The sequence below is a fragment of the Ochotona curzoniae genome, unplaced genomic scaffold (assembly GCF_017591425.1).
Source record: "Ochotona curzoniae isolate NIBS_2020 unplaced genomic scaffold, NIBS_Ocur_1.0 scaffold_1852, whole genome shotgun sequence".
Classification (NCBI taxonomy): Eukaryota; Metazoa; Chordata; class Mammalia; order Lagomorpha; family Ochotonidae; genus Ochotona; species Ochotona curzoniae.
The window spans coordinates 53,108,477-53,180,565 of record NW_024467087.1 but is presented as its reverse complement, the minus strand read 5'-3'; the positions used below and the strand labels follow the sequence as shown (position 1 = coordinate 53,180,565).

The window sequence follows — 72,089 nt, the reverse complement described above, 5'->3', positions numbered from 1 at the left end:
AGGAAGAAAAATAGAAATTTACAGTGCCATGAAATTAAATAGCATGCTACTGGATATGACAGTCTCCATTACACAGCTACTATACAACCCCTTAAATGAAAGCCACAAAATAAAATCAACAATAGGGAAAAAATGAAATTAACAACGTAATGAAGTTAAATAACATGCTATTGAATGACTAATGTGTCACTGAAGAAATGAAAAAGAAAATCAAGAATCTTCTTGAAGAAAATAGTACTACTATATGAGTCATTAAAGAATTATTGGGAAATAAATTGTTTTGGAGAGATGAAACTAAAGAAAACATCAAAATCCATGAGATATAGTTTTTGTGATCATTGTTTGTGAGATATGTTTTCTGTAGTCAACAAATTGATGGAATGTTTTTAAATCCAGTCTGCTTATCTGATGTTTGATTGATGAGTTTAAGCCATTTACATTCAGGGTTAATATGAATGATTGGTAATTTGGTCCTGTAGTTTTAGCAATGGGTTGTTCATTGATTTAGTCTTCTGTTGTTATTTTACTGGGATGTTCTTCACATTTGTCTTTGGTTTGGGTGGGTGCTATTCCTCTTCTCTGTGAAGAGAACATCTTTAACTATCATGTGTATGGCAGGTTTGGAAGAGGCATATTCAGCTTTACTGTGGAAGAATTTTATTTCACTTTCAAAGACAAAGGAAAGTTTTGCTGGGTACATTATCCTGGGCTGACAATTTTTTGCTTTTAGAATCTGGACTATGTCTCTCTATTCTCTTCTTGACTGTAGAGTTTCCTGTGAGAAGTCTCCCCTTGAATTTAGTTGGCATATAATTGGCATTATATGTCAGTTGATTCTTTTTTATGTGCACATTGAAAGATTTTTTTCTTTATGTTTGGTTAAAGAGAGCTTGATTATCGTATGTCATGTTGAAGATCACTCTTGGTCAAGCCTGTTGGCAGTTCCATGCCCCTCCTGGATGTTGCTTCCCAATTCTTTCTCTATATGAGGGAAATTTTCCCTTATCATTTTATTAAATGCATTTTAAAAGCAGCTTCTCTTTCTGTACCTTCTGGGAATTCCATAACTCTTATATTTGGCCTTTTAATAGTGTCTTTCAGTTCTTGAATACTTTTTTTTAACTTGACCTAGCTCTGCATCCAGAAATATTTCCCCCATGTGATGAGAAATATCTTCCAACTCTGAGATTCTTTCTTCTGCCTCCTTCATACTATTTTGAAGACTCTTCACTGTACTTTTAATTTACTCCACTGTATTCTTAATTTCTGATAATATCAACTTCCATTTGATTCATTTCCTGTGTGACACGTTCCTTAAATTTCTTGAACTCCTGTATTACATGCTTCTTGTTGTTGATGAGAAACTTTAACACAAAGTGTTTTGACTTCTGTATCTCCCATTTTCTTGATGTATTTGCTGGTTAACCATGAGGTTGACAAAGGCTTTTGCTCTTTTCCAGGAGAGTCTTCCTTTGCTCTTGCTGATTGTTCTTCTGGTTGTCAGATTCTTCTGTTTCTAAGCTCTGTCACCCACAGGTCTTCAGTTTGATTTTACTTATTTCAGTTGGTATATGGCTCTTTGTTTGTAGTCACTTGTGCCACCCCCTCCAGAAAGTTCCAGGTCTGGGTTCTTATGTTAGACCTCCACCATGGTCTCTGTAGTCCCAGCTCCTGGCTCACCATGTTCCACCTCTTGTGACACCGTGCTGAAGCTGCACCTCTGTCTGTACAACTTTTCTCCTACTTCAGGTTGGAGCAGGTCTGAGGATTACAGAGAAACCAGATGTCCTCTATAGCTAGCTTTTTGGTGGTATTGATTTTGCTGGAGCCTGTTGATTGTTAGGTCAGGGGGCCACAGGGACCTGTTTTGGCCTGTATGATGCCAAAGTCAGTATTATTTTCCCCGTGGGATCAGTGCAATGCACTGAGCTCATTAAGTCCTCACGAGCTCAGCCCATGTGCAGCTCACTGTTGTCAGTGCAGTCTCAAAGCTTTTGCCACACTGTAGAGAATGGTGCCTGAAGTGCCACTACTAAAGTTTTTGATCTACCGGCCATCAGTTCTGTAGGGCTACCTGGACCTGTCTTGGGTGGAACCTATAGGATGGCACATTGTTTCAGTTTACTGTGCCAGAAAGGAGTTCACTGCCAGCTCAGTGCATGCACATTCCTATCCCATACCCTTTGCCTCCCTACACAAAATGGCACCCAATTCAGCTCTAGGGGGTGGAATGGATTGTGAAATTCACCCTGTTCCTACATAGCCCATGTGGGGCCTGCCACTGTGTCTCTGCTCCTGCTCAAATCAAACAGACCAGCAAGATAGAGAGTCCTTTGGGTTCACCTCCTGAGCTCCTGGTGAATGCCCCTTGCCACCTTGTTGCTGGTGGAGTTCCAGCTGCCAGTGCAATTCAGATCACCGCTCACCGAATGCCACTGGGGTATCAGTTACTGCAACGCCACACTATTGTGTCCAATGCTTTCCCATGTCTGTCAGTCTCCAAATGCCCCTCTGTTGTCATTCTGTCCTCTCCTATTTCCTGGAATGTGTCCTCCCTGCTTCACACTAGCCAATGTTTCTCCATCTGTGTAAATGTGTCCTTACCCTATTCCGCCAATATCATTGTCTTCCATCTGCACTTTTTTTTTTCCCACTGCAAGGTTTTCTAGGGGAAAAAATATACATGAAGCTGACACCTCCTGTGCTATAGATACCTTTCTCTGGAATACCTTCTGAAGAACCAGCCTGGAATTATTTTACTAAGAAATATTTTTAAACATTTATTTTTACTTTAAAGTTATCATTACAGAGAGAGAGTGAGATTTTCCATCCACTGGTTCACTCCCCAAATGGTCACAGTGTGAAGAGCTGCAATGACCCAAAGCTGGGAGCCAGAGGCTTCTTTGGGGTCTCTCAAATGGGTACAATAATCCAAGAGTTTGACCCATCTTCTGCTGCCTGCCTAGGCCATTAACAGGGATCTAGATGGGAAATCTAACAACCAAATTTACAGCTGGCCTTTTATGTCATTCCAGTGACACAGTCTTAGGATTAATGTGTGATACCACTGGTCTGGTCCCATATACTATCATGTAATTAGAAAGAAAACTCATTGACGTAAGTAAAAGTATGTTGAATATTTAAAACAGTAACATTATCATTTATTATTGCTATTGAGTATCATACACTGTATGTAATTCTATCGCTACATGCTTTACAATTGACTGTGTGGTAGTTTTACTTACATTAGTATCACCACAAGCAAGTAATGACTTGTGCTCAGATGTCTGTCATGACAGTCGTGATGTGACCAGATTATAGAAGCTTCTAGCCTCTCTTCATTTTATGGGATCATCATAGTATATGTGATATGTTGTTTAACAAGACATCATGAGAACAAAAGTGCAGAATAGGGTGAGGACATGTAAATATGAACAGAAAAGGATTAGCAAGGAGAAGCAGAGAAGGCACAATCCTGGGAAATCAGAGAGGGCAGGCTGACAGCAGTGGGACAACAGATACAGCAGAGCTACGCTTTAGTGAATATACCACAATGGTGGTCAGGTGGGAAGGAGAGATCACCGGAATTTAGGAGGTGAACGCAGTCATGAGCAGTGGTAGAGTAGTTTCTTAAAAACAAACAGGAGTATGTAAAAGAATTGAAAACGAAATAAAACACTCCCAAAGTAAACAAAAGTTGAAACAGTTTGCCTCTACAAGACCTACCCTACAAATGTTGCTTAAAGATTTGCTTTAGACAGAGAAAAAGAACATCTGTCTACCAAATCCAAGGACAAATATGAAAAAATATCCCTGTAAAACCACAGAAGAAATCTGAATCAAACAATGAGAAACTCGATCCTAAAATGACAAGATCAAATCACTATCTGTTGATATTAATCTTGAACGTAAATGGCTTAAATTCATCATTCAAAAGACATAGATTAGTTGACTGAATCAAAAAAAATAGGACCCATCTATCTGTTGCCTACAAGACTCTTTAACATATGTTGTTGGGATAACTGGAAAGCAGCCTGCAGAAATAAGAAGCCAAGACTCCCTCCTCTATTCTTAGACAAAAATCAGCTCCAAATGGACCAACAACCTAAACCTGCACCCAGAAACCATCTAACTTTTCGAGGAAAACATAGGAATCACTCTCCAAGGTAAAGGAATGGGGAAAGACTTCTTGAAAAAAGATACCAAAAGCTCATTCAAATCACTTGATTAAGAATCACCAAAGTCGAGAGAATTGTTTTTCAGTTTTTTCCTACTTCCCATGACAATAGCTGCCCAAATAGTAATGAAGACATGGACCACTGAATAAAAAAGGAAACTTCAAGGTCATTTCAAGTTATCCAACCCTGAAAAGGGGTAGCAGTGATTTGCTTTGAGGTAATCTCTTCTTTCAAAGTCAAATAGCAGAAATACTATCCTTCAACAATCAGCGATCTCATCTGGGCTGTGTTTGTTTATTTGGTGGTTAAAAATATTTCTGTAATTTTTTTTTGTTTCGTTTTTCATGAAAGGCCAAAAAAACCCTTAGAAGCAGTGAAGTAGTTAAGAGCTTGAGCTCCAGAGCTGGCTGGCTGGTTTTTTTTTGATTCTGCCATTGATAAGTGAACAATCTGGAGCAAATAACTTCTTTCTGTCTCATTTTCTTCAACTGTCTATGAGTTTGTTTGGAGGACTAAATGATATTTGCCATGTAAAACTTAAAGCAACGCCTGGCAGTTGGCAAGTGATGAATAAATATTATTATATCCTGTCTAGTATAGCCTGACTTGTGTTAGTACTAGTACAGGACCACTGCTTCCCTTTATTTACCTTTAATCTCCCGGGGAGGATTTCATACTACCAAAAGTAGTACAGTTCTTATTAGAGATATTCAAGCTACTTATTTGATTGAATGACTGACTCACAATGCTTGTTTATAAGCAGTTCAGTTAAATAGTTCTGGAGAACATGTTGTTCGTTTATTATGTGAATTTGATTCTCTCTCTCTTCTTCGTTGCATATGTTACCTTACATGGCAAAAAGGACTTTGCTATATATCTGGTTAATGGTACGAATTCTGAAATGATGAGATTATCCTGGGAGATTTGAACAAGTTCAATAAATTCACATACAGCCTTAAAAATGAGAGAACATTTTGTGGTGATGGTCAGAAGGAGATGCAACTATAAAAAAAAAATTGTCAGAAAAATGTAATACTGATGGCTTTGAAATGGAGAAAGACTGTGGGACAGAAAAGTCAAGCAGATGGCCTCTAGAAGCCAGAAATGACAAAAAAAAAAAAAAAAAAAAAAAAAGAATCTTTCCTAAAGATGTAAAAAATATAATCCTCAGTTTTAGCCTGGTAAGACCTATGTTGCAGTTCTGACCTATCAAAATTAATGTCAATGACAGGATATTTGGACAAATCTCCCTCAACTACAACGGCTCTGAATCCCTGATCTTTCCATCTCTTTTAAGGAATAGGAACCCAATCAAGCCTGATTCTCTTACTGGAGACAGTCCTTGCTTTCATCTCAGAAGGTCAGTTTTACTAAAATTTCTTTCTCCTTCAGGAACTATCTCCAGTAATTTATTAGGAACTGTCTTTTCCAACTTTGCTTTTCCTCTGGTAGGATTTTCAGCTGCCATGGAAAGAAAGAGACCAAAGTGGCAGTTTGATTTTAAAGTCACATTTCTTGCTATGCAAGGTCAAAAACTTTTTTGGGGGGCATTTGTTAAATTTATTGAAACAGTTGGGATAGGAAAGATAACAAGCTTATACAACTGTAAGAGAAAACAACAAGTAATTAAAAATTATTACAAAATTAATTTATGAATTTTTTAAATGGCTGCTAAAACAAAGCTTTTGCTAAAAATGAAGGAACAAATGCATTTCAGTCAAGTACAGTTTTCCTAATTTCCACTGAATTTCTTGTTCTTTTGTGCTGGTGACAGGAGAGCGGGGTTTTAACAGAATATATATTTCCCTGCATCTTGAATATGGTTGTGTCATTAGAGAAAGAAAACAAAGTCTGTGGAAAGTTCCCTTTGGATACAGAAAATCTAAAGTGATATACTCATGGGAAACTGAACAACAGCAGAAGACATTTATTCAGTAATACCTGAGGAGACTTTGCAATCTGGACTCAGATGATAATCAAGATTAGATTTTGCAATTGGGGAGCGTGCACCACTGTCAAAAAAAAAAAAATACTCACAAAAAGTCACTACCGACATAAGTGTACATAAGTACACTTAAATTCTCCGACCAGCAAATAAAATCCTTACTTAAGCAAAACTGAAGCATTGTGAACCAAATTAATTCATATCAAATATCCAAAAGGATCAACGAGCACTATGCAAAACATAAAGATATTCCCACATATATTCACTGAGTGAACATTCACGATTCTACAATGCTTTTAACCATATCAAACACCCAAAAGACAGTCATTTTCTTTTCTGGTTTGTAAATAAAGTCTCTCCTTTTGTATAAATCTAAAACTATTTTCCAAATCGATGTTATCATAACAAAAATGTAAATGCGATTTAGAGTTGGCCTAAGAAAAGACCGTGATACTCAGTCTGCTGAATTCTTGTGCTCTGAAAATTCCATCGGAGAGGTCTTATTTCCTTCCTTCCAGAGTTGACAGGATGGGTTGAAACTGGTAAGCAGGACTTAGCACAACGCACAGTAACTATAGCAGTCCTGAAATGAGATGTGTTTCGTGGGGAATAGCAATACAACAATATAAATACATCAAACAGATTTGCAATAAAATCAGAGCTGTCCTCAGAAGACTTAGAAAATCTTTGGAAAATTACAAACTGCCCTTAGAGCAAGTGTAGACTCTACTTAACACACTGCTTGAGATCCAAGTATTTTCTGTCGAAGGAAGCTTAACTCAAGCTTCTTTGCGCATTTGCCGATATTTCATGTGCCCTGCACTGAATCCTAAGTGTGAATTCCATGATTATTCTAACGACACAAGCTAACACCTAATGACTTTTCTGTGATTATGTAGTGGTTAAATAAAGGACTGTCCAACATGTACCAAATTCAAACACAGCTGCATTTTCTCCCTACAAAATTCAGAGGGATTATGGAACAGAATGGTATATTCTTCAGTACCTGCCAGGAAGTCAACACAAGTTTTTCCCTCTAGCAGGGACAGCTGTAAGAATAACTGTTGAAAAGGATGCTTTGGGCCCGGCGCGGTGGCGCAAGTGGTTAAAGGTCCTCGCCTTGCACGCCCGGGATCCCATATGGACGCCGGTTCTAATCCCGGCAGCCCCGCTTCCCTTCCAGCTCCCTGCCTGTGGCCTGGGAAAGCAGTCGAGGACGGCCCAAAGCTTTGGGACCCTGCACCCGCGTGGGAGACCCGGAAGAGGCTCCTGGCTTCGGATCAGCGTAGTATCGGCCCGTTGCGCTCACTTGGGGAGTGAATCAGTGGACGGAAGATCTTCCTCTCTGTATATCGGCCTTTCCAATCAAAAAAATAATAAAAATAAATCTTTAAAAAAAAAAAAAAAGAAAAGGATGCTTTGAGCTAAGTGTATCTCAAGGAGATAACTTCTATCATCTGGCATCTGCCACACTCTCCCCGCAAAGCCCTTCTCTTCCCTTAGTTTACTGTTTTATTTGTCCTTTGTTTTCTCCTCACTTTTATCCTCTCTCTTCCTTCCTGTGTTTTAAGATAAGAAATGTTTGCTGCCCAGGAGAAACTTATAATCGCCATCTACTGGTTATAGGGTTTAAGTGCAGGTAGCAAATGTGAATATTTGCATACGTAATTATTTTTCATCTCAATAAGGCATTAAATGATAGATATAATAGATTGGGTCAGGACCCTGTTTGAATGAGAAAAGGGGGAGTCCTTTGAAAAGGGTACAAGAAGTTTGATCTGCCTGAAAGTTGCCTTTAGAAACACAAAATACCAATACCAATCCTTTGGGTTTCCAGTTTAGCAGGAGAGTAACAGAGAAGCCAAGAGGTCTCTTTAAGAGGATGCAAAATGCATGCTTCTCCCCAAAGCTGCCTTTAGCAAGATCCTAGTGCCACTATTATTCCTCTTAGTTTCAAGTTTTATCATGATAGTAGCAAAGGCGCAGTGATCTCACCCCTCTGAGTTTCTAGTTTTATCATGAAGATAAAGTTAACTAATGCCATCCTGTTTTATCAGTAGCAGGCTGTATACAGGATGGCAATTCCGGCCTTTGGATGTTTTGTTTCTCTTCCCCTCCACCTGTTAATGTTCTGTTTTTCCCACAAAAAATCTCTCTCTTTTCTTGAAAAGTGTTTCCTCCTGGCTGCTAGGGCAAAACGTTTCCAACTTAAATAAATCTTGCTTTGCCCACTGTTTTGTCCTCATGGACAATCTTTCATGTGATACGAGAATCAAGGTGGTCTTCTTTTGCTGCTTCAGTCATAACAATAATTTCCCAGTTTGATGGCACATTTCAAACTGTTTCCTTAAAAAGGAGTAAACTTTTTTTCTTTAATAATATGTACTGGTAAGGGATTTTCACTCTACAAATACTAAACTATATTTTATGAGACCCTTTGAGGCAAGAGATTGCATCTAACTTAAATATGAGTACAGTAAGTGTATTTTGAAAATGAAAGAAAATTTTTAGAGATTTATATATTTTGATTGCAAAGGCAGATGTACTGAGAGAAGGAAAGACAGAGAGGAAAATCTTCCAACTGCTGATTCATTCCTCAAGCAACCACACTGGTCAGAGCAGAGTCGATCCAAAGCCAGGAGGCAGGAGCCAGGAACCTCTTCCGGCAATCCTACGTGGGTGCAGGGTCCCAAGACTTTGGGCCATCCTCTACTGCTTTCCCAGGCCACAAGCAGGGAGCTGGAAGGAAAGCAGAACAGCCAGGACAGGAACTGGCACCTGTGCGGGATGCTGGCGTTTGCAAGGGGAGGATTTAGCCGTGGAGTCATTGTATCAGGCCTTCTTTTTTTTATTATTATTGTCATGGTGAAGAAACTAAAGGTTCTGCCTGTAGATGCATTAATCCCATCTGATTATACTGATAACTTGCCAACTGTATTCCCTGCCTTTATCATCTTTTTCTGTATCCTTCCTACATTATGTGTTAACTTTCCCAAAGTTGAGGTATTTGTGGATACTAAAAACACTTTTAGTTTCCAATGACTCCATTTTCCATGAAATGAGGCTAAAAGAATCTGTTGCTGAAGGATGATTGTAATAATATGGGGGAGAATGGAAAGAGAAGAAAGGGAGGTGGGGAAACCCTTACACCAATAAAAACGTATTATGGAAAATAATTTTTATATAATGGAAAAAAAGTGAATAGCCGATTTTCATATCTCCCACCCTATAAAACTGACATCATGCTAATTCACAAGCTCCGTCTGTGACATTGGTCGTTTCAGCTAAAATGAATTACTTTTCTTCTTAGAATGCACTATTCATTTTACCATCTCTATACTGTCTACTGAAAATTTCACTCCCCACCCTGTTCTGCGTTTTGTGCCCCTTAGCTTCTCCTCAAGTTCCATCTTGCTTCCTCTTTTAAAGCTGCTTTAGTTTTTAGCAGCACATAAATCCCTCCCCTTTAAATACCCTTTTGCTCTCAACTCCCATATCATAGATTCCTAGCATTTCTCGTTACTCTGCATTTTCTACTTTGCTTGCTAATAATTTGTGTACATGGTGTGTTATTTGTACTACATTGTGAGCTTCATAATTTCGTATTTATTAAATTTTTACAGATCCATGACACTAAGAGGTCTTACCAGATCTACTATGTAAAAGGCTGAATTGTTAGCTGTTATTATTGTTACTGTTACTTCATTGATTTCTGTTGTTATTTGTTTTATTTTTTTAAACAAATCCTCTAATACTTTAGAACTCAAGGTGGTTGTGCTTTCTTCACTGGAATCTTCTGTTTCTTTTCCTTTAGGTGATTGTCTTTGTGTTTGTTTTTTTACAAATTACTAGAGGTAGGCAACTTGGGTACGTGAACATGTCTATGCTTCAGTTTCCTCCACCTGCAATTAGGTCCAATAATAGTATCTACTACCTAGTGATACTGTGATTATGTAAGATATGTACATGGTCATAATGACAATTGAGATGTAGTAAATATTATAAGATTGTTACCCGTTGTTATCTACAGAGCAATCCTGTGGAACAGGCACTTTGATTATTCTGTAACTCACTTATATCTCAGAATGACTGTATGAAATTTGGGTTTGCTTTGCAGACAGGGAGACCTAACCTCAAGAACCCAGGCTAGAGCAGAATTTAAAGACTTGTTTTCTTTTTAAAATTCTCACTGGAAAGTCAGATATACAGAGAGAAGGAGAGACAACGAGGAAGATCTTCTCTGTGCTGATTCGCCCTCCAAGTGGACACAATGGCCTGAGCCAAGCGGATCCAAAACCAGGAGCCTAGAGCATCTTCCAGCTTTCTCACTTGCTCACTTGCAGGTGCAGGGTCCTGAGGCTTTGGGCCGTCCTCGACTGCTTTCCCAGGCTACAAACAGGGAGCTGGATGGGAAGCGGGGCTGCCGGGACAGGAACTGGCACCCATATGGATCCCAGCACATGCAAGGTGAGGACTTTAGCCACTAGGCCACCATGCTTTGCCCAGCAGAGCAGAATTTAAATGCAAATCTGTTTGCTGCACTCCTAATAAACCACAGAAGCATTGCTGTCAGTGTTCTGGGGAATAAGCACATTTATGCACGTTCATGAGCTCTAACTGAAGGAGGCCCTGCCACAGTCTTTCTACTTTCCTTACTGTTATCAAACCATCAATAGCTCTTCTACTACTTCATTCCATGAGTTAAACATTGCCTTTTTTGGACTCTTGAAGGAATCACATAAGGAGCTTATAAAAATTATTAATAATAGGAATGCTTGAATGAAATATACTCAGAAAGAATCAGAACCTCAGAGACCCTGATCTAATGTAGATTCTCCATCTTCACTTGAAAGCAAGAGGTTTAGGGTCGCTGAGATGGATTCTAGGCTCCAATTTCAGTTTGCAAATATTAAAAAAAAAAAAGATTTCTTTATTTGAAAGATACAACGCACATACATACAAACGCACATAATGAGAATGTTCCATCACCTGGTGCACTCCCCAATGGCCTCCTGGGCTGGGCCAGGTTGAAGCCAGGAGCCAGGAACTTCATCTATATCTCTTACATGTGTAGCAAGGAGCCTCAAGTACTTTGACTGCTTTCCACAGTGCATTGTCAGGGAAGTTGATCAGAGGCAGAGTAGCTGTGACTCAGATGGTATTCTGATATGAAATTCTGGCATCACAACGAGCAGTTTAACCCACTGAGCCATATTGCTGATCCCAGCTTTGCAACTTTCTACCTATATGAATTTGGGAAAGTCACTGAGTTCCTTATCTGTGAAATGAGGATAAATACATTTTCCGTTTAAGAAATTGTAATGATTAAGATGATATACCCAAAGGGCCTAGTGTAGTACTCCATATGGAGCCAGTGTTTAGCCATTGGCTGTTTTATTCTGGCTTCTGCTGATTGTTGACTTCAGTAGAGTGAAAGCCCTAGCCTCCTGTTCCAATAAAGAAACTTTCTTAATATAGTAACAATATTACTGTAAGCATGCTCCCAACATTTTATTTTATTTTATATACTTATTTACTTAGTTGAAACGCAAATTTAAACAGGGATGGAGAAAGAGAGATATTGCATCATCTGGTTCACACTCCAAGTGGCTGCAATAGCTGGAATGGGCCTGCCTAAGGCCAAGAGCCAGGAGTCTCCTCAGATGGATGCAGGAACCCAAGGAAGGACTCCTGCAGCTTTGCTGCTTTCTCAGGCCATTAGAAAGAAGCTACATTGGAAATGAAGCAACTGGAACATGAACCAGTGCCCTATGGGATGCTAGCATTGTAGGAAGCAGCTTAGCCCGCTATGCCATAATGCTAATCCCAGATTTACACTTTTAAAAAAAAAGTGTTCATAATTGTTGTAAGTCCTACAAAGTAAAGTAGAAAAATAGAGATAGATTGTCCTTATATTGTATTTGAGAAAACTGAGACCTTCTAGAAAAGGTTTAATAAGTTACACAAGGGGGCCCGGCGCCGTGGCCTAGCTGCTAAAGTCATCCCCTTGAACGCGCCTGGGATCCCATATGGGCGCTGGTTCTAATCCCGGCAGCTCCACTTCCCATCCAGCTCCCTGCTTGTGGCCTGGGAAAGCAGTCAAGGACGGCACCCATGTGGGAGACCGGGAAGAAGTTCCTGGATCCTGGCTTCGGATCGGCCTAGCATCGGCTGTTGCGCTCACTTGGGGAGTGAATCATCGGACGGAAGATCTTCCTCTCTGTCTCTCCTCTCTGTATATCTGACTTTCCAATAAATAAATCTTAAAAAAAATAATAATTTGCACAAGGTCACATCTTCTATAAGCAACAGAGCAGCATAAACCCAGGTCTCCTAATGCATTTATTTTTTCCACCCAATCAAGTATTCTATAGGACTTGATTTGAGTTCTCATAGCTGTCTCATTCTGCTTGCTACAATTGACTTTCATGTACTTTCTGCTAATGGCGTTCCAATTTGTCTATCAAAATCACCCAGTCTTTTCTGTTTTAAGAAAAAAATGTGCCAAATTTTTCAGTTACATTTTAAAATTCAACATAATATACAGTTGCACCAGATTTGCCACTCAATGCCAAAGGAGTTCAATTAGTACACCACAGGAGTGAATACAGCTTGTTGTTAAATGTTTTATGAGCGTCAAGTCCTGAAGAAATAAAATGTGAAAATAGTTACTTTGTCCAGGGAGAAAATGGCCTGTGATTTTTCAATAGGTAAAAATGAGTAATAGAAAATGATTAAGAAAAGTTTTTGCCTTTGCCTGCTTGCTCTTTCTCTATTCTTTTTTTTTTTTTAATCTCTATCACCTTGTTTTCAGATTCTTCCATTTTTTTACTTTCTAAACACCCTAGGAGGAAAGAAAATTTAAACTTGAATTTTCTGACTTTCATCATTTGAATCACAGCTTCTAAGTTCTTAAAGAATATTCTCTATGTTGTTTAGAGTCTTTAATTGTCCTATTAATAGCATCTGGGTCTTGTTACATGGTTTTCCTTTCTGGCACGTGGAATCATATTGCAATGAAACAGGGGTCATAGCACAATTTTTTTTTCCTCATTCTGTACCTTTGCGGAGGTGAGGTCAAAGGGATGGCGATAAGTAATTCACATAGGAAACAGCTAGCCAAAGAGCTAAAAGTTTCAAATGATCAATTATCCAGAGGGAGGGGGGATGGAGAGCATACGATCATTTTCTTTCCCTTCTCAGTGGAGTGAAAGCAAGCAGATGTTGGCCTTAACAAGTCCGTGCTAGACAGATTTCTTGACTGCCCTTCTACGTATCTGTGTCTCACTTTAATCTGCTCCCCAACATTAATCAAACATTTGGAAGCGTGCTATATCAATGCTGCATAATCCAGCTCTGTGATTTACTGTCTGATTCTTTCAGCTCCTGTTTGTCTCTTGCTTGACTTTCATGTGGAGTAGCAGAGGTCAGTCACCGTAGGAGCTGTGAGTAACCCCTCCAGCAACCATTTGTTGCTGTCAGTCCAGCCTGCTGCCTCGTCCCACAAACCTGCAAGATATGTTCCCACTCACCAACATGGAAATGATAATCGATTTGCAAAAGCCCTATCTTCAGTTCCCTTTAGGTCACCTCCCAGGTTTGCTGCTCACTGTCAAAGGAAATTCAATTAACACACCACAAGTGTGACAAACTCTCCAATGTCCATTCACAAGAGTTGCCGGCTGTCTTAAGGTTTCAGCGCCATCTAGTTCAGTTCTTGACTTCTCTGAGGCCCAAGAATAATGGGAGAATTTCCAAATTGTTTTTTTTTTAATTTATTTTTATTATTTTTTTATTGGAAAGGCGGATATACAGAGAGGAGAGACAGAGAGGAAGATCTTCCGTCCGATGATTCACTCCCCAAGTGAGCGCAATGGGCCGATACTATGTCGATCCGAAGCCAGGAGCCTCTTCCGGGTCTCCCACGCGGGTGCAGGTTCCCAAAGCTTTGGGCCGTCCTCAACTGCTTTCCCAGGCCACAGGCAGGGAGCTGGAAGGGAAGCGGGGCTGCTGGGATTAGAACCGGCGCCCATATGGGATCCCGGGCGTGCAAGGCGAGGACATTTAACTACTTGCGCCACCGCGCCGGGCCCATAAATTTTTTTTTTTTCTTCTTCTTCTCCTTCTCTCCCTCTTCTCATTCTCTTTTGTCATTAATCTGATAGCAAATCATTTAGTTTGTGTATATGAGTCATACATTAATATGATCAAAGGGAGAAAATATCAAGTTTCTATTTAAAGTAAAAACAAGCTCTGCAAACAATTTAATGTACTCCACATTATTATCAAATTATGAGCCAAGCGGTGTGTGTCAACATATTTCGTTCTTTCTGGATGCTGCCAAAAGCAGTTCATAAATCTATAGTCCTTCCTGATTTCCTTGATTCTACAAAGAATTAAGGTGACATACATTTGTAATGTGTCTGATTGGACTTTCAAGTACGGTGTTTGGGAAACACTCCAAAATTAAATAATTCTCTGTCAATCTACTTGTGAGACTTTCAATACTCCCTTTACTGGACCTTGTTCAAACAACAGTCTGCATTTTATGTGAGGGTGAATGTAATAATGTTTCTTACGAGGAAAAAAAGATTAGATAAATAAATTGTGAGCCGTTGAGATCCCTAAACAGACACCCCATGCTTTGACAGTTTGTGTCTGGCAACTCATCTATTTAAGAATAGCAAGCTGTATTGTGTATTAGCTCAAGGAGGAAATCACTCTTGATTCATTTATTTGAGACATTCAGCAATGTCCATCTGAGTTCATCTGTTAACATTTGAATTTAAAAAGAACGATGCCATTGATATTTTCACCTCGGATTTAGGAGTCATTTTTCTGTAGGTCACAAATCAAAAGAAGTTTCTCAAGTGGGGGTGGCATCAACACATTTTAAACAATAGGATGAAAAGCAGGAACCATTGCTTTTTGTGCCAGTCTTGTCAGTTGCCAGTGGTGAGGCCTTGGGACAATAAAAGGTGACTTGCTGCTGTAGAGAGCCACTACAATTGCAGATGGAAAACCGACATTGTTCCTTACAGTTCCTATTTATTTATTTTCATTTTATTTGAAAGGCAGAGATACACCCCCGCCACACACACACACACAGAGGGAGAGAGAGCTCTCGCATATGTTGGTTCATTCTCCAAATACTGCAACATCCAGGGCTGGGGTAGGCTGAAGCCAGGAGGACAATACTCCATTTCGGTATTCCACGTGTAGCTCAGAGTTCCGAGAATTTGAATTATCACAATATATTTTCAATCTTTATTTTTTAGAATCTTATATAACAAAATAGTATTTCAGATTCAGGCCACTTAATATTAATAGACTTCTATTAATCTATTCTACTATTCTATTCTAATTTTATTCATTTTCACATGTTGCTGTCATTGCTGTCATAACTATGCCTTTTTTTTTTTTAATGAAATACTTTGAGGGAAAAATAGCATGATTACCTAAATTGGGGAGATAATACCATTGCAAGAATCCCATGAAGTCCTCTCAACCCTCAAAGCCACACAGACGTAAACTAAACATTTTTAAGATTTGTATTTATTTATTTATTTAGATTTTCTTTTATTTTTATTGCAAAGCCAGATATACAGAGAGCAGGAGAGACAGAGAGGAAGATCTTCCGTCTGATGATTCACTCCCTAAGTGACTGCAACGGCCGGTGCTGAGCCGATCAGAAGCCAGGAGCCAGGAACCCCTATGCATCAGACAAGCTGTATCTTGCATATGTAAAAATGCCAGTGATTTATGAAGTCTGATTTTGAGTTTATCAAAACTGTACCCTATATAGGTGCTTCTGCTTATCTTCACAATCAATCCTTTTTAAACAAGCATTTGCCAGGGTGTGAGTGAGCATAAGACAGCACCTTCATCAGCAGGCCCTTGCTCCAAATGTACACACTCTGGGGGCTGAGGTGCTGAAGCTGTGAGCCGGGAACTCAGACCATTTCTTCCTTGTGGGTGGCAGGGACACAGCCACTTGAGTCATCTCTGTCACCTCCTAGGCTTCACATTAGCAGGAGAAAATCATCTCCTGGAGGCAGGAGATGAAGTTGGAAGATCTGAATGCATTTAATTTCCTAAGAACTTGGAATACTTTGGTGTGAATTTCAGCCTTGACACTAGTTTCCTTATCTTTGAAGTGGGGATTGTAAGGAATAAAAATATATACAAGGATTAGACTTATAACTGTCTTTTAAAAAAAATATTTATTTTTTAATTACAAAGTCAGATATACAGAGAGGAGGAGAGACAGAGAGGAAGATCTTCCATCCGATGATTCACTCCCCTAGTGACCACAACGGCCAATGCTGTGCTGATCCGAAGCCAGGAGCCAGGAACCTCTTCCGGGTCTCCCACACAGGTGCAGGGTCCCAAAGCTTTGGGCTGTCCTCGTCTGCTTTCCCAGGCCACAAGCAGGGAGTTGGATGGGAAGTGGAGCTTCCAGGATTAGAACTGGCACCCATACGGGATCCCAGGCATGTTCAAGGCGAGGAATTTAACAGCTGCTAGGCCACAGCACCGGGCCCCTTATAATTATTTTTGAAGGACTATACTATTTTAATAAAATAGGGGAAACCAGTGGGGAGAGGGGATCTGGGAATGGAGAGAGGTGAAATTCAAGAGCCTTAGGAATCGTATCATAAAATCAAGTTAAAAAATAATACATGCAAAGGGCCAGAGTGATGGTTCAAATGGTTAATCATCTGCCTTCAAGCACTAACATCCCATATGGATGCTGTTAAGTTTCCTGGCTGCTCCACTTCGCTTCCAGCTCCCTGCTAATGACCTGGGAAAACAGGAGAGGATGGCCCAAAGCCTTGGGACCCAGCACCTAAAGAAGCTCCTGGTTCTAGATCAGCTCAGGGCCAACAGTTGGGGCCACTTGAGGAATGAACTAACAGATGCAAGATCTTTCTCTGTTTCTCATTCTCTCTGTAAATCTGCCTTTCAAACAAAAAAGAAATACATCTTTTAAAAAATATATGAAAAATATTTGTTATAGCACTAGGTATATATAGTAAATGATCAAAGACATCATTATTTCCATTAGTTTGGACAAGTTAACATCCGAAATATGTTATTTGTAAAATGGGATTTTTACCTCATTAGGTTGTTGGGAGGATTAAATGCAGTAATATATGTAAAGCATACAGTTACATATCTGGTATTTACTATATGTTGGCTATCATCTTCCTTTCTTGAAGATCTTTAAATACAAAAGCACCTCATAATATTTGTGGAATTAAAAAATAAACCTACTTTGCTGCAAAATATTTAAAAATACATGCATAAAAGAAATCTTTAGTTTATAGAAAATGTGTATTATGCATGGACATCCGAAAAAGATTGGCACCAAACTAATCTTTTAGTGCCACTTTCCATGAACTTTTTGAAGTTCCCCTGTGCTTTAAATCATACAGCACTGATGTTAGCATTGTAAATGTTTGGGCTTTATGAATAACAGCTACCTATTATCTAAGGTGGAAACACTTTGGCGGGTGTTGCCATGCTGAACCTCTCTGACCTCATATGCAGTCTCAGAGGAACGGCAGTGGTTCAGATATGATTCTCCTAGGAGATTTATAACAGGAAAGTTTTTCCATAGTTCCAGGCCTTCCTGACAAGTTAAAAGCAAGCAAAATACATTCTGGTTATCTACCATAGGGATGGTGTTGCTTTCCTCAGCCAGGCAACTGAGATTTGTTGTCTATGAGCATTCAATATGTCCCACACATGAAATAAATTTGATTTTGGATTCCATATTTTCTTTTTCTAAAGGGTAATTTCTCCTAGAAGCTCTCAAAAAGTCATGATGACTTGGTAAATATTTTCATTTAACATTTATTTATTTTTATTTGTAAGGCAGATTTTGGAGAAAGAAGGACAACGAGAGAGGTCTTCTATTAGTTGAGTCACTCCCCAGCAGCTGCAACAGCCAGTGCTGAGCCAATCCAAACCCAGGAGCTTCTTCCTGGTCTTCTACATAGGTACAGGGGCCCATGGACTTGAGCCATTCTCTTCGGTCTTCCCAAACCCTAAGTTGGGAGTCTTATTTGAAGTGAAGCAGCTGGGGCAAGAACTGGCATCCATATGGGATGCTGCCATTGTAGGCTGAGGACTAGCCCACTACACCACGACATTGATAAATCTTAACAGATACAGTGGCTGGAAGTTTGTTGCCTTTTTGTCTGGAAAAGCATCTTCCATCATGTCACTCTGTGCTTTTACCTAACCCTAGATGGTTTCGCAGACTTTTCTATGATTGATTTACTTAAAGTCAGAGTTAGGGAGAAAAGCAGAGATTGATCTGTTGGTTCACTCCCCAAGTGGCTGCTATGGCCAAGGCTGAGCCATTAGCTTCATTCGTGTCTCCTACGTGAGTGACGGGCATGTATCCTGTGTTGCTTTCCCCAGACCATCAACAGAGAGCTGGATTGGAAGTAGAGCACCCAGGAAATGTACTAGTGCCTATCAGCGATGCTGGCATCACAGGTTAACAGTTTTACCCCCTAAGCCCCAACACCAGCCCGTAGTTACTAAGAATTTCTTTGGTTGAATCTAAATAGCAAATATTTCACACAGAAAGGTGTTGTTCAACACACAATTCCCTTTACGTTGAGTGAAATAAAATCACTGTGCTTTGTTGCTTTCTAAAACTTCTACCTATCCTCACAATGATAACTAAAAATTTAAATATGTCAAGCTCCAGCATGAATGACTTTGAGTAAGATTTTTAAGACGTGCATAGAGTTCATTTTATGAAACTTCATTTGCAACATGGGGTTCAAATTCACCTTAAAGACCAAATAACACATTAAATGAAACTTCTTTCCTTCCTTTGCTAAGTTCAAGAACATAAAACACTACAAGTAATTTATTTTACAGGAGTAAATTTCCCTTTAACAATCTATGTGGACTTTCCTAAGCGGAGGTTGGAAGGGCTTTTAGCTGTCTTGAGGACAAAATAACTCATGGATTAGTAATTAAAACATAACCTACTTAAATATTACACTCACTTGAGTCATTTATTTTTAGCAAAGGATTGCCAAAACTTTGTCCTTTCTTTTACAGTAGAAAAGCAGTGTATTTTAAAAAATATAGACAAAAGTGATCAACACGTTAGCAGAATTCATTTCTGCAATTTTAATTGCATAGTGAGGATATCTCCCTGTGTGAGAATACTTTTCAGTGTGGAGAATGAAAAGCTTGAGTTTGAGTACAATCTAATCAACTTTAGAACAAACTGATTCACTTGTTAGTCTTTGAGGAAAACCAGGTTTTGTTGACAGGACTGAAAAAAAAAAAAAAAACCCAATCCTCACCTACAGTGACTCTGCTAAACACATGTTTATGGTTGAACTACCTTCTGTCAAGAATTTTATTCGGTTTTCACCATCTGTTCAACAATAAAATCAACATATTTTATGCTATGAATGACATTATGGAGAAGGAATAAAGCCAGGTGTAGTATAGTGACATGAGCATATGACTTGAAGCAAGCCACCTTTGTAATAAAACCCCAGCTCTGTTTTACAGTAGCTTTAGGAATTTAGTCAATGTATTTAAGCTGTCAGTCTACTTCCTAGTTTATAAACTCGGGACAATGACCATCCACCTGCTCATAGGATTCTTTTGAGGAATAAATAAATCCAGCAATATATTAAAGCAGACAGAACATTGTTCCATTTGTTTAAAAAAAGATTTGTTTATTTTTATTAGAAAGACAGACTTACAGAAAGAAGGAGAGGCAGAGAGAAAGATCTCCCATTTGCTGGTGCAATCCTGAAGTGGCTGCAATGGCTGGAACTGAATTGATCCTAACCCAGGAGTTAGGAGCCTCTTCTCCCACGTGGGTGCAGGGTCCCAAGGCTTTGGGCCATCCTCGACTTCTTTTGCAGGCCACAAGGACAGAGATGGGTGGGAAATGGAGCAGCTGGGATACGAATCGGTGCCCATATGGGATCCTGGCCATGCAAGGCGAGGACTTTAGCTAGTAGGCTACAGCATCAGACCCAAAGTATTGTTTTTAATACATAATATGCTTTCAAGAACTATGATAAATCTAAAACTCTCTGGTATTCAGAGTTCCCTTTCTGTAGAAACTAGAGGTCTTCTCAAGGACTTCTGAGAAAAAATGATACAAAGACACAAAGATTCATAACATCCTAACAGTGCATTGAGGATTCTTTTTGGGAGATGGTAGGAAACAGGAAAGAATAGAAGGGAAATTTATTGTACTGCAGCTACTTACTGATACTTATGCAATCAATATTCTTTGAAAAGACTTATAGAAATCTACTCCAAGGCACAGAAGTGGATGAAGAATTAGCTAAGCCAGGAGTCAGGATCAGAGTCAGAGATGAATAACATATGTATCAGCTGCATTTAACGAAAACAGATGAATGTGCTATGAAATCTATCTTCCATGATAGTATTGTCTGATGTGTTACTTTAAAATTATTTTTGTCAATTATTTGACTAAAATGTGATTATACTAAAAAAGTAAGAAATCATTGGTTTTGAGACTGCTAGCTTAAGAAGAGTTCTTTGAAAAGAATTTTCAATACATGTATCAGATAACAGGTGAACCTAGCAGTAAAACCTGATATCTCTTCATTGATACTTTTAGAAGACCAATGAATTATCTGTAAAAAAAAATAGTATGAGTAGTTCTCTTTATATCAGAATATATTTCCATAGCTTTAAAAAGTGAGTCACATTTTTTACACAAGTCAACAGAACAGCTGCACAGTTCCTGTTCATGAAAAATAAACTTTTTTCATAGATGTTCTAGTCTGTGATAATCTCCTAAATCTCCATAATGTTCCTGTTAAAAACAAATCTATTTACTCTTTTACTAGAAAGGACAATGCATCAATTATAAATAAAATAGAAAATGTCTACAATAAGGTCACAACCATAAGATCAAGTAGAGCAAGACTGTTAAATAGATTCTATCCCCAAATTAGTGGCAGTTTCTCATTTCCATTATCAGTGAATCCAGTGTTTTACTCAAATATGTTATCACACACAGTAGGAAACATCATGTATCAATGTGAATAGTCAGCAAGTGTTTCCAGAATTGTACTTTGAATGTCTTCATGACTTAAAAAGATGTATTTGCAATGTAGTTACAGAAAGAGGGAGTGTGAGAACCAGAGAGACCTTTCTTCCACTGATACATTCCCAGATGACTATAATGGCCAGGACTGGGTCATGACTAAGGAGAAACTTCTTTCAGTTCTCCCACACCCGTGACCGGGGCTCATTTCTTTTTAATAGATCATTAGCAGGGAGCTGGATCAGAAGTAGAGCAGCTGGGAACGAACCAGGGCCCGTATGCGAACCAGAACTGTAGGCAGTGATGTTATCTATCATGCCAAAATGCAGGCCTCGACAACGGAAAGATGTTCTAAATAGATTTGCTCTTTAAGAGAACTTTATACAACATTGAAAACCCTTTTCTCGTGAATTAATCCTGCAGTAAATAAAGAAAAGTACCTAACCTACTTGACCTATGTTAGGATAGTTGGGAAAACACAATTTGGTCACTTCTCCACATTTGAGACTGTTACATCAGAAAACTGCAGACACATGCTGATTTGTTCATTTTAGTTAAACAAATAGTTTCTAAATAGATAAAGAATGCTGTTAATGAAAAAAAGACAAGTGGCACAGCTTCTTATCAAATATCACCACCCTCCCCACCAAGAACTCCTTGTTCCCGGAGTCTATTCACAAATGAATGAATCTGGGGTCCTTCTGTAGCTTATACTATGCTACTACCATCTATTAGGCTGGAAGTTATCTGCATGACTGAACAAAACAAATTATTTTCACTTTGTTTCTTGCAATTATTTGAGTTATTTTTTGTATTTACTTCTTTTAACTTTATACAATTTTTTAAATGTTTACATAGTGGATTAGGGTGGGAAGGGTAGAGAGTTAGGGGCAAAGTAAGTGAGATTATTGTTTCCAAATTTTCCTTTTCTTCTTTCTGTGGTGCCTGAGAGTAAGGGAGAGATGGGGGACCCTGTGCCTGGGGAGAGGGGAGAGATGGGGGACCCTGTGCCTGGGGAGAGGGGAGAGATGGGGGACCCTGTGCCTGGGGGGGAGGGGAAAGATGGTGAAAAGCCACTCCTCAGTGCCTGGGAATGGGGAACAGCCTCCCACTCTCATCCTAGGGTCCATGCTCTGAGGGCTCTGCTCAAGTAGTTTTGATAAGAGTTATCATTTTAACAACAACAACAAAAGAATGAATAGAAAGAACTGGGGATGGTAGTAGTTGTAACTTGAGTTCATTCAATTTTGTTTTCTTTGCTGTCATTTTGTAGGTGGTGTTAAAAATACAGACCAAGATTTTAGAACACCAAAAATCATATGGAAAAATGTAAATAATAATGCATATCATGCAAATTAACCTATTTTAAAAATAGAGCATAGAAAGAGTTAAGAGTCGAGTAGATGAAAGAGAATGATTTAAACATGCTTTAAAATTTCACTTGTAAAGCTGAAAGGTTAGAACTTTTCTGGGAGTCTTCACATGAGGTTGAACAAAGAGATAATCTGAGCAAATAAACCTTAATTTCTTTGATTAAATGTGGCAGAATATTTCTAATTATGTAGGAAAATCACCAACTAAACATTTTTAAAAAATCATAGGGCTAAAGCAATACTCATGTTGTTACTGTATATAGTTTAAAGGTTGATGAACAGATTAAGTCAATTACATCTTTGTTTCAAACAAAAACAAACATAAGGCACACAAACAGGCATTGTCCATGGTGTGACACTAAATGAGGTGTTTTGGCTATGCAAACATATTAGATAAACAAGTTTTCCCTGTTCTTAATTATTTCTATGAGCCACATATCACTAAAATCAGAGATTAAGAACAACTTTAAAATTAAAAAAAAACTTTGTTGTATATTCTGTATGAAGTACTTTAGAAGTACTCTGATGCTTTTTGTTTTAATCTGACTTTTGAGGAAAATGTATAACATATATGAAGCTAGTGCCATCTCTTACAAAAATATATTCCTTATCCCTATTGCACCTAATATACACAACTACAAAATCTGTTAAGGTGAACACTCCTTCGAATTTCTTTAAGTATAAAATACAGCAAGGCAAAGGCAAACATTATATACAAATGGTATTTGTATATGTTTAAGTATTCCTATATTTATGCATAGTACTTTCAGTCTAATTGGAGTACAATCCACCCACGTATGCAACGACCCCTTCAGAAGCAAGCAGAAGCACTCATTCTTCAAGTTACACTTGATCACGTAGACGAGCAAGTCTTTGTGATAGTTCATCCTGGAGAAAGCAAATTTTACAAGTCAGCAGGCTATGACAATTATAAATGAGTAATAATTTCAACGTCTCACACTTCAAATAAGATTTAACATGTAGTCTCAGAAACTCACAACACCAACATCAAGAGTTTAATTGTTTTGAATACTTCAGCAGACAGAGCAGAGGCTATGAAGGGGAGGAATCCAATCTCTGAATGAAATGTATATGCAGAGAACGTCCATCATTGCACCAATCGCATTTTGCTAATTTACAACAATGTAACATTAGAGTAGAAAAACACTCTTTGTAAAAAAAAAAAGTGAAAACAGACACATAAATGCTTAATTTATGTAAATGTTTATGTGTCATTTTGCTACATTTAAAAAATACATATATATTAAAGGCAAGACAATCAACATAAATTTTAAAAATCTCTACCTGTTCCACCGAAGCAACACTTGCGCCAATAGAACCTGTCTGACCTTGTGGTAGTTCCATGTTGAGATCAAGGCTAAAAATTAATTTAAAATCGATTAGCATATATGTGTCAATATAGGTATTTTTCTTCCTTATCCAACTATAATAAGCAATAAAATAGTCATTGAAAATTCAAACACTCCATCTATATTATACCATAATTCAAATGAAAATAAATCAGGTTTGATTTTATAAATGAACTCAAACACATGCTAAATATCTACATCCCGAAATATTAAATCACAACTTTGCAAATGTACAGGGAAATGTTCCCAACTTCCGAACAAAAGACCAAAATAATGGTCACATGAGTCACTAGATGTACTAGAGATGAATATGTGAAAGAAAATTAATAATGTTGAAAAAAAGCTAAAATAAGCAAGATAAATTTAGCTTTAGAATCCATATGAAATTTCTGAGTTAACTAAATTTAGGCATCTACTATTACCAGATAAATGAGTGCATCCAATCATACAAGAAACTCTCAAAAAAGTTAAGGATACTTGCGCAAGATCACCGAAATGATAGTGATAGAATTTGAATTTATGATTGTCTACCACCAAAATTTTAATCTCCATTGTACTACTCTTATGGTTTATAAACAATCCTTTCTGTTTATTTCTAAACTAATGAATGCTCATTTCAAAACTTCTCAAGAACTATAGTACCTTTAATATTCACTATGAGAATCGATGCAGAGATTTTTTATTTAAAAATGGAAACATGTGCTACACAAGTTGAGTGTCCCTTATTACACAATGCTTGAAACCAGAAATTTTAGATTTTGGAGTTCTCCACATTTTGGAATATCCAAAAATTATACTTTATTGAATTTTGTACAGATTTTGCCTTTCAATCATCCCTATTCCAGAAGTCTGAAGTTCAAAATTATACCAAAATCCAAAACTTTTAAGTTGCATTGTAACATTCAAAATATTTTGGCTTTAGGGTGGGTGTTGTGGTAGAATAGTAAGTCTGCAAAGCCCATATTGCATATTAGATTGCTTGGTTTGAATGCTGGCTCCTCTGCTTCCAATCCAGCTTCTTGCTAGTCACGCTTTCGAGGCAGCAGATAATGGCTTCTGTATTTGGATCTTTGCAAGCTCATGAGAGACCTGCGTAGAGTTCCAAGTGCCTGGTTGCAACCTGGCTGTATCTTGGTTGCTGTTGGTAACTGGGGAGTGAACCAGGAGATGGCAGAAAGGTCTCTAGCCCTCTTTACTGCTAACTTTCAAAACAGTAAGAAAAGCTTTAATTGAAAAAGGTTCAGATTTTGACCTCTCATATTTGAGATCAGAAAGGGATGTTTCACTTGAACTAAAATTTGGTTGAGAGAATCACAAATGGTAACAGAAACTTAAACACCTTTAATGATTGGCATCAATATTTCTACGTCAGTGGTTCCAGCTGTTTCTACTGGGCCAGGCATCATCCTTTATTGAAATAATCAATCTCTCAATTTTGGTCCCTGGATCCACAATGAACAACTAGTACTTTTTGGAGGCATATCTGGCTGTCACGACTGTTGAAAAGAATGCTGATGGGATTTAGCAGGTAGAGGCCAAAAATGCTGCTAAAACATCCTTGACATATACCACAGCCTTAAGCATTACGCATTCCAAAACGTCAAACAGTGCTGAGGTTGAGAAATCCTGCTGCAGGGGCCCGAGGACTTGAACCATATTCTGCTGCTGTCACAGGCCATAAGGGAGTTGGATCAGAAGTGGTACAGCTGGGACATGCCACCACTGCAAGCAGAGGATTAGCGTGCTACGTCAACATGTTGAACCCTTGTTAAGTTTTTAGTAGAAATAAGATCTTAGTCCCTTACTACTAAGATAGTCATCTGACACACAATGATTTGGTCATTTTTCTAATATTTAAAGGTCACCATTTTTTCCACCTCCCTGTATTGACAATTGTCTACATCAGGATAGTAATAACAAAAACAGTATACAACCTAATCTCTAACCTCGCTCTAGAACACTGAAACCCTGAATTTCAACTTATTACATTGTGTTACAACTTATTAGTGACTATCTCAAGAACTCATAAACTGTTCAGGCTAATTAGCTATCAGCTTACACAAGAGAAATATTTATAAACTATTTTCTAGGTGTCTTCATATCTTTTCTCTTCCCAAGAGAAAAAATACAGTACATAAAACCCAATTTTAACCTATTACTTTTTTAAAGATGAAGTGTAAAACATCAGCATCATCCAGTTTTAACCTTTATCTTTAAAATACATTCTTGTTCTTTTTCTGAAAAAAAAAATTTTTGTTTGAAAGACAAAGTGACAAAAAGAGGACAGAAAGTGAGATTCTTCATTTCCTAGTTCACTCCCCAAATGGTTGCAATAGCTGGGCCTGAGCCAGGCCAAGGTCAGGCGCTGAGAACTCCATCTGGGTCTCCCATGTGCTTGACAGGAACCCTAAGTACTTCAGTCATATCAGCTGCATCCCAAGCTTGTTAGGGAGCTGCAGTGGAAACAGTGTAGCTGGGACATGAACAGGCACTCCAACACAGGGTGCTTGCATCTGAATCCAGTGTATCATAGAGTACTGATGTAACGTATGTTTACAGCATTGTCAAGTTACTTCTTCAAACATCAAGTACCTGGATCAAATAGCCCATATCAGATACACTATGTCTAAAAGCAATACCATAAATGGTTATCAATTATTTCTCTAAAAAAAAAACCCACAAATGACCATTTGCGATGCTGCTGTATTTTGAATCCCTTGAACATTTTGCATATCTGGCTCTATTTTCATGATTAAAACCAGACATCTGACTCCAAGAACTGCATATAGTCTAACTGTTTTTAGAAGATTCTTTTCTTATAAACCAGATATTTGATATGCTATGAACACCACATACCTGCAAATGTTCCTGCCTCCATTGATTACTTACCAGCATTTCCCATAACACACCAAGTGAGTCTGTTGCTAGGGATTTTTAAGGAATATCAAGATGGTTCGAACTAAGTTACACGTTTACAAACATAGCAAGGAACTGCACGACTGTTCAAAGATCCTTGAAAACTAGGGTCCAAAACCTAACAATGACCATTGGGAATATTAAGCATTTTCATCCACATTTGAGAATTTCAGAACCTCCTGCTGTTTAATCAAAATGACCCCAATGTATCTAAAAGGCATCTTACCCAGCTTCATCTGCCATTTCTTGAAGCAGAGTATCCACTTGGTTCTAGAAAAAGAAAATAAGAATTTCCATTTAAAACTATTATTTATTTATATTTATTTGAACAGCAGAGAAAGGAAGGCAGAGACAGAGAGTGACAGCAACAAAAAAGAAGCAAGGAGAGAGGCAGGGAGGGTGGGAGAGAGATGGGTCACACATCTACTGATTTGCCTCCCAAGTGTCTGCCACACCTGCAACTTGGCAGGCGGAAGCCAAGAAATTCACATTCAATGTAGATGTTCCATATGAGAGGCAGTGACCAAGGCCTTTGAGGCATCACCTGCTGTACCCGTGTACCAGCTGTCAGAAAGCGTCAGAGGTAGAGCAAGGACTCATTAGGCTCTCAGATACAGTGTTTGAAGTGGTGGCTTAAACACTGGACAACAACCACAACTACTCCCCAAACTTGTATTTTAATAGTATTTGCCTTTTGAGTGGCTCTTGCTTGCATTTTTGTTTTAAAAAAAGAAATGGTCTATAATTTCTAAAAGGAAGCTTATTTTATAAAATATTTTTTTTTAAGATTTATTTTTATTATTTTTTCATTGGAAAGGCGGATATACAGAGAGGAGAGACAGAGAGGAAGATCTTCCGTCCGATGATTCACTCCCCAAGTGAGCGCAACGGGCCGATACTATGCCGATCCGAAGCCAGGAGCCTCTTCCGGGTCTCCCACGCGGGTGCAGGGTCCCAAAGCTTTGGGCCGTCCTCGACTGCTTTCCCAGGCCACAGGCAGGGAGCTGGAAGGGAAGCGGGGCTGCCGGGATTAGAACCGGCGCCCATATGGGATCCCGGGCGTGCAAGGCGAGGACTTTAACCACTTGCGCCACCGCGCCGGGCCCTATAAAATATTTTTTTAACCACCAGAGGGAGTGGAGTTCTTTCAGAACAAGATGTTTTTTCCTCTGAAATAACATTTGTCTTAAAGCCTAAATCTTTTTTTTTCTTTTTTTTCTTTATTTTGACAATCTTTACATATTTAATTGGGATAAAAAAAAAGGTTCAAGGCCTAAAGGGGGATATAGAGGAAGAAGCCCCACCCAGTTTCCCACCCACCCTAAGTCCCGGATGTGGGGCATGCTCTGATTCACATATTTGAATTTGTGTAACGTAGCTCTAAGATAGTAAGCCAATTTGTAAAGTTCCATTTCTAACCCATTTTGTTTTTCTTTAAACTGAAATCAATTTAAATTTTAGATTAGAAAATCTAATTGTTCTCTTCTGTCAGAACAAACATGATATTGAGGATAAATCTAGAGAGGAATAAAATGGTATAGTTGTCCCTCTGTGTCCATAGCTGAATACACATATTCAACAAAGTGCAGATTGAAAACATTTTGGGGGAAATTGTATCTGAACAGATGTAGACATTTTTGGTCATTATTCGTTAACTAATGCAGTATAACTTCAGGCAAAGTATTTACCTCATATTAAATATCAATAAATAGTGTCGAGAGGTTTTAAATGCAAATACATTTTTCCCAGGAAAATGTACATATTCATGGATGTTGGTATCTGTGGAAAGGTTCTGGGGCAACCCCCACTGATACAGAGGGGTGCTATATATTTTTTTTAAAGATTTATTGGAAAGGCAGATGAACAGAGCAGAGGAGAGACAGAGAGGAAGATCTTCTGTCCGATGATTCACTCCCCAAGTGAGCGCAACGGCCGATGCTATGCCGATCAGAAGCCAGGAGCCAGGAACCTCTTCCAGGTCTCCCACGCGGGTGCAGGGTCCCAAAGCTTTGGGCCATCCTCGACTGCTGTCCCAGGCCACAGGCAGGGAGCTGGATGGGAAGTGGAGCTGCCGGGATTAGAACTGGCGCCCTTATGGGATCCCAGGCATTCAAGGAGAGAACTTTAGCCACTATGCTACCGTGCTGGGCCCAGAGGGGTGCTATATTAAGGAACTTAACAATATTACAGTTCTGAGGGAACAGTCTTAATAATCAAAATCCATTTTTTGCTAATTTGTTAAAAATAGTTTGAACATACAAGAAAGTTCTAGGATGTATGATTATAGGCAAATTGCTAACCTTCAGCTGTTGACGCTTAGTTTCTGTTTTTCAATTTTACTCATTTCAAAATATTTCTAAGTATTCGGAAAAAAAGTTTATTAAAAATATATCAAATATTGGGCCCAGCACGTGGCCTAGGGGCTAAAGTCCTCGCCTTGAACGCCCCGGGATCCCATATGGGCACCGGTTCAAATCCAGGCAGCTCCACTTCCCACCCAGCTCCCTGCCTGTGGCCTGGGAAAGCAGTCAAGGATGGCCCAAAGCTTTGGGAACCTGCACCGCGTGGGAGACCAGGAAGAAGTTCCTGGATCCTGGCTTTGGATTGGCATAGCATCGGCCATTGTGCTCACTTGGAGAGTGAATCAGTGGACGGAAGATCTTCCTCTCTGTCTCTCCTCCTGTATATCTGACTTTCCAATAAATAAATAAATCTTTAAAAAAAATAGATCAAATACTTAAGTGCATCAACATTTTGCTATTTTTCCATATCTAAAATAGCATGATTTTAACATTTACTTAAAGATGGTATAATACTCTATAGCTTGCTTTTCCTATAAATCATAGAAAGTTTAATTATATTGATATCCACAGATCTAGTTTATTCACTTAAGAGATGTACTAATTCTAACATAAGAAATACATTCAATGTGATTAATAAATTCTATTTCTGGTCACTTAATTAAAAAATAAACAATGGTACAATGGACACTTAGACAGTGTATATGTGTGTGTGTGTGTGTGTCTTCCTACATAATTTTCTGGAAATACATAAATTTCTGAAAGTATCGGGTTACAGGTTAATGTATTTAGCACCATTTAGTAAATATTATATACCTACTTTACCCCAGATATTTGGGGGATACTGCATATTTATTTAGCAAGATAGAGATATGCAATGGCTCGCAAAGCCATTAGGGTTTGAGGTGGGGGTAATTTTCAAAGTTATTTTAAGTAGAAATGATTCTTACTTGTGGTGTTGTTAGGGTTGTAGTGCTACTCATTGTGTCTTCCATTTGCTGTGTTTGGACATCAAGGGTTTCAAACTGGTGTTCAAATTTGTCCATCAAGGCAGAAATCTATAAAGAGAAATATAGTCAAAAGAAAAACACTGATAAGCTACTGTATGATATCAATTAAATTTATGTGTTTTTTTGTTTTGTTTTGTTTTGTTTTGTTTTGTTTTTTACCTTCTCAAGGTTCATACTTCTCAACGTAGCATCCATAGACTTAACTACACCTGCCATGGACTTGGTTACCTATTAAAAAAAAAACAGTAACAGACCTAGCATCCTAGAATATAAGTGTTAAAAATATTTTTCATTGTTTAATTTGATTAAATACATTTCTTACAGATACAATTTTTGAAACTTGTATATAAATTTCCTTAATAATAGAAAGGCAATATTATGTATTTCTGACCTGAGCATCAGCTAACTCATATCTTTGTCTCTTCAGTTCATGAGAAAGCAACTAATTATACCTTAGTTTAAAAATGACTGCCAACTGCTTCTCAGCCTTTTGGCTAAGATCAAATGTAAAAACTACTGCCAAAATAATTTTTTAAAAATATCTGGGTAGAAAGCCAAGCATCCTATTGTCAGTATATATTTAACAGCTTCATTAGGAGTCCATCTTTTATTTGGGAATAGAGACCCATACTGCAGTGTATCTTCACTTCTCAGTATGCTAATTTCCATTTTACAGTTTCTCTAGGCAAATATATGTACATACATGTTTATCTATCTATCCATCTATATTGATAGTGTATTTTGCATGAATTGTTGCCTTGTATCACGAGAACGTATGATATCTGTCCCTTTGAGATTGACTTATTTCACTGAGAATAATGGTCTCTAGTTGGGACCATTTTGTTGCAAACAGTAGAATTTCATTCATTTTAATAGCTGAGTAGCATTCCATAGAGTAGGTGCACCACAGTTTCTTTCTCCATTCTTCTAACATTTTCCTTAACTATAATGTCAGGATCCACGTAACAGTGGAGTGATGGACCTGTGAAGGACTCTACTGTTGTAACACTATAGGGGAAATCAGTGGGAGGGGATGGGAGTAAAAGGGGAAATCCCTGAGCTTATGGAACCATGTCACAAAAAAATTAAATTTTAAAAAAGAAGAAAATAATACTTCCAAAATTTAAAGAGAGGAATGTTTAAAAAAAACCAGTTTTTAGCTTGTTTGTGAATTGATATGTTGTTTGTAGATGCTTGGATTAATTTCTGGGGTTTCTGATCTGTTCCACTGGGCCACATATCTAGTGTTGTGCCAGTGACTGGGTGTTTTGATTGAAACTCCCCTGTAACATATATTAAAATCTGGTATTGTTACACATCTAAAAAAAAAAATAAAGAAATATCTAACTGCAACTCTAGTGCCTATGAAGACTTTTATTATTTCCCTGAAGGAACTCTCAGTAGTATAATTTGTGGTAACCCATTAAATTTAAATAAAGCCTTTGTAAGATTCACAGATAGTAAGTCTTACCTTGCCCATTGTTACTGCCGTCTGAACTCTGGCTGACACAGCATCAACCCTAGCGCTCATTCTCAAGAAATTGATTGCTTGGTTTTTCTGGCGAATTGCATTTTCAGCATGTATCCTTGCAACTTCTGTATCACCTTTCTGAATGGCCTGTTAATGGTGAAGACAAAAAACAAAAATACAAATATGCAAAAAACGGAAAATGAAAACTGCAAGTGCTTTCAGAATCCGCTTTTTAAAAAAATATATTTATTTTTGATGATGTTTACAGAGTTGGTCGGGGTGAGAAGGATTGAGGATTAGGGGAAAGTGGGCGCGACGAATGTTTCCAAATTTTCTTTTTCTTCTTCCTGTATCTGGGGGAAGGGAGAGATAAGTGATGAAGCTGCACCCAGTCTCCAAATCACGCCAGCATCCAGGGATGGAAAAGAGGTACCCGATATCAATCAATGCAAGGTCCCTGATGTGGATTATGCTCCAAGGATTCTGCTGAAGTGGTTTCGATGGTTCTGAAATGCTATTGATCTCGTGGATCCAAGGATGAGGAAATCCTTCCAAGCTCCATTGGCTGACATAGTCCAACTTGGAGTCTCCATTCGCCCAGATATTTGCTGTCAACACTTGGTTGGGATAGTTGGCTAATTTGTTCTGCCCTCCATCTTCTGCTACAATATCCTTCCCCAGCCCTGGTTCTCATGCTTACCAGTGGGAGTTGCAGCAAATCAGGGAGGAGCCCACAGTTTCCCTACTGGTCCCATTCTCAGTCCTGGATCTTGCACTCTCCAGGTGTTTCTGCAGTCTAGCTTGACAGGATTTGTCCCCAGTCCCAGCACTTGCCAGCTGATGCTGCAGCAAAGCCCAACCAGCCTGCACTTACTCTGGCTCATACATGCACCAGTGGATACTGTCACTTAGCCCAGCCTGGTTCTCATCCTAGCCCAGCTTACATGCAGGTCAATAGGTGTTATAGCCCTTTCCGGCCTGGTCTACACCCAGTTCCAGTTTTCATACTTGCCAGTGGGAGCAGTGGCCCAGCAGGGGGGTCTGCACTGCCTCCCTACCGGGTTTGCACACCTTCCCACAGGTCTCTTGTGTACTGGTAGGTGCCGTTGCCCAGTTTGGAATGCCCCGCATCACCGTGGCATTAGCCAGTGGGTGCTATAGCCTGGCCGGGCCCAGTCTGCACCAGATTCCAGCTCATGCTGCTGGATGCTTCAGCCTATCCCGGCCAGCCAGCCCCCTAGTCCTGGCCTTAATGTGAACTGGCTGGTACCACAGCCTGACCTGCACCCATTCCTGGTTCTCAGATCTGCCAGTGGGTGCCAACTGTCCAAACTGGCCTGCCCCCAGAGCTGACCCACATGTATACCAGCAGGTACTGTAACCTTGCCTGGGCTGAGCTGCTCCTTGCCTTGTTTCTTACACTCACCTGCAAGGACCACATTATGACAGAGGAATTCCCCAAGCTCCTCCATCAGGTCTCCTCTCAGTGGCACATCTCACACACACAGGTGGTTCCTCGACCCAGGCTAACTTAGTCTACCTCCTGTCTTGGCAAGAACAGTGGCTTTGCCAACTGACCTGCACCTGGTCCACATTCATACACAGGTCTTGCATGGTTTAACAGGAGTCAAGAGCTTCGTCCATTCTACACACAACCTGGCTCCAGTGGGTGCTGGAGTCTATCCCAGTCTGGCACACCCCAGGCCCAGTGCACACACATGCCGAGGGACACTGCAGTCATGTCCAGACCAGATCATTGCCCTTATCCTGCCTCTTGCGCTCACCAGTAGGAATCTCAACCCAGTCGAGGCATCCCCTTAGGTCTCCAACCAGGCCTGTTCCCAGTCACAGACCTTGCACATACCAGTGTTTCCTTTGATCCAGTTTGGCACAATCCATCTCCTGAGTTGACCTTTGCCATTGGATGCTAAACCCTGGCCTGGCCCGACTTGCCCCCAGTCCCAACTCCCGCTGGTACTGCATCCTAGCCCTGCTCAGTCTACTCCCATCCCTGGATCATGCATATCAGTAAGTGTGATATCCTAGTCCAGCATGGTCCTCATTCCAGCCTTGTTTCTGCACATGCCAGTGTGCTAAGGTTTGGTCCAACCCTGCCTAGTCCACACCCCATTCCAGAACCAACCCACAGACTTGCATACTACCTTGACCAGCCTAACCAACACCCAGGCCTGAGTCATGCTCACCAAAGGGAGCTACAACCCGCCAGGAGAGTTTCCCAAGTTACCCCAGCAGGTCCACTCCTAGACCCAGATCGCACATGTTCCAGCAGATGCTACACCATTACCCAGAATACTTTGCTCCCCTCCATCCTGGCCTTTGTATGAGTTGGTGGATGTTGCAACTCTGCCTGCCCCACACCCTATTCTTGAGTGTGTCTGCAGATACTGTAGCCTGGGCCAGCCCAGCTTTTACCCAACCCCGGTATCCATAAGTGTTGCAGGGTTTAACGGTCATGCCCAGCTCAGCCCATCACAACTCCCGGCTCTTAAGCACTTGCTAGTTAGTGTCATGGCCCAGCCTAATATTACCTGTTCCCTGTTCCAACTCTCACCGGTTGGTACTTTGATCTAGCTCTGCCAGGTAGTCCCCTAGCTTTAGTGTGTGCTAGTGAGTGGTATTCAGGAGTGGTTGATGTTATCTAGCCCCGCTCAGGTCTCCCACGTGGGCTGGTGCTTCGGTCTGAGCTTCAAAGGTCCTCCTGTTGTCCCCGCCAAACCACTCAGTCTCAGCCCCCTTGCTTACCTACAAGTAAAGTGGCCTTGTTAATGGAAGTCTCTCAGTAGTCATTCCTCATCTGCAACACACTCCCTCACCAGTCCTCCCTCCCACACATTTCCTTACCACCTTCCTTGGGCAATTTGCCCTCCCTCCTCTACTATGGTAGCAGATGTCTTCTGCATGCCCCCATTGGGCTGTCCTATCTTATGTGTGCATCTGGGTATGCCATCCCCTGCTCTGTCTAAGCCACTGAGGAGGCTCAGATCTGCAGGAACAGTAGTCTTTTCAATGCAAGTCCTTCAGAGGTCATTCCTCACCTCAGGTCTCTGCATGTCCCCACCTGTGCCATCTCCCAGGCTCCCTGCAAGCCTACATCCTCAAGGCCCCACAGTATATCATGGAGAGGCTGGTGGCTTGGCCCAGGCACCCTGCCGGGTTCCCCCACCACTGGGGTTAGCCAGAGCTTGCTTGCTTGTTTATTTATTTATTTATTTATTTATTTATTTATTTATTTCAAAGAAAAGATTTATTTGTTTATTTTTTGAAAGACAGAGTTGCAGACAAAGGAGAGATAAACAGAGAGAGCTCCTTCACCTGCTGGTTCACTCTCTAAATGGCCACAAAGGCTGGAACACAGCGAGTCCAAAGCCAGGAGGCAGGAAGTTCCTCTGGATCTCCCGCAAGGTTGAACGGGCTCAGAGAGCTGGACCATCCTTCACTGCTTTCCCAGGCATGTTAGCAGGGAGTTACATCAGAATTAAGACATAAACCAGCATTCACATACTTTGGTGGTGCTGCAGGTGAAGGCTTATGCCATCATGCTGGCCCTCATAGTTAGTTAGCTTTTAGGAAATAATTACACACTAAATTATTAAAAGAATAATTTATAATCCTTTAATTAAAATACTATTAGGGGCCCAGCGCTGCAGCCTAGCAGCTGAAGTCCTTACGTTGCATGCACCAGGATCCTATATGGGTACTGGTTCTAATCCCAGCAGCCCCGCTTCCCATCCAGCTCCCTGCTTGTGGCCTGGGAAAGCAGTTGAGGATGGCCCAAAGCTTTGGAACCCTGCACCCGTGTGGGAGACCTGGAAGAGGTCCTGGCTCCTGCTTGGAGTCAGCACAGCTCCCCAACTGTTGTGGTCACTTGGGGAGTGAATCATCGGACAGAGGATCTTCTTTTTTGTCTCTCCTCCTCTTTGTATGTCTACCTTTCCAATAAAAATAAAAATAAAATAAATCTTTTAAAAATATATATATTATTAGAAAATACACTGTAGTTTACAGAAATAGAATAAAACCGAGAATTAAAAAAAACTGCTTATAATCCTATTACTGAACCATTGCTATCATTAATATTGCAGTGTATACCATTCCACATACATAAACATAGTTATTACAATGTAAATATGCTTATTACAAAAACACATGCATAAAGCATAGTGTATTTCAGTTTGTTCATATGATGGGTGTTCAAAATGTTCATGAAAATGTGTACTATGGAAAAGCAATGTGCAGACATCAAAATATTTTTACACAAAAATAAATTGAAATTCAATCTTTCACAAAATTTTTAAAATGTCTTCATTTTTAAAAGATTTTATTTAGTTTTATTGCAAAGTCAGATATGTATACAGAGAGACAGAGAGGAAGATGATTCACTTCCCAAGTGAGCGCAATGGCCGGAGCTGAGCCGATCCAAAGCCAGGAGCCAGGAGCTTCTTCCAGGTCTCCCACGCAGGTGCACGGTCCCAAGGCTTTTGGTCGATGTCCACTGCTTTCCCAGGCTACAAGCAAGGAACTGGATGGCAAGAAGAGCTGTCGGGATTAGAACCGGCGCCCATGTGGGATCCCAGTGCTCGCCCAAAGTGAGGACTTTAGCCACTAGATTACTGCGCCAGGCCCCCAAAATATCTTCTTGTTAAAAATCTTAAGTTAAACCCGGGCTACTATGTGGCTGATGTGGACCAGTGGATTAAACTGCTGCTTGTGATCCTGCATCAGAATGCTGTTTTAAAGCCTGGCTAGTTTGCTTCTGATTTAGCTTCCGTCCATATACCAAGGAAGGCAGTGGATGATGGCCCAAGTATTTGGGATCCTGCCTCATGTGGACGACCTGGATGGGTTGTCTGGCTCGGGCGTCTGCCTGGTCTAACGCTGCCTGTTGTAGTCATTTGAGCAGTGAGCCAGGGGATGCAAGAACTCTCTCTGTAATTCTGGTTCTTAAATAAATAAGTAAATACATATGTATGCGCATATATATGTGCATATATATTTATTTATATGTATGTACATATATGTACAAATATATGTATGTACATATATTTATATGTATGTACATATATATATGTACACACATATATTTTTATTTATATATAAAACCACATCAACACTTCTCAAGGCTACATATTATGGGCATGTCATTTATTAGCACTTTCATCTTAGGTAAACACATTACAGATTGTACTTAAAATGATTCTAGATAGTACCTAGATATAAGAATCTTCTTGAATTATGAATTTCTCAAATGTGTATATGAAGAGGATGTAACTACCATGCAGTATACTAGTGTAGGCCAAGGATACAGTTTAAAAGAACAAGGCAATATAAAGATACTACAAAATAAATAGTTCAGATGGTATTTCAATAGTCCCAAACTGAGAAAATAGTACCATAGTGAGTAAAAGCTGACAACAAAGGTAAGAGTCCTGCTTGCCGGATATCTACTTCCAATTCTTCAACGACACAAACAATAATCTGCTCACTATAGAGGAATATGAAATTTTATATATTACATAATTATTTTTGTAGGATAAATTCTTGGACGCAGAAGTGTACGCATCTAGAGGTGTGCACAACTTTAACTCTTCCACAGAATTTGGTAACAATTGACATCTCTTTCAGCAACATGTTTATCACTGTGGGATGTTAATATAGCCTATGACAAAGTAAGATGTGACAATAGTATCTTTTTGCATTTTGTGATTAAAAATGAAGTAGAGGGTGTGGCGCAATTGCCTGGCGCCTACAGTCCTCACCTCGAATTCACCAGAATCCCATATGGACGGCAGTTCTAATCCCGGCAGCCCCACTTCCCTTCCAGCTCCCTGCTTATGTCCTGGGAAAGCAGTCGAGGATGGCCCAAAGCCTTGGGACTCTGCACCTGCATGGGAGATCCAGAAGGGCTCCTGGCTCCTGGCTTCGGATCAGCTCAGCTTCAGCCGTTGAGGCTGCTTGCGGGGTAAACCATCGGACAGAAGATCTTTCTCTCTGTCTTTCCTTCTCTCTGTATCTCTGCCTTTACAATAAAAATAAATCCTTTTTTAAAAAGTGAGGTAGAAAATATTTTATCTGCTTAGCAGCCATTTGTACCTGTTTAATAGCTATTTGTGTCTTCAATCTTTTGTTTTTTTTCTTATTAATATGTACAAACACCTCATGTTAAATGATTATATATTTTGTAACATGCAAGGCCCACTTCTTCTAGATGGCTGGTTGGCTTTTCATTTTGTGTATGCCTTTGATATAAAGAAGCATCTACTTTTATGGTAAAAAATGTTTCCTTTATGCAGTTTTACCATGCTTAAAATATTGTTCTGCATCTTAAGACAATCTCTTAAGCAACTGAAATGGTTTACTTTCCAAAATTTTAAGTATTTATCAAATTTGATATCTATCTGGGTGAAAGCTACAACGTAGAGATAAACGGTTTTCCAGTACCATTTATTTTTAAATAATTTCTTTTTGCCTCCTTAAATATATTTAAGGTAATATATTGTTTGTTGCTTGTTCATTCTAGCTAGTTTTAGAATTAATACTGCAAAAGACATACATGAATATTGTTAGGTTTTGGGATTCAAATAGCAAAGGTCGCTGCTGCAAGCTGAAGTACAGAAGACTTTATTTTATGGGGAACATAACGGGGGGAAGTGTAAAAAGAGAATGGGGTGGAACCTGCCCAGAGAGCAGGAGGTCTGGCATGGTAGGGAGTCTGCGTATGGCCTAAACCCTAATCTCTCCCCTCACCCCAGATATGGGAAGAAGAAATAGAAAGCTTGGAATCAAAGATCACACCCACTTCTCCCTAACTCTAGCTCCTTCCCACCCTGATCAACTATGCAAACATCATCTAAAATAAATTTTTTTTAAATGAAAGAAAGAAACTGGATTTCATTCTGTCTGAGCAACAGGCAAAGTCCCTTCTGAAGCAGCTTCTTGGGAGAGGTGCAGGGTGCCACCAGGCCGCCAGGGTCTGGAACAAGGTCAGCAGGGGATGTGCAGAAAGGGCTCCTTGGTTAGGTTCACAGTGCATTGTCTTGGAATGTCCCCAGGTGAAGGACTTTCAGGAGCAGTAAACACTCCAGTAGCCTTTAGATGAGATGACCTGTCAACATTCAGTTATATAATTAAAATGCATCCATTTTGTTATGTACACGTTATATTTTATTAAAAATGATTAAAGAAAAAAAAATGTCTGGGACTTTCACCTCCAAGTAAAAACCAGAGTCCTTAAAACAGTCTTTAAAATCATGTAGGGTTTGTTTCTGTCAGTGAATTGTTTTTGATAAAAGGCAAGTAAAGACACTTTGTGCTAAGGGAAAAAGACAGGACACTTGGGGCTAGAAGAAAGGGCATGGGTCTGGGCCATGCTTTCACCTTATAGGGGTTCAGCTCCAATGCTGGCCCGTTAGTCTAAGGCTGCAGAATGCTTATTGCTCTAGAAAGCCCAGCGCCAGGAGCCATTTCAAACTTCACCAAGGGGGCCTTTCTGTATATTCTGTATATTCCTCACTCATCACATTAGGGTTCCTGTGGCACTCTGTACCCTCTCCCAACAAACAGCTTAAAAAGGGACTCTACCTGCTGCTCAGACAGAATACAATCTAGTTTCAAACCCCTTGTCATCTGTCCAGGTGGATTCTACCCTCAATCTCTATATATCCCCTGCCCATTCTGTTCCTCCTAACAAAATCTACTTGAACTATTCTCCTACTTTGAGCCCTACAATCCTAAAGCTTAACATGGAATCTAGCAATCTCTCTTACCCTTACGTTGAAAATGAAATAGAACCCCCATAACGCAAAAGCAGGGCACAACCTCCTGTCTTGTCTCATTTACCAAATGGAATTTAGTGACTTACGGGAGTAGTTCAGCTGGCCTTACACGGTTCTAATCACTGAACTCAAAAGAGTCAATTGCTCCTCCAATAAGTAAGAACATCAATGGCCAGTATCATCCTGGAGTGGATTGGGTAGGGAGGGCAATTGCAGGTCTGGGCAGAAATGCTACCTTCATGTAACCCCATATCCACTTGGAGTCCACCTGGCCATCATTATAAATTCCCTAAAGAGTATGGCTTCACTGACCAATCAAAGAAATGTCACAGTTCCCAATGACCAACCAGAAATGCTGATCACACATCTCTCAGTCCCAATTTCCATCTGTAAAAATCTGTACTTCTAACTCTTTGGGGAGCCCAGGAATTAAGCAAAAGCTGCCCAGCTCCTTGCTCTGGGCTTCAGAATAAATACATGCTTACTGTTATTGATTGTCATTTATTTATATTTGAAAAGCAGATTTACAGAAAGGAGAGACAGAGAGATCTTCTATCTGCTGACTCACACTCCAAATGGCTGCAATGACCAGAGCTGGACTGATCTGAAGTTGGGAGCCAGGAGCTTCCTCCAGATCTCCCATGTGGGCACAGGGGCCTAAGGACTTGAGCTAGCCTCTACTGCTTTCCTAGACCACAAGCAGGGAACTGGATTGTAATAATAAAGCAGTTGGAACTCCACTAAACAATAAGTTAAACAGATGAATGACTATTTCATTATAATGGGGATATATGAAATGGCGAAAGCAGAGGGAGAAGGGGAAGGTTGATTTCCTATGCTTACATATCTGTACCATGGAAAAAATAAATCTTTTTGGAAAAAAAGTATTTTAAAAAATAGTTCAACAAATAAGTTAAAAGATAAATAAAAATATAAAGTAAAAGAGATTACAAAAAGTCCAGTGAGAATATATTCAAGAGCTCTAAACAATAATCCGATGAAACTCTATTCAACTTCACTCATATACAGCACATTTAAAAATAATCCAGGCCAATTTTGAACTAATGAATGACAGGATCTGTCTTCTGTTTTTAAAATATTCTCTGGCTGCTGTGCTAAGACTATATGAAGGAAATTTCAGAAAGTTTCTGGAAATGGAATCAAAAAGATAAATACTGGTGCAAAATGTTGAAATCCATGTACTTCAATTCTATTATCATGAATTTTCTAAAAGTGTTTATTTACGGCAGAGAAAGAAACAGAATTGCCATGCACTGGTTTGCTTCTGAAATCCCCATAACAAGCGGGGCCAGGTCAAATTGGAAGCTGCGACTGAAGACAGGTTCCTCATGTACGTAGCAAGGATCCAACTGCTTGAGCCATTACTGCTGCTCCTCAGCTTGTGCATTAGCAGGAAACTACACGAGTACTTAGGGAGGAAGGATGGGGGAGCCTGGACACCAATCACTACAGGAACTGAGGTTAAGATACGTTGATGGCTTGGATCAAGTAAGGAGCATTGCAGATCATAATTAGTCATATTCTGAACACATTTGCTGAGTTTATGAAATAGTTATGAAATAAGTTAATCACGACTCTCAGGCTTTTGTTTGTTTGTTTGTTTTTAAGAAGTGCCTTGAACTGACATACAGAAAATGGTATTGAGGAGGATGAAATATAAGGAGTTTGAAGTTTGGTTTGTTTCTATGCCATGCATGTAGAAACATCAAATAAGCAGTTGGATACAGGAGATCGCAATTCAGGGGAAAAAGAAAACAGCCTACAGATACACACTGAACTCATCAGTATGTAAACGGAAATTAAAATTAAAAGAAACTACATTAACTCACTGTAGTCAACAAAGAAACATGAAGAGAACAAAGAAAAAACAGGCTTTAGGGACTGATACCTGGAAAATATGGTGTCCTGGAAGTCAACAGAATAAAGTGTTTAAATGAGGATGGACTAGTGAACTGTGACAAATGCTACTGGCAAGTCAGTAAAATGTTAACTAGGAACTAACCATTATATCAAGCAATGCAGAGGTTTTCAATTTCCGTGAAAGTGGTGGCATAACCTGAATGGATTTAGTGCAAGAGAGAAAGAGAGGAGCTAGAAAGAACCAATGAATATGGACAACTTAAGTTTTGCTAGAAATGAAATAAGGGAGAATAGCAAGAGACAAAAAAGGGGTAGAGAGAGCTTTTTCTTTTTTTTTTTTTTTTTTTTTTTTTTTTTTTTTTTTTTTTTTAAGATTTACTGAGAGGAGGAGAGACAGAAAAGAAGAACTTCCATCCGTCGATTCACTCCCCAAGTGGTCACAACGGCTGGAGCTGAGCTGATCCGGAGCCAGGAGCCAGGAGCTCTTCAGGGTCTCCCACGCAGGTGCAGGGTTCCAAGGCTTTATGCCATCTTTGACTGCTTTCCCAGGCCACTAGAAGGAAGCTGGATGGGAAGTGGAGCTGCTGGGATTAGAACCAGTGCCCATATTGGATCCTGGTGCATGCAATGCGAGGAATTTAACTGCTAGGCTACTGTGCCAGGCCCCGAGAGAGCTTTTAAATATTTAAGGATGTTTGCATGCTGTCAGGATTGATTCAGTAGAGATGAAAAGTGCTGAAGTGATAGAAAGATGGTAGAACAATGTACTAGGAAAAGGGGATAAGATCTAGCACATGAAGGAGGAGATGACTTTTACAAGGAGTGTGAACAACTTAATGTGAGAAGGGAATGGGCACAGATACAAAAGATTTCTCACTGAGGCAGAAAGCAATGTTACGAGCTCAAAGTGAGAATTGGAAAGGAGTATGCTGAGGTTTAAAAAGACAGGAGAAGGTACAAAATTGTCATTTATGTGGACAATAAATGGATTAGGGACATTGTCATCTACCACCAAGTCATGTTGTCTCTTAAGTTTATTTTAAGTTGGACAGTTTGGCAAGATGTAAAGACACGAAAACACATTCCTTGATCCAGAAACTTTATTTCTAGGTTCATCCTAAAAATACAGTTAGAGATCATCATAAATATTTATGTTCAAGAAGGTTCACTACAGCGGTATTGAAAAAATTCAAAACAGCTTAAGTATCAATGTCCAAGAATACAGCAATGCTTAACCAAATTATAGTGAACACAACACTGTTATATTAATATAATGTTTCAGATAACAATGACATAGGGAAAAAAAAGCTTACAACATAAACAGCAAGGGGAATACGCAGGCTCTCATTCATTGGTCCACTCATGTATTAACACCTATTGAATGTTTATTATGTATCAGTTATTTGGAACACAAGACAAAGTAAGACAAAGTTCCTACTAGTGAAAGGAAGTAAAAAGTGAATAAGGCAGCTAATTTAGATCGCAGTAAGTGCTTTAATAGAAATAAAACATAGCAATCTGATAGGGTAATAAATCTCATGGACTACTTTAGACTTGGTAGTTAAAAATGTCATTTGAGGAAAATAAATTTAAGCTGAGAACTGCATGAAGGAAGCAGCACTACAAAGACCTGTAGGGGGGTGGTTAGGCAGGGCTGGGATGGGGAGCGGGAGTTTTTATCTAAGCACACCAAGTAGCTAATGCAAGTCGTCAAGACAGGATTAAGTTGCATTTTAAGAAATGTATGCAGTTTAGTGTGCACTACAGTGGAATGGTTAGAGGGGATAGTATAACACACTTCATATTGTCTTCACAGTATGCTTGCATATACGAGCAGAGTCAGGACCAGGCCACATAAAACATTATAAGGATACTAGGTTTTGCTTTACGTTTGATACAAAGCCATGGAAGCACACTTAAGCAGGAGGAGGATGTGATTACAATCTATGGGAAAAGTAACCACTTTGACTACTAGTGGAGGAAGGAAGGGCCGATGGAAGACACAGGGAGATCAGCTGAGTGGTTAGGGAATTAGAACAGGCAAGAAATGACGTGGCTTAACTTAGGGTATTAGCAGTGAAGGTAATGACGGTTCAGGATACTCTCTGAAGGTAGATTAGCTTCAAATTAGATGTGTGCTAAAAAAATAATGATAATTTCCAGAATTCTGGTTTGAATAAACAATGGTAGACTAGCTATTTACTAGGATGGAAAATACTGGAGAAGCAAGCAAAGACTGTTTTAATGTGCATAGTGGGAGGTAAAGAAAAATTCTAGACTTGGAAACTATTAGATGACAGAGTCCCAAGATGCCAAAATGATAACTAGATATACAAGAATATAGAGCATAAAGAAGAAGTAAAGGCTAGAAATCTAAATTCCCATTCTTTCCTTTCATGTATACCTCAATTCCGTGTAACCTAGACTTCCCCTCCTCTATTATACCAAAACTCTTCCTGCTAAGATGATCACTGCCATTCTACTGGCTATGCCCAACCAACCATTTTTTTTTTTTAAAGATTTATTTTTATTATTTTTTCATTGGAAAGGCGGATATACAAAGAGGAGAGACAGAGAGGAAGATCTTCCATCCGATGATTCACTCCCCAAGTGAGCGCAACGGGCCGATGCTATGCCGATCCGAAGCCAGGAGCCTCTTCCGGGTCTCCCACGCGGGTGCAGGGTCCCAAAGCTTTGGGCCGTCCTCGACTGCTTTCCCAGGCCACAAGCAGGGAGCTGGAAGGGAAGCGGGGCTGCCGGGATTAGAACCGGCGCCCATATGGGATCCCGGGCGTGCAAGGCGAGGACCTTTAACCACTTGCGCCACCGCGCCGGGCCCCAACCAACCATTTTTAATCAATTTTTAAGATTTGTTTTTATTTGAAAGGTAGACTTTACAAAAAGTAACAGAGAGAGAGATCTTCCATCTGCTGTTTCACTCCCTGCAATGGCTGGAGCTGAGCAGATCTGAAACCAGGAGCCAGGAACTTCTTCCAGGTCTCCCACAGAGGTGTAAGAGCCCAAGGACTTGAGCCATCCTCCACTGCTTTCCCAGACCTTCGGCAGGGAGCTGGACTGAAAGTGGAGCAGCTGGGACTGTGCTGGCATTGGCAGTCAGAGGATCAGCCTGTTTAGCCATCATACCACCCCATTTTTAATCTTCTTACTTGCCATATTTTGCCCTGCAAATTATTTTCTTTTTGAAATGTCTCTCTTCTCTAGATTTTGAACATACCTCTTTACTTCTACTTTCCCTTGCTTTTTTTGGTTGTCTTTTTGATATTTTGGGATTAATTTCACTCTTCCTTTACCCACTGCCCCCAATTCAATCAAGTATTAATATTTCCCATATGTTTTTTCCAACCTGGTGTATTTCTCATTTCCCTGATCAAACTCATCCATACTTGTGGGTTAAAAACACTCAGGACTCTCAATCTGTCATCTCCAGATCTGTCTTCTGAGCTCCAGAACTAAAGATTCATGTTTCTACTACACTAGCAAACCAGAATGGGAACATATGATGTAGTCTATCAAAAGTTCAATCTTTTCCCCAAAAAACCAAACCACTTTATGCTATTTTCCAATTTCAAGGAAAGCTGTAGCCATCCATCCAATCAGCTTTCCAAGCCAGATAATATCTGAAGGTTCCCTTACCTCAACTCTCAGCATCCAGCCACTAAATCCAGATTCTTCACCCAATTCATCACCTTTCAAATTCATCACCTTCACTCCATTGCTACCAGCACTTTTCTGTTTTTGCACAGACTATCACAGAACCTTCTTGCCAGCAAATCTGTTCTTGGTTTCAGAGACTTAACTCAGGAGTTTACAAGAAAGAGCCAGATAGCAAAGGTTTTAAAACTTATCGAATATATTGTCTTCACAGCAACTACTCAATTATGTTGTTGCAGTACAAAAGCCACATATTAAATAAACATGAGTGGAATGTTCCCACATAACATTATTAACAAAACAGGAAACAAGCCAGATCTTATCTGCAGAATGTACTTTGCTGACTTTCTTGCCAAAATGGCATACCTAACAGAAATAATTTACTGCATGTGATTTCCATGATCATGTTTTTCACTAAATCAAAATGTTTCTAACACAATACAACATCAGTCACAACATGACTTCCTGTCTAGTCTAAAGTCCTTGGAATACTGTCTTGGTAGTTCCCCAATATGCTATGCACTCGACTTTCTTATCTTTGGTGCTTCCTGTCCCTTATTCTTTTTTAAAAAATGATTTATTTTATTTTTATTTGAATGGCACAGTTACACACAGAGGAGAGACAGGGAGAAAGTTCCTCCATCTGCTGATTCATTCTTCAAAAGGCTGAGCCAATCCAAAGCCAGGAGTCAGGAGGTTCCTTTAGATCTCCCACATGACATGAGTGTAGGGCCCCAAGGGTTGAGCCATCCTCCACTACTTTTCCAGGCCATAAAAGCAGGAAGTGGGATCAGAAATGGAGCAGCTGAGACTCAAACCATTGCCCATAGCAGGTGTTGGCACAAATGCAGAGGCTTAGCTACTACTTCACAGTGCCAGCTCCTTTTCCTTCTTTTCTTCTCCTCCTTCTTTTTTTTTTTTTTAACATTTATTTATTTTTATTTTAAAGGTAGATTTGCACAGAAAAGGAGAAAGAGAGGAAAACATTTTTCATCTTTTGGTTCACTCCTCAAATGGCTACAACACTTGGAGCTGAGCTGATCCAAAGCCAGGGATTTCTTTTGGGTCTCCTGCATGCATCTTCAAGGACTTACGCCATCTTTGGTGTTTTCCCAGACCATGAGCTGGCAGCAGGATCAGAAATGGAGCAGCTAGGACACAAACTGATGCCTGCATTGGATGCTGGTGGAAGATTAGTGTGCTGAGCCAAGGTGCTAGTCTCGCCCTTATTTTCTCATTGGCCAATTGAGATTGGACGCAAACGAGGCTTTAGGGAGGGAAAGGATAGTTACGAATGCCACTATGGACTTGTTAAGTCAGCTCTCCTATTTTCCTACCTGTAGGCAGACATTCAAGTCTGATGTTTGAGTGAAAAGATATGGTAGTTGTCAGCACAGTTAATAATTGAGCACAAGAGTAGATAGCAGTACAGAAAGAGGACGAAGACAGATGTTCGAAAGGTAAAAATCTTCATAAAACAAAGGAAGCAATACCTGTGAAGACGAACAAAAAGGGCAAACAGAACAGGTGAGCCCAAATAAGCAATGTGACAGAGGCAGGTGTATAGTTTGGAGAGGGAAATCAATGGTATAAAATGAAGACCCTGGCAAAATATGTGGCCGAGCGATCCTTGGAGGTCAGTGTGACTATGTCAAGTACAGTTTCAAAGAAGTGGGCAGTAGTATAGGTTTGGTCTAAGGAATTCATGAGAGGAGAAGTGGAAATAAGCAGTGTAGACTACTCTCTAGAGTTTCCAGGAGACAAGTGTTTGAGAATTAAAAGGCTACCAGGGTCAAAGGACATGTTAGGCTTCAAGAAATATTAAATTCATACATACGAAACAAAAGAGCCAGTTAAGATTAAGACACTAGAGAATACTGGTGATCCATCACGCAAGAAATGTCAAAAGAGGAAGGAGCAGGTGATGAGGTCAAGGTCCCAAATAGAGGGAAAGCAAAGGGAAGGATGGGGTCAACTTTTGAAACAAGAGGGTAAAGGACGTAGTTTAGTTGAGGCAGCATTGGGGGACATGTCTTAGAGAAGGAATCAGTAGAAAAGTGAGGTATTTTTGATGCCCTAACTTTCTCAAATAGCAAGGAAATTTGCTGAATGAAGAAGTGTTTTAGTATGTTTAGGCTACTATAACAAAATACCATAAATCATTGTCTTATAAATAACATGAAATCATTCCTCACAGAACTGCAGGCTGGGGAGGTGCTGACAGTCACTGTCTGTTGCCAGCCTACTTTCTGGCTCACATATGGTCCCTTCTGTGTCGTCACATGCTAGAAGGAGAAAGGCAGCTCTTTGGGGCATCCCTCCCACATCTCATGTATGTGCATGAAGGCTCTGTCCTAACAACTTCATCACTTCAAACACAGCCCATGTCATAACACCATCACACTGATTATTTCTATTCCTTCCTGTTTCATTTACATCTCAGATCAAAGCAGAATGACTGCCTCAAAGAGCATATGAATTTGGAATTTTGACAGATACTACCAAATTGCCCTCAGTTCTACTGATTTTCATTCGCATCAATGAAGTTTAAGTGTCTTTCTTTATATCTTTGATAATGATGCATATTAGCAAATATTTTGACATTTCCAAATCTAATAAATAATATTGTTTTATTATAACTTACATTTTATTTTTCTTCTCAATTTTCCTTTTTAAAATTCTAAATTTTATGGTACAATTCCATAGGGCCTAGGATTTCCCCACCCTCCCCCAAATTCCCACCCCCAAGTGGTTTTACTCATATTATTACAATAGTATAGTCCTTTGTAATACAATTCCATCAGTCTGTTATTTAAGTGTGCCCTGACATTGTTGGTACAGACAATGGCACATAGTCCAGCATCCCATTGTCTAGATATGTCCAACAATTTCATTGGGAGTCTACTTTGATTTGGAAGTAGGGATGCATACTGCATTGTGTCTTCACATCTGGAAATGATAATCTCTATTATGCCATCACTATATACTTACATTTTAAAAGCAATGTAATTAAAACCTAAAGCTGAGAGTGTTTTCTGCTTAAAAGATTTTATCGTGGGCCTGGCGGCGTGGCCTAGCAGCTAAGGTCCTCACCTTGAACGTACCAGGATCCCATATGGGCACCAGTTCTAATTCCGGCAGCTCCACTTTGCATCCAGCTCCCTGCTTGTGGCCTGGGAAAAGTAGTCAAGGACGGCCCAAAGCCTTGGGACTCTGCACCCATGTAGGAAACCTTGAAGAGCTCCTCGCTCCTGGCTTCAGATCGGCGTAGCATCAGCCGTTGCCCTCACTTGGACAGTAGTGAATCATCAGACAGAAACATTTCTCTCTGTCTCTCCTCCTCTCTGTATATCTGACTTTCCAATAAAACTAAAATAAATCTTAAAAAAAAAGATTTTATTGGGCCCGGCGCGGTGGCGCAAGTGGTTAAAGGTCCTCACCTTGCACGCCCGGGAACCCATATGGGCGCCAGTTCTAATCCCGGCAGCCCCGCTTCCCTTCCAGCTCCCTGCCTGTGGCCCGGGAAGGCAGTCGAGGATGGCCCAAAGCTTTGGGACCCTGCACCTGCGTGGGAGACCCGGAAGAGGCTCCTGGCTTCGGATCGGCATAGCATCGGCCCGTTGCGCTCACTTGGGGAGTGAATCATCGGATGGAAGATCTTCCTCTCTGTCTCTCCTCTCTGTATATCCGCCTTTCCAATAAATAAATAATAAAAATAAATCTTTTAAAAAAGATTTTATTGTGAACCACTTGATATAGTTTCATTAAGTTTTAATAAACTGTTGTATTCTTTTAACAATTTATTGTTTATTTTTACTGGAAAGGTAGATATACAGACAGAGAGATACAAAGAGAAATATCTTCCATGTGCTGGTTTACTCCCCAAGCTGCCACAACAGCTGGAGCTGAGTTGATCTGAAACCAAGAGTCAGGACCTTCTTTGGGTCTCCCATGTGGGTGCAGGGCCCAAGTATTTGGGCAGTTCTCTACTGCTTCCCCAAGCCACAAGCAGGGAGCTGCATGGGAACTGGAGCAGCTGGGACACACACCTTCACCCATATGGGATCTTAGTCATACAATATGAGGATTTAGCCCACTAGGCTATTACTCCAGGCTCTGTTTGTTGTATTCTTATGAACTGTTTTAAAAGTTCTGCCCTCCTTCCTCTGCTATAGTACCAGATGTCATCTGCAGGCCCCATGTGCTGCCATATCCTCCTTGTGCATCTAGGCATGCCATCCACTGTTCTGGCTAGCCACTGAAGAGGTCCAGTGGTCCTCCACAGTCAGACCACAAATCATACAATCATCCTCATGGTTGGAGTTCTGAGTCTAGTGGTTCACTTGGAGGGATCCTCAAAAAACCTCATCTGAGGTGTTCCCAGTCCTCACTCTTTTGTATGTTTTCCAGTACAGAGTCTGGTTCAGTCCATCACCCACATCAACCTATGCACACACTGGTAGTTGGAATTGCTGCATCGGTTCTGTCTACAGCCCCATCTCATGCAAATCAATGGATGCTGTGGCCCAGCCTAATCCTGCCCACCACAACTCAGCCATCATATACACCAGTGGGAACTGCAGCCTAGACGGAGAAACCCCAATAACCCCTGCTAGGCTTGCCTCCAGCCTGGTTCCTGTGTTTGCCAGTAAGTGCAGCAGACTAGCCAAGTCTGTCCCACATCCCATTCAGTTCTCATACATACGAATGGGTGCTGAAGCCTAGCTCAACCCAACCAACCCCACAATCCAGCCAAATTCATGGAGGTGGGTTCTACTGCCTGTTTAGCCAGGCCCTCCCCCAGTCCTGGTTTTCATGCTCACCAGTGGGAGCCACAATCCATCAGAGAGGAGCCCACAGTTTCTCTACAAGACACACTCCCAGTCCCAGACCTTGCACTCTCCAGGTGTTTCTGCAGTCTAGCTTGACAGGATTAGTCCCCAGTCCAAGCACTTGCCAGCTGATGCTGCAGCAAAGTCCAACCAGCTGGCACTTAATCTGGCTCACGCATGCGCCAGTGGATACAGTCACTTAGCCCAGCCTGGTTCTTATCCTAACCCAATTCACACGCAGGCCAACAGGTATTACAGCCCTATTGGGCCTGGTCTGCCCCCAATTCCAGTTTTCACACTTGCCAGTGGGAGCAGTGGCCCCGCAGGAGAGCCTCTCACAGTCCCCCTACCAGGTTCTCAACTCCAAAGGTCTCACTTGTGCTGGTGGGTATTGTGGTCCAGTCTGGAATGGCCCACTTCAATTTGCCAGCAGGTGCTGTGGCCTGGTCAATCCTGGTCTGCCTCCTATTCCATCTCATGCTGGTAGGTGCTGCAGTCTAGCCCAAACAAGCCAGTCTCCGATCTTTGCCTTAATGTGAACTGACTGGTGCTTGACCTGATCCAGCCTGTCCTGCACCCCATCCTGGTTCTCAGATTTGCCAATTGTTATCAAAATTGTTCAGCCTGGCCCACACCCAAGAACTTATCCACAAGCCTACCGATGGTTACTATAACCTGGCCTAGTCAGGTCTGATCCCAGCCTTGGTTCTTACACTCGCCTGAATGGGCTGCGTCCCAACAAAGGAGTTCCCCAAGCTCCTCTATCATGTCTCCTCGCAGTGTCAGACCTCGCACACACCAGTGGGTCCTTGGTCCAGACTGACAGTCCACCTCATGTGCTGGCAGGAACACTGGCCCTGTCCAACCAGCCCACACCCATTCTGGCTCTTACTGTTGGGTGCTATATCCCAGCTGCACCTGGTTCATGCTCATACACAGCTCTGGCGTGGTTCAGCAGGAGCCAAGATCTAGCCTAGCCCATCCTAACACCCACCGTGACTCTCACAAGCACCAGTGGGTGCTGGAGTCTAGCTCAGTGTGACAGACTGTAGACCCAGTGCCCACAATGCCAAGTGACACCATAGCCCTGTCCAGACCAGACCATCTCCATTCTGACTCTTGCACTCACCGTTAGGAAGCACCACCCAACCAAGGAGTCCTCTTACCTCCGCATACAGGCCTGTTCCCAACCAAAGATCTTGAGCATGCCAGTGGTTGCTCTGACCCAGCTCAGCATAGCCCATCCCTCATCTTGGCCTTTGCCATCAAATGCAGTCCTGACCTGGTCCATCCCCAGTCCCAACTTTTGCTGGAGGGTGCTACAGCTTAGCCCTGCCCAGTCCATTTCTATCCCCGGATCATGCAAACTGGTAGGCCTGAATCCTGCACATGCCACTGGGTAAGGTTAGCTCAGCCCCACCCAGTCCACCCACCCTCCAGAACGCAACCACACACTTGATGATGAGTGGGGCTACCTTGTCTGGCCTGACCAACAGCCAGGCCTGAATCATGTGCTCATCACCTGGAGCTACAGCCCACCAGTGGAGTTTCCTAAGCTCCCCCACCAGGCCTACTCCCAGACCCAGATTTCACAAGTGCCAGCAGGTGCTAGGCCTTTACGGCATAGTCTATCCACTCTGCCCTGGCCTTTTATGAGCTAGTGAATGTTGCCACCCGGCCAGCCCAACACACTATTCTTGGGTGTGCCTGCAGGTGCTGCAGACTCTACCAGCCAGCTTGTTTCCAATCACAGTACTCATAAATGTCATGAAGTAGGGAGGGGGAGCTCCTTGGTCATGCTTAGCTCAGCCTGTTACCATCTTAGCTCTTAATCAAACCAGTGAAAATTGAAGTTCCATAACGGTGGGTCCACATATCTCCCACAGAATCTGCCCCCAGACTTGGTTCTCTCCTGAGCTGGTTAGTGTCATGGCTCAACCTAACATTACCTGTCTCCTGTTCCAGCTCTCACTGTGGAGTACTGTAATCTAGCCCTGCCAGGTAGGCCCCCAATCTAGCTATGGTGTGCATTAGTGGGTGGTAGTCGACAGCAATCCATACTAACTAGTGCAGCTCAGGTCTCCCAAGTGGGCTGGTGCATCACTCTAATCAATCAATAAAGGTCTTCTAGCTTCCTCCTTCCAAACCGCTCGGCCTCAGTCCCCTCCCTTACCTGCAAGTACAGTGGCCTTGTCGATGGTAGTCCCTCAGAAGTTATTCCTCATCTGCAACACACTCCCTCAGCGTCCTCCCTCACACCCATCTCTCTCTCTCTTTTAAGATTTATTTATTTATTGGAAAGTCAGAAATACAGAGAGGAGGAGAGACAGAGAGGAAGATCTTCCGTCCGATGATTCACTCCCCAAGTGAGCGCAACGGCTGATGCTATGCCAGTCCGAAGCCAGGAGCCAGGAACTTCCTATGTCGCACCCATCTCTTTACCAACTTCCCTGATCAATCCACAATCCCTGCGCCCAGGAGGACATGGGTTCCCCAGCCCAGCCTTCCTAAGCCCAGTCTTCCAATGGGGTTGTATGCTGGCCTGGAGCTCTGCCAGCCTACTAGGGTCCCAAGCTCCTGGTACGTGTGCTGACCTAGGATCTTTCCCCTCTGCAGACCCAAGATCCAGGCATATTCAAAGTTCCCCAAACCCAGTCCACCAGCACACCAGGACAGCATACTAATCTTGGGCTCTCCTCTCTCCTCTCCTACCCAGCTCGTGACTAAGCACATCGGGAAATCCCCAAGCTTGCTCCGCCTGCCTGGATGTGAGCCCCATGACCCCGCATGCCCCCACCAGTGTCATCCTCCAGGCTCCCTGCAGGCCCACCAGTGCAATGGTTCCTGGCTGGGTACCACAGCAAACCACAACTACTTTAAAAATATATTGAAAAAACAAAAAAGGAGATGCTGCAGGCCATGAGTTTGAATAGATGGGAAAATAGACATTAAAGGAGTGTGAGAAGTAAAAAATCTTAAGGGAAGTAGAAAGAAAAAAACACAAAGCACCCCAACTAACTGCCTCGGTTCATGCCTCTGAACTCAGCTAATGCCAATTCTATGTTAACTACACCAATGTGCCAGCATGATTGCCTATTTTTTTAAGATTTATTTATTTCACATGAATTATTGAAAGAGAGGAAGTGACAGCGAGGGAGAGAACTCCCATCCACCAGTTCAACGACTGCAATGGCCAGGGTCAAGCTGATCTGAAGCTGAGTCTCCCACATGGGTGCAGGGTCCCAAGGCTTTGGGCCATTCTCTACTGCTTTCCCAAGCCACAAGCTGGGAGCTGGATGGGATGTGGAGCAGCAAGGACACAAACAGGCACAAACATGGGATACTAATGCTGCAGGTAGAGGATTAGCCTACTATGCCATCGTGCTAGTTTCTTACTGAGGGCTTTTGATGTAGGAAGAGCTGCAGCCACAGACTTCACCCGGCCAGGTCACTGTACCTGCCAGTGCGTATGACAGTTGAAGTTGGGGGTGGGGCAGGTGGGGGATCTGGATAACCAGTGCCACAGGCCTCCCTCGGCAGCAGCCAGGCTGCTGCACCTGCAGATATGTGAGATTGCTGGAGTTAGAAGTGGGCTAGAAGAAGGGTTTAGATGGCCAGTGCCATGATTCCTCTTGGGCCAGGCTATTGCATCCAATGGTGCACGAGTGGGGCTGGGAGTGGGCCAGTCAGGGCAGGCAGAGAGGCTTCTTTGGGCCAGGTTGCTGCACCTGCTAAAAGAGCTGGGGGCTCGGGTCCAGTGCAATAGCCCGGTGGCTAAAGTCCTCGCCTTGAATGCGGTGGGATCCCATATGGGTGCCGGTTCTAATGCCGGCAGCTCCATTTCCCATCCAGCTCCCTGTTTGTGGCCTGGGAAAGCAGTTGAGGATGGCCAAAGCCTCAGGACCCTGCACCCGTGTGGGAGACCTGGAGGAAGTTCCTGGCGCCTGGCTCCAGATCGGCGCAGCACCGGCTGTTGCAGTCACTTGAGGAGTGAATCATCAGATGGAAGATCTTCCTCTCTGTCTCTCCTCCTCTCTGTATATCTGACTTTGCAATAAAAATAAATCTAAAAAAAAGAGGAGTGGGGAGGGGGATCACTAATGGCTTCTGGTGTTGGCAAGAGGTCCACCCTTTCATCTCATGTTGGCCACAGACATGTGAGGATGAACTCAGGGACCAGAACCTGTGGTGGTGTGATCTGGCCTTGGAGCCTATGTGACATGATTATATCACCTGCATTGCTGATTTCTTTGCAAAGAAGTCAAGAACATCTCAGAGCAATGATGAAGATGTGGGGGGCATGGCAATTGGCACTTAAGCTCTCTGGCTCATGAGAGGGGTCCATTAGATGAGACAAAAAGAGTTCTGAATCTGGGATAGGCAAGTGCTACACCTCTGAGCAGCAGGAAGTAGCTAAAGAAGATGTGATGAATCTGCACCCTTCAGTAACCCTTACATTAAGAATGGGAGATCTGAGGAAAGAATGAAATGGGACAGGTAGGTAACAAGCTTAGGGTCACGAACAGGAAAAAAACACTTTCACAGTTCTTTATAAATTCCATCCACCTACGTATTAATCAAATGAACCTTCCGCCAAGACCTACTTCCTCTCACTGGAGACCTGGTGTGGTACCATGCAACTACTTCCCTTTCCCAAAATCTTACGAACACTGGCCATGCGGACAGGTGAGCTCACGTTTCCTGTGGACACAAAATGGAATGCAAAAATATTTCCTTCTCTCCCACCTTTCCCCTCCTGACCCACTCCACCCACGAACACACTCTATATGTATCTGTATTCTCTCCACCTTTTAAATAAACTCAAGATTATTTTAAAAAGAAAGAATAAAGAAAAACTGAAAAGCAGATTGTGAAGAAGAAACATGTAGCAGGAAGAATAGACTCATAATGTAGCAGACCTATGTTCAGGAAGCAATGCTCCTTGCCAACTCCATAAATAAAATACTAACTAGGGATTTATACGGTAGAATAGCTTGCACTTTAAAATGGCTATTTTTATTTTTATTTTGTATCTACTGGAAAGCTAGAGAAAAAGAAAGACAAACCTTCCATCTGCTATGTCACTCCCAGTATATTTGCAACAGCTAGGGGTGGATGAGGCTGAAGGATGCCACACTTCCAGGTCTCCCATGTAAGGAACAGGGGCTCAAACACTTGAGTAGTCATATGCTGTCTCCCAGGATGCATTAGTAGGAAGCTCAATCAGAAATAAGGTGGCTAGGACTAGGACTAGCACTCTATTATTGACACATGAACCACAAGTCCTGGCTTAACTTGCTCTGCCACAACAACTGCCCTTTTATATATTTTAATATTTCTATGTTTGCTTAGATTTGATACCTTGAAATCACTGTTGTGATCGCCAAACTCCTGAATATGCAATTATATCAGGCTAAGAATCTTTTTATCATTTTTCCTTGTAATATTTGAACACCTTTTTTTTTGTTTTAGAAAAGCATAATCCCAAGACATCCATGCCAAATTTACTTTATCCCCTAATCTAGCCTAAGCATTTTCATTTCTTTTTCTAAAAGTTCTCTTTGAGTTTTTACAAGTATAGACAAAATAATCAAAATGACTTAATTTAAAGATTGGATATATGCTACTACTAAACATGGATATCTGATAAGATAATACCTTAAAATAGGTCCATAAATTGCACATGTGCAGAAAGTATTTAATGCAGTGGTCCTAGACTACCATCTTAAGAGAGGCCTAATTTTAAATTTGGCACTTAAGTGGCATATAGAAACTTCAATTTGGGACTGGATCTCAGAACTGAAAAGATTAGCTCACTCATTGTGCCTAAACTTGACAAACAATGGTGATCTATGACAAACTCCTGATTGTCTTTTGGGGATCTAGAATTTTTGATATGTATTGACCATGAAGTACCTGTGTGACTATGGCTAAAAATTCTGGCCTCCTAGGCCCAGGAGCGGTTCCCTGGTAGACAATGATTCATACATGTTTTCATCATTAGTTACAGAAATTAAACTGGTCCTAGGTGACTTTGATAGAACTCCAGGAAGTTTGAGTTTGAATCCTCCGGGTATCTTCCATGTACCTTCTCCTTCTGATTCTACTTTGTATCTTTTTATTGTGATTTGGAATAAAATGTCATAACTACAAGTATATGCTGATTCCTGTGAATTCTCTCAGAAAATATACAAATCAAAATGTACACTAATGCTATCTAAGATTTAGCTCCAAAACTTTAGAAATTGTAGACACTAAAATTAACCAATAAAGCTAAACAATCTCAACATATGAATTTTGTAATTCTCAGCTTGGTTCTACCTGTAAGTCATAGGACAATCTTTAGATGTAGGTAACACAGAAAAGTCAAAGCCAATCTTATGGAACATACTTAGATAATTATCAGCAAACACATAAGCATAATAATAAACAATAAGCACAGCCATGATTAACTGTATTAGATAATTACTTAAGGAGATATTAGAAACAGAAGCCTAAACCAGTAATTAAACTTTCCTCAATGTAAACCTCAGTTTCAACTATCCTTTCATGAGTTAAAAAAAAAAATGTTAAATATGGCTTACCTTTTTAATTTTGGCCTTTTCAGCTTTTTCTTCTTTATCACATTTCTTGGCATTCCTATCAAGTTCTTTTACAGCAAGCTTCAAGTTAAATAAGTGCTCTGAACATAAAGGTTAAGGTTATTTAAAAAGTAATTCTTCCAATTTAACCATCTGCAAAGATGTTAAAGTTATAAAACTTAACAGATCAGAGTAAACTATTTAAAATAATTAATAACAAAAGTTTAGAATTTGTGTCTCTAATAACTTGTTTTGTACTAATAAATTCACAGAACATTCAATACTTATTAATTATAAAGGGAAAAATTACAGTGGCGTACTCTGTCAGACACTTCCTTAACCAACGTTAACATCATCAGTAACAAGACATTTCAATGCCATTTACCTTCTGAAACGATGAACTGAGAAGGGTACAGCATCATGTATAGTGCTGTCAAAAAAAACCGTAACTTCAATCTACCCAAGATAAAAAGCATTAGACAATTTTGAATTGAGAGATATTTGATATAATGCACCATTAGACTCTATCAGAAGTGTCAAATTAGTGGTAGGCATTTGGCATAGCAATGAACCTGGGTAAGATAACCACTTTCCATATTGAGGTGCCTGAGTTTGATTCTGGCTTCTAGCTCCTCATGAGTTTCCTGCCAGTTCAGATCATGGGACTCAGCAGGTGATGCAGCAAGCAGTTGGGTCCCTGTCATTCATGTGGGAGACCTGAATTTTGTTCCTCCCTCCTGACTTTGGCCTCAGCACAGGTCCAGGAGACACAGGCCATCAGGGGTGTTAACCAATAGCTAGGCATGCTCTGCTCTTTCTACCTCTTGCTTTCTCTCTCTCCATCTCAAATTTTTGAAATTGTCAGGTTAACGAAGAACAAGGCTAAACTGAATAGTTGTCATAAACAGGAAGACACGGGAACAAAATGCAATGTGTGACCCTGACTTGGACCCTGGGACACAAATGGTCTATGTTGAAAATACTGATGAACTGCAAATAAGAATTGTAATTTAGTGCTGATTTTCTGTTAATAATTATCCTATGGTTGTGTTAAGACATAAACATTAGAGGAGGCCTGGTGAAAGGCATACAAGAACTGTATTATTTTTATAAACTTTCTTTCAGACATAAAATTATTTTAAAGCTAAAAATCTTAAGTTAAAAATTTTAAAGTATACAAAGGAAAAAATCAAAAAGTGAAGCACTCACTTTTATAAAATTCCAATGGGTAATGAAATGATATTTTCATGCTCATGACCCAAACACCAATATGAATTATATACATAGAATATGATAGAGCAATAAGAATTATTTCAAAACCAACTCATCTGTGTCACAAGATTATGTCAGTGGCTAGGACAATTTTATATATCTGGCCTTCAGAAAAAGGTAATATTTATTTCTTAAAAACTCTTGTTTCTGTACTTCTAACAGACATCTGCAAGAAAAAAATGGAGGGTTCATTTTTTGCAAGGTGCCACACAATACAGCTTAATGTACTGAATTTTGGATTAACTATATCCCTGTAGAAAAATAAAATGATTTGCTTTATTGATAAAAGCAAAATAATAAATTAAGCTATATTATTCTTCTCTCACTAGCATGATGGAATAAAAGGAATGAATTTGTTATCCTGTGATGTAATGTTTTAGGTTATACATTCTTGATATATTTACAACTTTTTCTCAAATTCTAGAATTTTTAGGAGCATTCCTGGCCTTGCCCACTAGGTGTCAGTAGTATCCTCCTCCTCCCAGTTCTAACATCCAAGCTCTGCTACATCCAGACTCTGCTACAAGTCACTTGGGATGAGTGAGGAAAAACTGTTCATTGCTGAAAAACATTATTATAGACATCAATGAAACTAATAACACAGAAATAAACTTTCTATTTTCTAAGTAATCTCTCAAATATAAACATTGTACCTACAGGAAAAGTCACTATACTTAAAAGATAAAATTATAAAGTCACTATTTTATGAGTTCATATAGTGAATAGTCTTCATATTTTAAAGGAATGTTTTCAACATTCCTTAAACCAGAAATGTGCCACAAACTGCAAATACTTAGGACTACTTACTGAATATGTATTACAGCCATTTTTGTTTCATAAAGTTGATCTTTTTTTTAAGATTTTTTTTTTTTTTATTGGAAAGGCGGATATACAGAGAGGAGGAGAGACAGAGAGGAAGATCTTCCATCCGCTGGTTCACTTCCCAAGCAGCCGCAACGGCTGGAGCTGAGCCAATCCGAAACCAGGAGCCAGGTCTCCCAAGCGGGTGCAGGGTCCCAAGGCTTTGGGCTGTCCTCAACTGCTTTCTTTTTTTTAAGATTTACTTCTTTTTATCAGAAAGGCAGATTTACAAAGAGAAGGAGATACAGAAACAAAGGTCTTTTGTCCGATAGTTTACTCCCCAAATGGCTGCAACTGCTGGAGATGAGCTGATCCTAAGCTAGTAGTTAGGAGTTTATTCCAGGTCTCCCACGCGGGTGCACGGTCCCAAGGTTTTGGGCCGTCCTCAACTGCTTTCCCAGGCCACAAGCAGGGAGCTGGATGGGAAGTGGAGCAGCTTAGACATGCAAGGTGAGAATTTTTTTATTATTATTATTACATTGCATTATGTGACACAGTTTTTTAGGCACTGGGATTCCTTCTACCCCTCCCCCCAACCCTCCCCCCATGGTGGATTCTTCCACCTTGCTGCATTGCCACAGTTCAAAATCAGTTGAGGTTCTCTCATTGCAAGCATAAGGTGAGAATTTAACCACCTGCTATTGCACTGGGCCCACAGCCAACTCTTATTTAATAGTTAAGACTGAGGGGCTGGGGCTAAGGCAGGCAGTGTGGTGTAAGTTAAACCTCTGCCTGCAGTAATCCCATTTGGGTACTGGTTTGAATCCTGGCAGCTTCACTTCTAATCCAGCTCCCTTCTAATGGCGTGGGAAAGCAGCAGACAATGGCCCAGGTCCTTGGGTCCCTGCAACTACCTGAGACATCCGGAAGAAGCTCTGGGCCACTGGCTTAGAATTGGTTCAGCTCTAGCCATTGAGGCCATTTGAGAAGAGCACCAGGAAACAGACGACCTCTCTGTTTTTCTTATTCTCTGTAACTCTGCTTTGCAAATTATTAAAAAAAAAATCTTAAAAAAAAAAAAGATTGAGGGGTATGGCAGAGCAGGTTAAAGCGGCAGCCTGGAAAGCTGCCATCCGTGAGTACTACTTGGAGTCCTGGCTGCTGCACCTAAACTCCAGCTCCCTGCTTACACACCTAGGGGAGTACCAAAAGTCAGCCCATGGACACTGACTGCTGGCATCCACATGGGAAACTTGGATCATGTTCCAGGTTTCTGGCTTCGGCAGGGCTCATCTCTGGCCTTCAGCCACTCGGGGGAGTGAACCAGCGGATGGAGAGCTCCATCTCCTCTCCTCTCTAACAATGCCTCTCAAATAAATAAATCCATGTTTAAAAACAAAAGACTGATGATAGTATAAAATTCTAGTCCCTAAAATGAATAAATCTGTATTAGAAAAGTCAATTTAATATCATAATGCTTTTCAATATTTCATCAGAAAGAGACACAAACTTCTAGAAGGATGGCGAACTAGAGGTTTGGAAAAACACATTGAAATACTAGAGAAATGAACAAGTCCCTATTATAAATGCACGAGTTAGCTTGCAAAAATCAAGGGAAAATCTTAGGGGACAAAAATCAAAGCTAAAGCCCCTAAGCCTATATGGTTAAGTGTTGGAACTGAGCTTTCTGAATAAAGGTATAACCCTTAAGCCTACAATAGTATCATAGGGTAGGAAAAAAATCTTATCAGCTGGCAAAGGCAGATAAGGCATCAAAATTAACTGTCTTCATGCGTTTTGCTTGAAAGCTGGAGAAGTAAAATTTCTCTGAGAATCTACTTGCATGTTTTCATGCGGATTTGGGTTTCAAATGAGTGATCTGGAAAACTCTGTCCTTTATAAAACATCGCTTTAGTCTCGAAGCGGACAACATCTTTAATCCAGTAATCTCAGGAGTCCTGCAGGTTTTGATGAACAGATTAGTAATATTAGATACACCTGAGAAGAAAATTAGTAAACTGGAATACAGATCTGATTTTAAGGTGACACTAAAAAATAAATGTTACGGAAGAGAGAATAAAAGATAAAACAACAACATAAAAAATGTTGTTATAGTCAGAGAAAGCACAAGAGTCTTCCATAATAGATGTAATAAATATTTAGATTCAGAGCACCAAAAATTCCAACCAAGATGAATACAAATAGAAGCCCAGTAATTATAACACAGTAAACTTCTGAATATCAAAGTCCAAAAGAACTTTAACAGGCAGGTGTTATAACACAAAAGCTACTGTTTGGGATGCATGTATCCCATACTGGAGTGCCTGCAGGTGAATCTCCCCTCCAACTCTGCTTTTCATCTGGCTTCCTACTGAGGCAGCTGTGAGCCAGCAAAAGACTCCATCACTGGGTTCCAGGCTCCTGGCTTGCCCCACCGCCAAGGTTGGCATTCAGTAAATTAATCAGAGGATGGAAGATAAACTTCTTTTCTCTGTCAAGCTGCCTTTCAAATAAATAAAAATGAATACTTAAAAATGACTTTTAAAAAATCCACAGTGGATGTTCAGATAACTTTAAAAAAATCTAAAATCAGGGTGAGCACAACTTTGAAACAAAACACTAAACAGGTTTTGAAGAATGTATTCACATTATGTGATGCAGTCATAATTTTATGTCACTGACATAAAATTAACGAATTACCAAACCACTGTTTCTAAGGAAAACACATGGTTATGTTTCTATAAACTTGCACTTAGTTTTTTTAAAGACTTACTTTATTTTGATTTGAAAGGCAAATTCACAGAGAGAAGGGGAGACAGAGAGAAAGATCTTCCACCTGCTGGTTCACATCCCAAATGGCTGCAATGGCCACAGCCGAGATGATTCAATGTCAGGAGCCAGGAGCTTCTTGCAGGTCTGACCACGTGGGTGCAGGGACCCAAAGACTTGGGACATCTTCCTCTGCTTTTCCAGACCAGAAGCAGGGAGCTGGATGGGAAGCAGAGCAGGTAGGACAGAAACTGGTGCCTATATGGGATGCCAGCATTTCCAGTTGGGAGATTAACCTCTTAAGCCATGGCATTGGCTGCTACAGTTAACATTTTTAAGAGCCAATACATAAGCTTCAGTTTATGCATGTTTCTTATGAATTCCATCTTACTTGGTGAATATTAACACTGAATTAACGGCCAATTCATTCCTGAAAGAAATTTATGTAACACATGGATTTTTTTTTTAAAGATTAACATTTTTTTGCAAGGCTAAGAGGGAAGGCAGAAAGAAGAAGATCTTCCACCGGCTATTTCATTCCCCAAATGGCCACCATAACTGGGGCTGGACAAGGCTGAAGCCAAGAAGCAGGAACTCCACCCAGGTCTCCCACATGAGTGGGCACAACCCTAGTACCTAGGTCCATCTGCTGTTGGTTTTCTAGGCCCATTAGGGTGCTGGATCAGAAGAGCAGCCAGAACTTCAACTGATTTTGCAATTAGAAATGTCAGCATCACAAGTGGTGGCTTAATTTGCTGCACCATAACACCAGCCCCTTTGAGAGCTAGTTTATATAGTGAAATCCTCACCGCCACCAAAAAAAAAAAAAAGTAAACATGAAAAATGGCATTCAAGGTCAAAAAAGGCAGTTATTAATGCTGAAAGACTTGAAATAATAAGGCAGAGAGCAATTATAGCCTTGGTAAATGTGAACTGGAAGCAGGCACACTGGGTGACTTAAAAATTGTCCACGGTTGTGCACTGTACTACAATGATCGAGATAGTGTCACAAGTATTGATTTTCAGCTTGCAAATTTTATCAAATAGATGAATTTGCAAATACCAGTATCCATGAATGATGAAAATCAACTGTTTGTGACAAGAAAGGAAACTGGGTCTGACCCAGATGAAAGTTTGGCAAGCAATGTGTCTTGTAAACCCATAGATAGATCCAGAGAAGTAATTACTATACTAGTTAATCAAAATGTGTCATTTTGCCAATAAAAAGGTGTAACATAAAGAGATAATTAAATATGTGAGAGAATGGGATGACTGAAAAATATTTTGTAACCTTTTTGTTTTTTAGGAGGAAATCAGTTTTAATTAACTTTCATATAAATTAAGTACGTAGATTAGAATCTCAAGGTTAATGATGAAGCAGTAACATGAACTTCCATGAGTGGAGAAAAAATGGAGTGAACCACTTACTACATCCAGAAGAGGGCAGCAAAGAGAAGTGAATCACAAAGAAAACCGGCCAGGCAGAAATCATTAGCTTTGCAGCATAGCAACTAAAGCCAGTGACATAGACATCCCATATGAGTGCCAATTAGAGTTCTGGCTGCCCCACTTCTGATCCAGCTCCCTACTAATGTTCCTGGGTAGCAGATTGTCCAAGCGCTTGGACTCCTACATTCACGCTCACATTAGGGATTTGGACAAAGCTCCTGGCTTTTGGCTTTGAGCTGGCCCAGCTTTAGCTGTTTGCAGCCATATGGGGAGTGAACCAGGGTATGGAAGATCTCTGCCTGTCCTCTAACTGTGTCTTTCAAAATAAATAATCAAAACAAGAAAACCAAAAAGGTGAGATGTAAAGACAGAAGAAGTTATAATAGAGGAAACATAAACTAAAATATCTAGGTATAGTTCAATGTCAAGACAGCCTAGAAAAGCAGTAATTTTTAAGAGGAGTTACTAGAGAATTTTATAAAGTAAATTCACAAGTTGATGAAAGAATTATGCATTCCTAAGTTGCCTCTGGAATTGTCTCACAGTATCTTTGTATAGGTATATGTTCAACTGACAAAAAAAAAAAACTGATAAAAGATCCTATAAGTAACTCAATAATTATATAAAAACAGCCAGTCCAGCCTGTACAATTTGAGAATGCACACTTTTAGCATATGAGAATACAGCAACTTACTATGCAATGGTGCATAAAGAAATCTGAAATAACAGACAAGCCTGTTATGTAACTATAGTTAGTTAATGAACATGTAAATCCTCACAATTTTTCTTCAGGAACCTAAAGCTAATATAAGACAAAATAATGATTAAAATATTTTAAGATACAAAAGCACTATATCTACATATGGGCTAAAAAGAAATTGCAATGAACATTTTTTAAAAAAATATAGAATCAAGTGAAAACGAATGAGTGGAATGCGGCTTGTGGGATGTAGCGAATGCCACACATGGACTTTCCTAGACTTGAGACTCATATTAGGAAGGAATAAATGCACAAATTTAATATGATAAACATGGATTTCACATAGTCAGGAAGAGGACAGAACAAACCTCAAAGAAGAAAACAAAATCTAGGAGAAAATAGATAATACAATAGGTAGGTTCAAAATGTCCAGAGTTCTCAATAAAGATTAATCAAATTAACATGGCAGTGTCGATACTGATCAAAGAAAAGATAAGGTACAAATAGTGTAAAAATCAAAATCTATGTAGATATGGCAGGGGTATTTTATTCACATAGAGAACAGGTTTCAAAGCTGTAAAATTTCATGTACATAATAGGGAATTCCGGTCCTCCCGCCCTTCCTTTTCATTCTCGCAGCAGCGTACTTTCAGTTTACTATGGAGAGGTATTTGAGACAGCGGTTAAGATGCTGTGCTTGAGATGCCAGTACCTCACATTAAAGTGCCTGTGCCATGTTCCACTTCCAGTGCCAGGTTCTTGGTAACATGCTCCCTGGCAGGTAACAGGTGATGATCTGAGTGACTGGGTTCCTGTCACCCACATGAGGGACCCAGAATGTGTTCTGAGCCCCTGGCTCCGGCCTAGCCCAGTCCTGGCTATCTCGGGTATTAGGGGAGTGAACAAGTGCACAGAAGATTCCTTTCTGTTTCTCTTTCAAATAAGTCATACGTTATGAACAGCATTCCAATGAACTGGAAGTCTTAGAATGTGACAATCCTAGAAGAATCACTGAAGCAAACTAAATAATGATATTAATAATGATTCTAGATCCCCAATTCAGTGACTCAGCTATTTTAACATGTAAATAAAGTAATGAATGAATAAACAAAATAACAACAGAAGCAGGTCTTGATGGCTTTACTAGTACACTAGAGCAATCTTTTAAGAAAATCCAACTCCTGTATTACCCAAAACTTCAAAGAACGGGAAAAACACAATATTTCTCAACTTTTAAGCCAAAAAAGGTCACTGCATGTAAATGGATATTTATAAGACAATCTGTTTTGTAAACAGAGATGCAAATAGACTCAACAAGATATCAGCAACCATCCAACATGTTGAAGATGTATCATACTCCTCAGCAAGGAAATGACACAGAGTTTAACAAACTATCCATGTATTTAGCAGGACTAGAAAATAAAAACTAAAAATAAATAAGTGATAATTTCAATGCCTGAGGAAAAAATATTAAATGAAACCTAACATTCTATGGGTTTATCAGATCAATATTCAGATGAGTGGTTGATGATAACCTCTTAGCAAATCAGCAATGGAAAAAAACTTCCTTAACCTAAACATTGTGCTTACTAAAATACACTGAAGACATCATTTTTATAGTGAATAATTGTTAGGATTCCTTCCTTCTTGGAAGTGAAAATGAATGAATCCCAAAGATCATTTTGAATAATAAAAAATAGCAATATGCCATAAAAAATAGCAAATTTCAAAATGTGCAATGTACACATGCTGTAAAATATGAAGAAATCCAGGGCCCAGCGTTGTGGCCTAGTGGCTAAAAGCCCTCACCTTGAACGCGCCAGGATCCCATATGGGTGCTGGTTCTAATCCCGACAGCTCCACTTCCCATTCAGCTCCCTGCTTGTGGCCTGGGAAAGCAGTCAAGGACGGCCCAATGCCTTGGGACCCTGTACCCGTGTGGAAGAAATTCCTGGCTCCTGGCTTCGGATCGGCATAGCATTGGTCGTTGCGCTCACTTGGGGAGTGAATCATCAGTTGGAAGATGTTTCTGTCTCTCCTCCTTTCTGTATAGTTGACTTTGTAATGAAAATAAAATAAATGTTTAAAAAAAAAGAGAGAGAAATCCATCTGAATCGTAACAGGCCCATTAAGACAGTAATACCTATTGTGGAAGAAAGGAGATAAATTGTCAATGTTTGATAGTACATAAGCCTAAGGCTAGGTTAGTGGTATTTGCTTTTCTGTATTCCTTCAGGGAGTGAGAACTAATTAAAAGGTACAAAAATTGTACCAAGTATTTTGAATAAAATTTAGACCAGTAATCCTTGTTCCACGAGATGACATATTTAGTTTTAATAAGTTTATTATGCTATTGGAAAAGCAGAGTTACAAAGAGAAGGGATGGAGGTAGAATGGGGTTGAGAAGGCAGAGAACAGGAGGAGGGAAGGAGTGAGGGGAAGAGAAAGAGCATTCATCTTTGTGGTTCACTCCCAAATTATTGCAACACCAAGGGTTGGGGCAGGCTGATGCCCAGTGCCTGGAACTCCACTTGAGTCTCCCATATGGGAGGCAGGGTCTGAAATACTTGGGGTAATTTTCTGCTGCTTTCCCAAACACATTCGGGATGCAGGTGGATTGGATTTAGGCTAAACATGTTGTGCCATAATACTGATGGATATATTTCTTTTTACAAAGAATATTCGAAAACTAAAATTGGAAAAGTGTTATTAAATGTATACTTCACTGTGGCAATGGAATATGTGGCAGTATTATAAACTTGAATTTGCTTGTGTTTTACAAAAATTTAAAACAACAGCTTCTTGGGATTCCCTGTTTTGATATTCTATTTTTTTTTTTTAGGATTTACTTTTTATTTTTTTATTTTCGTTTTATTTTTAAAGATTTATTTTATTATTTTTATTGGAAAGGCGGATATACAGAGAGGAGGAGAGACAGAGAGGAAGATCTTCCGTCCGATGATTCACTCCCCAAGTGTGCGCAATGGCCAATGCTATGCCGATCCGAAGCCAGGAGCCTCTTCCAGGTCTCCCACGTGGGTGCAGGGTCCCAAAGCCTTGGGCCGTCCTTGACTGCTTTCCCGGGCCACAAGCAGCGAGCTGGATGGAAATCGGGGCTGCCGGGATTAGAACTAGAGCCCATATGGGATCCCGGGGCGTGCAAGGCGAGAACCCTAACCACTGTGCCATCGCGCCGGGCCCTATTTTTTTTTTTTATTTTCAAGGCAGAGGTACAGAGAGCAGTTGAGAGAGACAGAGAGCCTCCATCTGTTGGTTCACTCCCCAAATGGACACAGCAGCCAAAGCTTAGGGGGGTATGACACCAGGAGCCAGGAGCGTCTTCATGGTTGCTCACATGGGTGCAGGGGCCCAAGGACTTGGACCATCCTCTGCCACTTTCCTAGACCATAAGCAGGGAGCTAGATGGGAAGTGGAACAGCTGTGACACAAATCTGCACCCAAACGGGGTGCTGGTGCCGCAAACGGGTGCTTTTCCTACTACACCATGGCACTGACTCCCGATATATCCTATTCTTAAGCTTTAGGTATATTCTGTAGAAACACTGAAGTTTATAGTTTCAGGAGTTATTTACTTGGACATTTCCACATTACTTCAAATATCATGTTGTTAAATAATTGTTTCTCACTTAGAACTTGATCAGCATATAGTGTTACTTTTCTTAAACATTAGATCTCATTTCTTAAAAATTATTATTTGCATATTTTTATTTATTTGAAAGGCACAGTCATAGTGTAAGAGCTTCCATTTGGCTCACTTCCTAAATAATTGCAACAACCATGGCTGGGCCAGGTTAAAGCCAGGAATCCAGAACTCCATGCAGGTCTCTCACTTGGGTAGCAAGGACCAAAATACCTAAGTCAGCACCTGCTGCCTTCCCCGACCCCTGGGTGCGCAACAGCGTGAAGTTTGCCAAACTAAACTTGTGATTGGTTCATGGAGGAAATTGTTCCATCAGTTTTTTTTTGTTTTTTTTTGTTTTTTTTTTTTTTTTTTTACAAAAGGAAACATTCGCTAGAGTTACAGTCAACTAAAATAAAACACTAAAAGGCATTGTAACTCTAGTTCGTCAGCTTAGTAGCTGAATTGATTTTTTTTTTAATCAGAAATCTGTTTTTCCCACTTTAATATGTACATATTCACCCACTGTAGTATGTATGGAGCAAGGTTTTAGCCCTAAGAATTTCTGGATTAAAGATAAATCATCAGCACTCTGGTTGGTATTCTAGTTACCTGGGTCACATAAACACAGGAATATTTTTGATAGAAGTGCTTCCTTTTTATAACAATGCTGAATTTCATGTATCTGAAAGGCAGAATGAGAGACCAAGAGCTATCTTCTATCCTCTGGTTCATTTCTCAAATGTCAGCAACTATTGCAGCCGGGCCAGACCAGAGGCAGGAGACTGGAACTTAATCTAGATCTCCCACGTGAGTAGCAAGGACTCGAGCATTTGGGATGCCATCTGCTGCCTCCCAGGACTCATTAGCAGGAAGTTGTTTCAGAAGTGAGTAGGCACTGCAAGAACTGGCACCATGGTTGGTGATAGGAGTATCCGAGTGGCAGCCTGACCTGCGGCAACACAGGCGCTGACATTTTTTTGCTGAAAATTAGATCCTATATATCAAAAATAACTTTCTAAGGACTACTACTGCTGCTCTTGCTACTGCTACTATGGCTAGTTTTAATAGCTTTACTTAACACGCTCAAGTACTATGAATTTAGTACTTGAACATTCCAAATAAGATTTTAAAGCTGAGCTTAAGGCTCATTTTTTAAATGCCAAAACTATCTTTACACATTTTCATAAAGCCTTCAAAAATAACTTAATATCCTTCCTTTAGTAATCCACAAAATGCATCACTCAAGACACATATCATAACTTATGTGTCATAGCTATTAATAACGTTTTTGATGGATAGTTTCCTTTTTATCCTTTGATATCAGGCCATTAGTCGGTACTTCTGGTTTACGTCTCTGTGCTTCACAGACCCCTCTCTTGCCAATATACGCAGATCCCATAAATTAGAAAAAAAAATACGTCAGAACTTAGAATAAATGAAGAGTAAGTTCTCACTACAGCAATGCCCAGTGCTCTCACTCACAATCACTATCACTTTAATACCTGCTCTAGGCAGTAGGAAAGATTTACAACCAGAAGCTCATTCATTGCCTGGGCTGAATTTATTCAGCTTCTGTGAGGCTTAGCACATACCAGCATGAATGCTTTTCAGCAAATGTAAACAAGATTTCTTAGTGATGCTAAGAAAGTGGTTGGTCTTAAAGATACCCACTAGTTGACAGTAGGTTTCCTCTATCCTACATGCAAAGAAAAGCACAACGAAATTAATTCACTTGGTCATTGGGATTGCTATACAACACACTGAAGGGATCAACTGAATAGTCCCATTACTGCAAAGCTTGAGAAAGCAGTCATTTGCTACATTGCAACTCCCGAAAATAAATAAATATATAGATGTACCTTTTAATAGGGAATATTACTGAATAACACTCATCTTGAAGAGCATCTAGCCTAGGTTTTCCCAAAAAGTGATGGGCTAGAATCATATTTTTTTCAAAACTCTTCAAGGAAAAATCTCAAGTGGAATATCAATTTAAAGAAAAAATAGCTCTGCAAAATCTGCACAACTCAGTTAAACAGAGGGGAATTGTGCTGTAAGGGTGGAGCACTGCAAAATTAACAGATGTTAGAGTCTAGTCCAAACTCTATTCCTTGTTTACAAACTGTGACATCCTCTGCTTTAATTTAGTCTTAGATACAGTGGAGATCATAAACCTGTCCTCCAACATGGCTTTCAGGATTTGAGATAATATATACAATTAACAAACGCAAAGTTTGCCCCAGAGTAGGTGTTCAATAAATCTTAGCTATTACAATTATTTTCTCATAATTTTGCTAAGCCATGTGTCTTAACCATATAATATGGCTAGAAAGGAAATAAAAAGTCAGAATTTCTCAAAGAGATTCTATGTATTTGCAAGTAAAGAGATGACCAGCAAATGATGCAATTCAGCTAGATTATTATTGAACGAGTCTTAGATTATTGCAGTAAAAAGTAAAATATATATATAAATATAAATATATATATATTGCATATATACAAAGAAGCCTTGGTTTTAGATGGAATTCACTCAATATTTCTAAAGAAAAAATAGATTATTGTAGAAATTTATACTAGAAATCTCTGAGGACAACAATGTTGTAGAGTGGGTTAAGCTGCCACCTGCAATGTTCCCATCCCCTATGGATACTAGTTCGATTATTTCTGTTTCAATCTATTTCTGCTAACATCACCAGGGAAGTAGTGAAAGGTGAGTCATTGCTTGAACCCTGCCACATGCATAAGAGACCGGATGGAGTTCCAAGTTCCTGGCTTCAACCAGGTCCAACCCTTTTTAGTCATTTGGGGACATAATAGGTAAATTAATGCACTGTTTTTCCTCTCGTGGTGTATTTGTGTGCATGTGTGTAAATAAGTCAGCCTTTCAAAAATTTATTTTAAAGAAGACTTATAGTACAAACTTCATGTTCCACCTGTTTCACTGAAGTGGGTGGAAAACACTAAGTCAAAGTAAGTTTTACAAACACAGTAGGGCACACCTCTTTCAATATAAATGCAAAGAGCAGGATTTGTAACACGCTACATGCACAGAAGTAAAGACTGAAACAGAGGAGGGAAGAGGAGAGGTAAAAAAAAAAAAAAACTGCCTCTGCATTTGTCCACACATACACTGTCAAGATACATTTAGATAGCAGAATGATGGGCTTATGACTATTCATGAAGGACTATACTATTGTAATGATATAGAGGGAATCAGTAGGAGGGGTGAGAATTGGGAAGGGGTGAAGGGAAATCCCAAAGCCCATGGAACTGTATCATAAAATAACAACAAAAAGGAGTAAAAAAAAAAAAAACAGATAATAAAAAGTATACAAAGACAGAAACAAAAAGAGAGCTAATGAAGGGACCTCATTTTTATCTATGTAAATTATACATCCTGAATTCATGCCCCCTAGGAGAGCTCAATAAAGGTTTATTGACGTGAAAAAAAAAATGTGAAAATACAGACACATAAAAACCATGCATTGTTTTGTTTTTAATTGACACTTATTTTTTTAAATTTGTTTATCTTAGAGGTAGACAGAGAGAGATCCAATCTGTTATTTAACCCCACAATGGCACAGGTGCAGAACACTCAATCCGGGTCTCCTTTTTGGATGGAAGGAAGTCCATCTCTTGGGTCATCACTCTGTGCCCCAGGAGCCACAGCAGAAGGAAGCTGGGTTCAGGGGCCAGAGCCAGGAATCAAACCGAGGCACTCCAGCGTCAGACACTCTCATCTCAACAGGCCAAAGGGAAGGCCCACCTCTCCCGGAAGTTGGATCAGCCCGTGTATTGGGGGAGGTAGAGCTTGGGATGAGAGAATAACAGTGAGCTCTCAGAGCTGAGAAGAACCTGTAGTTCCTTTGTCAGTGTCTCAGTTTTACTGACGTGGAAACTGAGAAGCTGAAGCCTAGGGATGGATGGCTAAGGAGTAACTACTAGATGCATGAAAAATGAGGAACAGAAACCCAGCTCAACTGCTTCCCTTTTGGCATTTTTCCCATTTCATAGGAAATTATTCAAAAACGGCCTCAAATGGAGTCAAAACATGAGCCATAAACACTTCATGCTTGCTGTAAAACACAACATTCTCCTGACTGGCCAGGCCCTAAATCACAAGACTGCTGTGAGGAAACACACTTAAGAAGCAAATTAGAAATATTATTAATATCTTGGTCAAAATACATCATGCCACATTAGCTGACACAGGCAAAGCCTTAGCAACTGCATGTAATTGATTTCTACTTTAGGATTTGGAGTGATTCCTAAGACTTAGACGTGTTTAAGGTAGTTGGCAGCCTGAGCTGTCTGGGCAACCACAGAAGGAAACAGTGATACAAGATCTGAACATCGCTTTCTCTCATAGTATGCACAGGATTTATCACCCACTGCACTGTCACTAACAACATTTTCACGGTGCAATTCCTTGGAGAATGACAACAGCTTTAAATAATCTGGTCTACATATGCAGTACTAAAATATGACAAGAGGCTTACTATTTCTAAGAGGTTATTTTATTACAAAATGCACTATTAAAATATTTATTTTTATTTGAAAGACAGATTTACAGAAAGGACAACAGAAAAATCTTCCCTGAGCTAGTTCACTCCCCAAATGGCCACAATGGCTTCAGCTGAGTTGATGTGAAGCCAGTAGTCAAAAGCTTCTTCTGGGTCTCCCACACGAGTACAGGTGTCTAAGGACTTCGGCCATCCTCGTCTGCCTTCCTAGGCCATGAGCAGGGAGCTGGATGGGAAGCAGAGCAGCTGGGGCATGAATCAGTGCCCTAATGGGTGCTTGCATGTGCGAGATTAGCCTATTAAGCAACTGCGCTTGTCCCTCAAAGAGGTTATCACGTTTACATGAGATTAAAACACAAACAAAAACACACTCTTTGGAGTGGGTGTAGTGACACAGCCAGTGTGGAGTCACAGCTTGTGAAGCCTGCATCGCATATGGAATGCTAGCTTGATTCCCAGCTATTATTGTTCTGATCCAGTTCCCTACTAATGTGCCAAGGATGCAGGAGATGATGGCCGAAGTACTCAGTT

The 72,089-nt window shown here is 40.4% G+C and overlaps 1 protein-coding gene across 1 annotated transcript; it reads right to left on the bottom strand.

Moving 5' to 3' along the window:
* Positions 1-22,781: 22,781 nt before the first annotated feature.
* LOC121169137 (charged multivesicular body protein 1b-2-like) lies at positions 22,782-56,823 on the bottom strand. The gene is made up of 8 exons (XM_040999593.1): positions 56,787-56,823; positions 56,405-56,502; positions 31,643-31,789; positions 30,331-30,399; positions 30,112-30,219; positions 27,088-27,131; positions 23,881-23,953; positions 22,782-23,463 (listed from the first exon to the last, which is right to left on the bottom strand). The coding sequence occupies exons 1-8, from the start codon at positions 56,821-56,823 to the stop codon at positions 23,419-23,421; spliced, it is 621 nt and encodes a 206-aa protein (XP_040855527.1). The 3' UTR covers positions 22,782-23,418.
* Positions 56,824-72,089: the final 15,266 nt, after the last annotated feature.

Bases quoted from the DNA above. Each gene is read 5' to 3' on its own strand.
- LOC121169137 (XM_040999593.1), bottom strand. From the start codon at position 56,823: ATGATGCTGTACCCTTCTCAGTTCATCGTTTCAGAAG. The intron at 30,220-30,330 runs GTAAAAAACAAA...TTCTCTTTATAG, and splicing joins GAAGTATGAACCTTGAGAAG to ATTTCTGCCTTGATGGACAA. The intron at 23,954-27,087 runs GTAAGATGCCTT...ATTAATTTTTAG, and splicing joins GAAATGGCAGATGAAGCTGG to CCTTGATCTCAACATGGAAC.